At 47.8% G+C, this 71,611-nt stretch overlaps 2 long non-coding RNA genes across 3 annotated transcripts; one reads left to right on the top strand and one right to left on the bottom strand.

Annotated features, from left to right (window-relative positions):
- Positions 1–11,389: 11,389 nt before the first annotated feature.
- LOC132648609 (uncharacterized) lies at positions 11,390–24,556 on the bottom strand. 2 transcript variants are annotated; one of them, XR_009587048.1, is made up of 2 exons: positions 22,919–24,556; positions 11,390–11,767 (listed from the first exon to the last, which is right to left on the bottom strand). It is a non-coding gene; the product is annotated as an uncharacterized LOC132648609 (long non-coding RNA). The 2 variants fall into 2 exon arrangements; XR_009587049.1 differs by lacking the exon at positions 11,390–11,767 and adding an exon at positions 19,955–21,073.
- Positions 18,936–49,754, top strand: LOC132648608 (uncharacterized). The gene is made up of 5 exons (XR_009587047.1): positions 18,936–19,095; positions 27,675–27,779; positions 31,930–32,046; positions 35,594–35,850; positions 49,148–49,754. It is a non-coding gene; the product is annotated as an uncharacterized LOC132648608 (long non-coding RNA).
- Positions 49,755–71,611: the final 21,857 nt, after the last annotated feature.

Genomic DNA, 71,611 nt, shown 5'->3' with positions numbered 1-71,611 from the left:
GCGGATTCTCTGCTCTCAATTAAACCTACTAGCAACGTAGGTAGTCCAGGACAATAATCTATCTCCTTCAAGGTTCTAAATTACATCTGCAAAGCTGCTTCTGTCAGACAGTGTCACACAGCCGTAAGTTCTGTGTCTTTCGACAGGGATCTCAGCAATGGTAGCATTATTTTGCCAACCATTGGATTGGTTTTCCTCTGGGGAAGCCATGGCTTGGGTTAACTCAAAGAGAAGCATTTGGCCTGAAGAATCCTCATAAGAGAGTTGTAAATAATGCCCTTGGGGGTAGGAGTGATTGGAAAGAATGTGGGCCCCGGACTGCGTGGGCCCAGGGGCTCATGTGGGGCATGGCCGGCATGGGCCCTTGAGGTCGCGTGGGACATGCATTGGCCCATAGGTGTCAGCCTTTACTCTTCATCCCCGAGCAGAGATGGCCAGGCCTGAGTGTCTATTTGTGATGAACCCTGGAAGCATGTGACAGGCTGAAGAGACACTGCTGCTGCTCTGGGCACACATAGCCAGCCCTTTGCTGGAGGCATCTCCCCAGAGCATCATTGCCATGTCCCCCACCAACAAGCAGCTTCCTCTCTCACAGTGCCTCAAGGAGACAGACGCCTGTATTGATTTGTAGAGACGAGAGCAAAGATATTTATTGACTGTACCATGTGGCTAAGGACTTCCTTCCTGCAGTCACTTCAGTGTTTCCACAGCCTCACGTCCCCATGGAAGAGGAGGAAACAGCTGGCCATCCTCAGAGGAACATCATGTGGTAGGGGGAGTGAGGGGTAGTGTTGGCGTTAAATCCCAGGTTGTTTTAGTGTAGAATGTGCACTCCTTTTCCATCTCTCTTTTTCTTCTTCTCCTGCACGTGTGACGTGTATGTATGTTTACCTGTATGTGGGCACATGCATATAAGTGCCTGCATGAATGTGCGTATGTGCACATGTGCGTATGTGTGTGTGTAGGCCTGACAGTGATGTCAAGAATCTTTCTTGTTCTCCAGAAACAAGAGGATCAGAGTCTCTCAGTCAAATGCAGAATCCACTCATAGGGCTTATCTCGCTGTCCACAGTTGGTCTCCGAAATCACTTGTTTCTGCCTTCCGAGGTGGAGTTCCCAGGGACTGCCATGCGCACCCAGCATTCACATAGAGTTTGGAAATCCAAACTAGGGTCTTCTTGCTTGGCAGACCCTTTAACCTCTGAGTCACCTCCTCAGGCCAGAATCTGTGTTCTTCTCCAATACACCCAAATGCTGCCAGTCTCCAGAGTAGGGTTTGATAAACTCTTTTTGTAAAGGGCCCAACTGTAGGTATTTTTAGCTTCATGGGTAGCCTGGTTAGTTTTTATTGGCAGCTTCACACAACCTAGGCCTATCTGGGAAGAGGGACCCTCAACTGAAGAACAAACAGCCTCCATCACTGGGCCCATGGCCATGTTTAGAGGAATTGTCTTAACTGATGATTGAGGTGGGAGGGCCCCGCCCACCTTAGGAGGTGCTATCCCTAGGTAGGTGGGCCAAGACACTGTACAAGAAAGGCGGCAGAGCATGAACCTGGGCACAAGCCAGCATGCGTCTTTCTTCAATGGTTTCCAGGTTGTCAGTCCCTGCCTGAGTTCCTGTCCCAACTTCCCTCAGTGACGGACTGTGACCTAGAAGAATAAGATGAAATACATCCGTCTGTCCCTAAGGTGCTTTGGTCATGGTGTTCATCACAGCAACCGAAAAGGAAAACAGAAAGTGGCTCATATGGTCTTGGTCCCAGTTGTTCAGCTCTGCCATCATGATGCAGAGGAAATCTTTAAATTCCAGCAAGTGGGACTGCTGGGCTCCTGGCCGAAACACCATAAAAAGGTGCATCTGGTTGGACCTGGCCATACATCCCACTGGAAAGTCCTGTTGGGATTTGCCAGAGCCTCTCCTCCAGAGTGCAGCTGTTTGCCTTGAAAGGTATTTACGTTCCTAAGGAAAGGACCACGAGGTGACAGGAGGACACGTGTGAGTGTTGAATTGAGACACCAGGTGTTAATTTATTGGCCATGGACATACTCTTTTTCCTCCTAAGCTGCAACTTTCTTGTTTGTTAAACGGGAGCAGTGTTTATCATTCCAAAGCTATAAAAACAAAATGAAATGCAATGCGCCGAAGCATCCGTCACGCACGCTCTTCCTGTGTCAGAACAGATACTCGCCTGTGCTAATGGGGTTATTAAATGTGCTCCCCGTGGGATGGCAGGAAAACAGCACCTACAGAAAGAGGTGTTGTGTAGGTGAGGTGGGCAGGGAATATCCTCCAATAAAGAACTTACTTTTTCTGCTGTTTAATACATATATGTAAAATCAGTCAAGGCCAGCTCTTGATAAAGACAAAACTAGATGTATCAGTTAGCTTTTGCTGTATAACAAGCAACTTTACAACTAAATGGCTGAAACCAATACTCAAGTATTTAGCCCCTATGCTGTTAGGTGACTCTTGGTCTGATGTGGGCTTGGCTGGTGCTGACTGGCTACTTTTGAGTGCTTTGTCATTTGGTGAGTTTCCTAGTGCTGTCAGGTGTTGGAGCCTTCCATTCATGACTGGTGTTTGGGTGATGGTGAGGTGGATAGTGGAGACTGTCTCCTTGAATCTTGTCCCACTGTCCTTCAAGAACAGAGTAGGCAGAAACTGTGGAGGCCAAACAGGAAGCCCCTTATTGTAATTGAAGATTAATTACCTAAGAGGGATGAAACAGCTCAACACAGATGGCTTCCTGGGGTTTAATGAAACCCCAGGTTGAATTCTCAGCGATGCTTGATGCTCGCCAGAGCCCATGCAGCTCTGAGAAGTATTGCAGTTCCAAGCCCTCGGGGTGTTGGGGTGCCAACAGAGCTCAGCAGGCTTGCAGCCCGAGGGAAGCATGTCCTAGCTCCCACACACTGTGAACAGCAGATTTCAGATCTGGTGGGTGCACTTCACATCTGGGGGCCGGAAAGTGCTAGACAGTGATTTTTGCCCACAGTCAAAGTATGAGCATCAGAGGCAGAGACAAGAACCATTCCCTTTGGTCCACAGTGACTGGTATAGCAAGCACCCCACAGAGGCAGAAACCTCACACCAAAGGGCCTCCATCTCCAGAGAGTCTTGAGGGAAGTTGTCTTCTGTTGAATTCTAATGTCCCGAGTGCTCTGTCTATGGCGACAGCTAACTGGCCAAATGTAGAGGTGCAAATAAGGTAAGAAATGAGACCACCCGGGAGAGAAGGCCATCCGGCTGGGGAGGCGAAGAATCCTGAGCTCTCCAAAGCTTACCGAAAGCTCATAGTCAGGACCCCCTGGTCCATCTCTGTGGATACCTAGCATTGACATATTTCTGTGGGTCCCCTGGCTCTGCCACCTCTCTGCTCTGTTCAGTGCAGGGACATCTGTTTCTCTCCTGGCTGCTGCTGGAAGTAAGCAGGAATCTGCTTTTAGGGACTATGGCTGCCAGTTTTCAGAAAGCTCTGTCAAGATCCCATGTTTCCCTAACCATGGGGCGACGGTCCCAAGGCTGTCTCACTGCCAGTTGGCTGGTGGGGCTATGTTTGCATGGTGGCAAGATTCTTAAAGCAGCAAGTGGAAGTTTACAAGGTTTCTAAGGGAACAGAATACCCATGACCGAGTTCCCAAATCCATAACCTATTTTCCATCAGTTCCCACTGTTCCTGTCCAGGATGCTCTGTGGACATCCGGGGAGACGCGGAGCTCAGCACGGGAGTTCTGCCGCATGTTTGCTGGTCACCCTCAGCGGCGCGGAGACTGTGCATCGGGTGACACGTCAGCCCTGCACAGTTAGAGGCGGCCTGTGTACATGTCAGCTCGGGCTGTCCACAGATCTGCGGGGCACATCCACAAATTAGCGCAGCGCCCGCCCTCATCGACAGAGCTTCTTCTTCTTGCAGTAGATGGAGACCATCCCAGAAAGCCACAACTGGTCAAAACACAGAAAATAAGTGACCGGCTAGTACCCAGCCCCAACTGGTGTAACTACAACATAACCCCTGTACTTAAGGCTTATAAGACATTGCAGAAGAGAGAACAGACGGTGTTAGAGCCAGAGGGCTAGGATGTCTGCTGCCTTCTGCACGGGACAGGGAAGCTGCACCATGAAAGCCAGCTATATGGCTGCCCTACGCAAGACGTGAATAATGGTAACACCAATGCATGTGGGGGAATCTCACGAGAGCCCATGCTTAGACGAAGAGCTACAATTAATGATAGCCGGGGGAGAGAGAGTTGAGTTTCCTCAGGGAGTAGACCCCCCCTGGTTGGTTATGCAATCCCAAGCAGTCAGCTCTAAAAGCTGACATAGGAGTAATACTAAACGGATTCAGTGTGTGTGTGTGTGTGTGTGTGTGTGTGTGTGTGTGTGTGTGTGTGTTGTGTGTATGTGCAGCAAAAGTAATTGAAGAAAAAGGAGCCATGAATTTGAGAAGGAGTGGGAGGCTGTGGGAGGAGTTAGAGGGAGAAAAAGAATGGGGAAATGATAAAACTACAGTACACATACATGAAATTGAAAACGTCTCTTAACAAATGCAGTGGTGTCTCTGGAGGCACCGAGAGCGCCTGCTTACCCGACTGCCCCGCTTTTCCTCAGGCATGTCTACTTTATGTGCTAAATGGGTGACGGCATTTTCCTTTGTGGAAAGGGTATTAAGTAATAATGTTTATCCGATGTACCTGTCAACAGCACTGTCTCCATCCAAGCTGAGGCTGTGAGTCAGCTCATGCCCTGCTCTCCAGGGCCTGGTCGGGGCATTCTCAGGCACCCTGAGTGGATGTGGGGCTTCTGAAACCACTCTTTGTGCTGTTAGCTAAATGTGACAGTAAGTGCTTTCTACATCCTGGTAAGGAAATCCTCCGCAAGAGCAGCAGACTTTTCCCTGCTTTCCTCCACCTTGCTCTTGCCAGGAAGGTCTAAATAGGCCTTCTGTAGTGGATTTCTTTTTAGTATTTCACACCACGGCTCAGTTATAGACACTGAGCCAGAAAAGTTAGTTCCTGCCCGGAGACCACAGAACAGAGAGCTGTTTTAGGGTGGAGTGTCCGGGCCAGCCAGGGCCCGCCTCACACAGACACATGGTATCTAGGGAAATGTCCCCCTCCCCTCCCCTCTTCTCCTATCACTTGAATAGCTGTGCATGTATATATTTACTCAAATAGTCAGCTCCAGTTCTTTTTCTGTGCCAATGACCTTCTGGGGCAAGAGGCTGAACCAATGTGCTGAAATTTACACGTAATCCATTACATGCTACTGAAGTGATGTTTGGAAGCAATGGCCTTATCCAAACGAACTTCTTGTCCAAGATAAATCTTTTTGTCACCGTAAATAGATGCCACTGCCCTGGGGAGTGGGTGGGAGAATTCCGTGCTACTGCTGCTGTTAGCTGAAGGATCATCACTTGGTAAACACACAGTACCCCTGATGATGTGAGGTTTCTCTCTCTCTCTCTGTCTCTCTGTCTCTCTCTCTGTCTCTGTCTCTCTCTCTCTCTCTCACACACACACACACACAGTTACCACGTCTGATTCTGCTCACTCTGTGCCTTCCATTAGTGGCTTCTTTGCTTCTTTAGGGGTATCCTGATGTTACCTTTTTATGTGATGATGATGGCGGCGAGGGTGAGTGGGCTGGGAGTGGCAGGCGTTGCTGTGCCTCAGGACCTACATGTCTGAACGGTGGCTCTCTCTGGTTGCAGCCTTCTGGGAGGGGTTCCCTTGTGGAATCTACTTCTGCAGCCTGAATCTGCATTAAGCACTGAGTGGGGCTGGGCTGTTGACTTGACTCTCACCAGGAGGTGAGTTCGATATTCACTTCAGTGGTGTCGCAAAGCCCTGCTCAGCTCATTGAGCTGCTCTCCTGACTCTGCACAGGTTGTAGCCATAACCTCTAGACAGGAAAGGTCAAGGTTGCCATCTCTACGCCCACCGTGAGCTGCGTTTCTCTAGGGCACACTGTGAATGGTTCTGAGCTGTTGTCCTGGGCTCCCTATGAGCATCCCTGAGCATGTGTGGCCAGAAAGGGCAACTGGGTCATTGAAACTTGCCTCATGTCTTCCCAGGAAATAAACACCAAGCAAGTGGGATGCAGAATTTAAGATGGGAGGAGGAGAAACAGGAAGTCACGCCTTGGTCCTCCACTGTGCCATCCCTTTGTTTATCAGATGTGGACTGTGGATTTTCTCTGCAGGAGGGTAGGCAGGGCTAATGTGGGGGGCACCATACTGCTTCCCCAGGAGTCATTTTTAATTATGTGTCTATTGGGGGTTCTGAGCACATGCGCACCGGTGACCGGAAGTGTGGGATCCCCCTCATGCTGAAGTTGCAGGCAGTCGTGAGGCACCTGATATGCTGGGAACGGAACTCAGGTCCTCTGAAGGAGCAGTGCATGCTCCTAACTACTGAGCTGTCCCTGCGGCCGGCCGGCCCCTGTCAGTTAGGTGCATGATTTGCACATGTGTGCACCTGTGTGCACATGTAACTCATGGCTGCTGTGGTCATTAATTGCATGCATCCTTTCAACCCCCACAACTACCATTGGGGCATTGTCACATCACTCTGGGTTCTAGCTCAGGCAGTTAGAGCACATTTCTGGGAGCCCTATTCCCTGAAAGGCAAGGGAAAGAGTGCTGAGGACTTTCTAGGCCCCAGACTGTGTCGGGAAAGCTGTTGAGAAGTATCCGGACCCCGGGATGTATACCCTGACCTGTATTACTGGCCGTGTCTGTGAGGCAGAGCTCATGGGTAGGAGGAGTAGAGGACCTTCCAATTCTCTGTCAGTGCTTGGCTTCAGTGCTACCATTAATTTGTCCCTTGACTTTCAAAGACAACTAATGTTGGCCCACTGTGGTACAAACGGAAGACCCTTTAGGAAACCCTTGCTCAGTCCTGATGTCCTTGCTTTGTTTACGTCTTCCAGGACATGTGGGTATTTATGGCCTTGCTTGTTTTCCTGCCTGTCTCTGCTCTGGTTCATCCTGTGTACAATGTCACACTAGAACTCAAGTGACAATTCCTTCCCACTCGCTAACTCTTTTCTGGAGCTTTCTGTCTTCTCAGTCAATAAGAGGTATACCTCTGAAATCTCCTGCCACACAGAGACCATGCCAGTCACTTGACACACACATGCTGCACACATGTGCTGCACATTGTCCATGTAAGAAACACAGCGCCCACCCTAGAGTGGGTAATAGTTTATTCTAGAGCCAAATACGAGAGACTGTGGCTGGGGACCACAGACTCAGGTTGTCTCGGTGCCGTGTTCTGACATGGCATCAGTTTTGTGAAGTTTTGATAGTGGCAGAATAAAAAAAGTCACCAGGCAATACATGTTTCAGATACGTTGGTGGGATCATCAGGTAGGTGGTTTGCAGTAAAGCAGGGAATGCCTCCTGTAGGCCTCAGATGCCAAACACTTTCTTAGCTTTTGGGCTGGTAGAGGCTATGGGGTTCACACATTCCAAAGGATTTACCCAATAGTCACAGTATGTTATACCACATACAGAAGTGCAAAAAAAAAATGGCTATTTGGGGTAAGGGTAAAGATAGCTCAAAATAGTTATGGCCCTAGACTTGTAACATTCTAACCTCTACACATTACTGAAATTCGAATCGGTCAATCATCCTTTGTTTGTTGTCATAGCTTCTTCCCAGAAGCTTCCATTCACAGTGTGTGTGTCTGTATATAATCTTTACTGTAGACCCTTACTTCTCTGTGATCTTCTATTTAGAGTGTGTCACATGGAGATAGCTCAAGGTGTATGTGCATGGCCGCCTCCTCACTCAGAAGGGCTCGTAGCGCCCTGTTCACCCACAGGAATTCTGTTTGCAGCAGCTCAGCACACTGCCCTTGTCAGGAAGACTCTTAACTAGAAGATTTGCTGATGACAGAAGAAAACATAGCTGACTTGGAAGAGCGGACAGTTTGGTACTGTCTTCCGAATGCTAACATTGAGGCTTGCTGAGGGCAGAATGTTGTTTGACCTCAGCGGAGCCCTGTGTATGAAATTCCTGGCCTAGGGCAGATGCACAGGAGGTACTGGCTGGAAGGGTGAGTGACGAACGGTGAATTGTCCTGAGTGGTTTATGGGATAGGCATGTTTGGGAGTTTTGAGAAGAGGAGAAAGATGATTGTAGGTTTTGCTGTGTGCGGTGAAAAAAAACCACATCCTTCCTGAGCTGATGTTTTCCTGAACAGGTTGCTATCTTGTGGTGCCTCAGAGGGGTGCTTTGCCTGTTTTCCAGTGTTTCTTGTTGAGTAACTGATACTTCAGGCGAGCGCGCACGTGTGGCTCCTGGCATGATCGTCCCCTTCTTGACATTGTTTTGGTCTCCTGCTCCTGACTGGACTTTCTTGTAGCTTCTGGGTATCACAGCAGGAAATAAGAGAGAGATGATGTTTCTTCTCTGTTTCGGATTCCCAGAGGGCGATTCTGAGTAGCTAGAGCCTTGGTGGTGGAAGGCACCACATTGCACTTAATGAAGTGGAAAAGGGATGGAGTCCCTAAAAGCAAAGGCCAGTCCCCGAAGGGTGGTGCTGAGCATGCACAGGTGGGGGGTCCATGTCTGTGCAAACAGTCACTGCCGCAGCGGGACACCGGCACCTGCTCATCGTGGTGATTTGGAGGGCTGTCTTCTGAGAGGTGTGGAGTAAATCTAAGGTGCGGTGGATGGCTTGTTTTGGACAATGACTCTTGATAGTCCCGCTGAGGCTGCTGGCTATTCTGATTGGAGAGCAGAGCGGCAGGAGGTGCGGGTGGCACCTTGTTGGTGTACCAGAAGGAAGAAGAACATTGCAAGGAAGAACTCGACCGAAATGTGTGGGAGCAGAATAGCTTTATTCTTGATAAGTGAAGAGATCAGAATTAAGATGTCAAAGCTACTTAACACTCTGAAGCACTTGTTTGAGCAAAAGGTCATCAGGGCTGCACAGTAAGAACTCCTCTGTAGACGACAGAGAATCATATCTTTTGCCTCTCATTTGTGTTTTCACTTTGGAGACTTGAGCTTGCACTGTGATGGTTGATGCTGATTGTCAGCACGACACGATTCAAAATCAGGCAGAGATAAATCTGAGCATATGGGTGAGAAACTTCCTAGGTTAAGCAAGGTGGGAAGGTTCACCAGTAGTCTCCTATTAGTTTTTCAATGAGAGTGTGTAAATTTTAGATATTATTTTAAAATAAAATAAAATAAAGTGGACTTTCCCTGTCTCCAACATCAGTAAAGAACCAGTGAGTGCCGCAAAAGGTGGGCTTAGTTGGTGCCGCGGCCACACTCATAATCTGCACCCCCAAACGTGAGAAACTTGAGATGGCTGGGCGAGCAGCCTGAGCAGCACCAAGCCATGCCAGGGGAGAGCCTTGTTCCAGTCCTTTCTGCATGTACAAACTCCAAGCTTCTTCCATCTCTTTGTGCTAGTCTTGAACTTAACAATCTTTTGAACAAGTCTCACATAGCTTATACTGATATTTATTTTAATATCAACTTAAATGCTGAACGGTTTAGGAAATTCAGTGGGAAACACATTACATACTGTAATAAATACATATTATGTGATCATGTGTAATTATAAAATTTTAAAGGAAGACAAGGATCGCACGTTTGATCCGTTGTGGTACATGGGTGTAGCATGGAGTAATCAATATGCTGGCCAATGCTTTACTTTTAAGCTGTAAATTATGCAATGTTCTTTGATCATATTGAAAATGTAAGACCTGGGGTCTCACAATATATGCCGCCTTCCCCCACTCCCACTGCTCCCAGATCCCACCCCAAGACCTGCTTCTAATGGCATGTCTTTCTTCTTTACAATCCATGAGTCCTGGATTAGTGCTGTTCGACCCTGTGTAGGTGTATTGGAGCAAGGGTAACCTATCAGAGGCCACAGCCATGAGGAAAATGGATTTCCCCTTTTCTGGTAGCTGTCAGCTGCTCATAGCTCCTCAGTTAGGGCTTGGGGCCTCCCCAGCTCCTCCCCTAGGATGCTAGGATGTTGCCTGGCTTGATTTTACGCAAGTCTTGTGCCTTCAGCCACAGCTTCTGTGAGTTGATTAGTGCAGCTATCCTGTCCTGTTGAATCTGGGAGTCACTGATCCCAGACATCCTCTTCGACCTCTGGCTTTTGCCATCTTCCCACGTGCTCCTCCACGTTCTGTGAGATTTGGGAGCAATGGGTATAATACAGAACCATTCATGGACTAGTGCTCCACAGACACTTACTCTCTTCATTTGGACCAGATGTGTGACTCTGCAGTAACTGCTGTCCACTGTGAAAAGAGGCTTCTCTGTTGAGGACAGAGACCTGGCCTGATCCATGGGCATAGATGTAAGTATTTAGGAGACAGTTTGATATTCTGTCGATTTACAAAGTCCTAGTCCTAGGTTCTCCTCTAGGGACTATGGGCTCCCTGGCCACACTTTTTAATGTAAAGGGTCCTTCTGGATCCTTGTATGGAGACACTTTAAAAAAGCACATGGGGAAATGCCATTGCTGCCACTGGCCTCCTGTTCTGTGTAGTAACAGCAGCTCTAGAATTTTGGAGGAGCAATGCCTACTTAGCTAGATTCTCATCTCCTTTTCAACAGCGTCTAAGAGTATCATCACAGCGATGGGATACAGGAGTAAGAGGTAACTGGGCTGTTGCCTCTCCTTAAACAGAAGTTTCCAGTTGGTTGTTACTGCCTTTAAAAAAATCTCTGCTTCTGATATTCTGATATTGTAGGAGAAAACTTTACCTCTCCCTGACCCTGGGGAGCCCCCATACATGATCATGTCCCTTCACTGCAGTGCCTGGCTCATGATTGCCAGGCTCCACAGGGAGCTCACTGAAAAGTCTGAGTCCTCTTCAGCCCCCAGCATGGAGATGCAGTCAGTATTCCTGGCTGGGCACAGGATATTGTAAATGTTTACAAAAGAGACGAAGTAATTGAAAACAGCCTAGGGACAGCATCAGACTTCCTGTGTTGAGTAGCGCTCCCTGCAAGATGTTACAAAGATCATAGAAAGTGACAACATTGTTGAAAGCAATTGGAAATAAACATGTTTTCATGATCCACCTCCCCCCATAGAAAGCCCAAATATCTAACCGGAAATGACAGATCCTGTGATGGCCAGCTAGCGTGTTGACCTGTTACATAGTTACCAATGGTATTTGCACTGAGACGGTGTGCAGTAACTCCAGTGAATTCTGCGGGCATCTGTGGGGAATGTAGCTCTGGAAGACAGGCCGTTCACACGGTCCATTAAACTAGGGGTTCTTGATCTGTGGGTCATGATCCCTTTGCATGTTAAACCACCCTTTTCACAGGGGTTGCCCAAGACTATCAGAAAACAGATATTTTCATTACAATTCATAACAGTAGCAAAATTACAGTTGTGAAGTAGAAAGAAAATAGTTTTATGTTGAGGGGTCACCACAACATGAGGAACTGTATTAAAGGGTCGCAGCATTAGGAAGTGGAGAAATGTTGCTTAAACCAAGTTGTCTTAGTTGTAACTGCAAAGAAAATGTCACATTTATGATGGGGACCTCGTATGTGGATTAGCTGTGACAGGACGGTAGCATTTTGGAGCATTTCTGGGTACCACAGTGTGTCCAAGCTGCATGAGACCCCTCCGGGAGCCCAGGTCCAGCAGGCGTTTTCTGGGTTGTTCTGTTTCCCTCTAGGTGGTTGCTGGGCCCTGCAGACCTTCTCCATCAGTCGCTATTCATATCGTGGATGTATAGACACAGGGAAGCCACCTCACTCTCCTGGGCCGGGTGGAAAAAGAAACAAGACTCTTGCATGAGATTGTCACCAGGAGCTGCGGTCACTCCCCATGATGGAAATACATTTACATTTTTTCCTTCTCCCGTGTGCCTTTTATATAAACAACAAAACACACTAAATCATTTTTTCAAGCAAACTTACAAAATCTGAAAACACAGCCAACCTTTAACAGTGGGTAGCATGAATTATTAGGGGCTACAAAGAAGGTTTTAACTATTGAAACATGTTGGCAACCTGAAAAATGAGTTTTCCCTCCTTCCAAACCGTTAAAAATAGCTTTTATAAACTCCTAACTCCCTGTGATGGTGAGCTCAGCATTAATCACCTTTATGACATCTTATATTTAGGCCACGGATAAATCCACGGCCCTAATCAACCACTTTCCTGAGGAAATTGGCCAAATCCCACCTGGAGGGGGGGATGAGTCACAACAGCCTTGCCATTCAGACAAATCTCTTTTCAAGTACCCTTAAAGCTTTCTTTCATACTCAGTGAAGACAGCCGCACAGGAAACAATAATAGTTTAATCTCTTGAAAAATTTCCTTCCTGCGCTGCAGCCCTCAGACAGGTAGTGGGAGCAAGCCAAGGAAAATGAAGAGAGCCCGTGCCAAGCACTGGCAGCCGCTTGGATTCTCCTTCGCAGCCTCACACAGGAGCCTCCACACTCTCGCAGAGATGCGCTGCCCGCAGCCACAGTGGCACTCTGCTGCCTGCCCTGCCTTGGCTCTGACTGGGCCTGGGCAATGACAGGAAGCCCATCCATCGCTGACTCACTACATGGCCGGCGGGGTGTCTTGAAGCCTCCCTCCATTCTTCTGGAGCATTCTGGGACTTCCTTCTATTGGGAAGACAAGGGTTCTCAGGGAAGCGCAGTCAGCCGGGGTCTCCACTGCAAACCCTGTCTGGGCTTGACTGTAGGACCTGGCTGCCTCACTGCTGAGCAATGCTTCCCAAGGCTACCAGAAGTGCGATAAGGCTCCAGGGAACCTGCACAGTTTTGAGATCTGTGGGGTAGACAGGGTCCATATTCAGTAAGTCAACTGGCTTTGCATAGGCCAGCCAGCTCAGAACGCCAGGCTATAGTGACATTCAGCAAGCCACGGGAGATTTTGTTAGGCCTGTTCAGCATAATGGCTCTTAGGGACTGGCTCGCAGTTCTCATGGAGGGCTCAAGCTGTATGTGATTTGATTGAAAAGAGCTGTTTCCAACCAGCAAGAGCCCTAGAAAAAGTACACTGACTGTTGGTCCCTCCTCATGCCTGTGTGTGTGTGTGTGTGTGCGCGCGTGTGTATGTGTGCAAGTATCGTGCACATGGAGACTGGAAGTCAGCGCTTGGTGCTTGCCACCCTCTTCCTTCCCACCTTTTTCTTCTTCTCTTTTGAGACAGTCTGTAACAACCTCTCCGGAGCGGCTGGCCAGGAAGCTCCTGTGTCTGCTGGTCCCGAGCCGGGGTTGTGGGTGTGCATCGCACTTGAGTGGCAAGGCTGTGATCGCTGTCCATGCTCCCCAGGGAGCACCTCTGTCTAAACAGGGCCCACAGTCTCCCTGCTCTCGGTCGCTCTCTTTGTACGAGGTCTTGTTTCTGGTTTTCCTTCTGGCTTGGCCGCCTCAGGAGCCACTGGCAGTGGCCAGGCAAAAAGGATTGCGTTTCTATCTCAGGTCTATTTCCCCCACTCAGATTTGTGACTTGAATTTGAAACAAAACAAAACAAAAAAACCAAAAACCAACAACCCTGATTATAGAGAACAGAACTTTGTCTAATCTCTCAAATAAATAGAGGAGGAAAAGGGGTTCATTAGCCGAACTGCTTTGGCACGAAAGTACATGAACAAATCTAGTTATCATAAAAATAGCCTCTCCACGCCACCCACCGTGTCTAGGAATTCTTTGGATCCATTCTGGTGTTTTCAGGCCAAGTGAGAAGCACATGTGATAGACCCTGTTTTCACCTCATTTCCCCATTGTCACTGATGGCAAAATCTGCCCCGTTCTCTCCTGGGTAAAGTGCCACAGGCCACTGTCGCCACAGGCCACTGTCACCACAGTCTACGGACTCAGTGGTCTACAGACACGCAGTCGCCAAAGAGAGCCAGGCGTGAGGATTGCAATGGCCAAGAGACACATGAGGCCATCCCTGTGCGGCTTACCACAGCCGCTGATTTTGATGCCACACTGCCAGCATTATGCTGGTGTTCAAGGACATTAGTGCCACTCACGTGACATGCGGGTCTCCCAGGTGTGCAAACGCATGTTTTCCAACAACAGACAAACACACACACAAGGTAATATTCTTATGCCATATTAATGGGAAATTATCAACATACCTTTTTATTATAGACAAAAGTGTTTTTCTGATTAGTGGCCTAGAGTGAATTTCGTTCTTATAACTTCTTATAGTGTCTAAGCTCTACTGAATGCATTAGGTGATATAAACATCTCTGAGAATGACTACCAGCAATTTGGTGCTTTTAGGATGCTGGGTTCCTTGTGGTCATTTCTGTCGTGCCTGTGTTAGTGTTAGGGATTAGAAGCAACAGAATGCACACGTGTTAAGAGAGCTTCGTTGGGCAGGCTTCCATGACGTAGTCTGTGCAGTTCTAGGAGGCTGCCCTCAGCAGCGAGGGTGCCCACCCATGGGGCTGCTCTCCTCAGCAGTGAGGGTGCCCACCCGTGGGGCTGGATTTCTCATCAGCGAGGGTGCCCACATCAGGCTGCCCTAAGCACTCTCAGGCTGGAAGGTTCTAGAGTAGCTGTTGGGCTTCCGTGTAACTTGGAAGCTGAAGAATCTGGGTAGTGACCCCAGGGAAGGGTGGCCACTGCAGTCACAACAGGGTAGGCAACTGCAAGCCAGAAGTGACCTTGCCAGGGAGACGAGCCACAAGCCGGAAGTGACCTTGCCAGGGAGACGAGCCACAAGCTGAAAGTGACCTTGCCAAGGGGACAAGCCCGCAGAAGGCCTCGTGTTTCAGGACCCGCCACTGGAAGGGGCTGTTCATATTTACAGCACGTCTTCCCAAATCAGCTGACCTGACCTAGAAAATCCCTCACAGCTGTGTTTGCAGCTGGTTCCAGACATTGTCAAGCCGACAGATGAACTACCACGGTACCTTTGCTCCCTGAATTCTTTGTAATTGTTATAGTGCCTTTTAAAATTAATTAATTAATTAATTGTTATTATTATTATTTTTAGAAAGTAGGTCTTCTGGCTGGCTGCAACACTTAGTTTCTTTCTGTATTAAGTGTCTAGATTCCTAGCAACCCCTCCCTTCCAGGGTACCGGGCTTCAACAGAGCACGGCTCTGGATAGCATTTCCCATGATCTCTGTTCAGAGAGAGGGTAGGAACGCAGAGGTGTGTGGACACTCCCCACGCGGTCTACAACCATCTGCAGATGGGAGACCCTTTGTCTGCCTGTTGTGTGGCTCTGACTCGGTGAGGACTGAGTCTTCTACACTTCTCCCTGCCCTTTGGTCTAGCCACATACTTCATGACACCAGCAGTGAGCCTCCCCCGCTTTTACTCAGATGTCTGTCTTTGTTCCCAAACACCACTGAGGGCCCACCCCCTGTCGATCTTACATCCTTAGCTACCACATTTACACCTGACAAGGGAACCGTCATCTTATGCTTTCTGACTCCCAGGGCCACGAATCCCTTCTGGTTGGCCACTGTGTGGCATCGAATCTCGTCTTAGTGCTGACTTTTTACAAGGATGGAACGGAAGCATGCCAGTAGTGTCTAGGCCCTGAGCTGCCAAGCTGGCTTACTTTAATCAGAGTAGAATTCCCATTGTGATCATGACTACACCGATTTTGATCCTCTTATTTAACTATAGACACTAAACCCACTGTTATTTGTCTAGCACACCTGGGCCATGGGGCTGGAGATGACCCTTTCTGATCATTTTCTCTACCTCTGTCAGACCATGTGGACCTGATGCCTCTAGGTGAATGGCACAGACACCATGCCTGTGGTTTGCTGTGTGGTCCTGTTTAGACCGTTGCCTGCTTGATTCCTATGTGGAATCTGTTTAAAGGAGGAAGTGCTTAAAAAGAGAGAGAAGGAATTGTGGAAAAGAGAGCAGAGCAAGAGAGAAATATTTGACTATATTCTTAAAAAAATTTGATGCTATTTATTTGCAGTGAGCACTTTCTCTGGGGAGACAAGTTGTATTTTTAACTTGAAAAGGAAGGGATCTGTGTTTAAAGAGAGAGTTTGTCTACTGCAAGAAGAATGACAACCCCTAGTGGACTTGCTTCTGCGAGTGGGTTCTGGGGGCAGGAAAAGATGCCAAGAGATGAACAGGTCTGGGATAAGCTGCATTAACCTGCGGATTTCTAAAGATCCTGCACCAACAGCCACTTCCAACAGTGGTGTCCTCCAATAGTGAAAAATGGCTGAGAGGAATTTCCTCAGAGATGGACTGAGAAGCCAAGTAAAATCTGAAATAAAAGGCTGTTTTCTGGCTGGCAGGCTGCACGGTGCCTGCCTTTCCGCCCACTCTCTTCCTGGGTGCCTGTAGCCATGGTCAGGTCAGACCTGGTGTGCCCAGCCGAGCTTCAGGAAGGCTCTGTGACTGGTGGGTAAACAGGGTGTGGTGGGAACCACAAGCAGACCCAGAGGGCCGAGCCGCACCTTAGTGTGCAGACGCGGCTCGGCTTACCGGACGCCCGGCCCAGGTCAGGGCCCGGCGGTGTGTCAGAGCTTGGCTGTGTCTCAGGCCAAAGCTGGAGTGACTCAGGGAGTTTGTGCTCATTGCAGCTGCCATCCCATCATAGGCCGCTGGGTTAGCTGTGGGAGTGGGGGGCTGGCTTAGCTGTGGGAGTGGGGGCTGGCTTAGGAGAGCCAGTGACCGATTGCCCCCGAGAACAGGAGCCATGCTAATCTAATTTGTGCTGATGTGGATTGGCACGGGGCAGGGTGGGGGAGTGCGTGGCCACCCTGGACAGGTGCACATGGTTACCATTCTCGTTCCTCTCCCCCCACCTGATCCAAGCTTCTGTGCATGCGTTCATCAGGTCAGTCAGTTTGTTATCAGTCACAAGAGACATTGTGTTTTCCTCTATCTCATCCTCCATCAGCTAGGTGTACTCTAAAGAGAGCTCCAGGGGACCAGAGGATGGTGGAGCAACCAGGAGGGACCAAACATACCCTGGGATTCAGGTCTGTTGCAGGAGGAGTGATACTGATCAAAACAGCCACTGACCTCACAGTGACCATCATAGCCCCATTATCGTTACTATTATGCATGGGGTGGAGGGTACAGTGACTACAGCATTTAGAATCTGCCTGGGACTCAGGGAAGTGCTGGTTCTGTCTAATGTCTCTAGCAACACACTGCAGCTGCCAGGACAGCCATGCAGCGAGAACTTCTTAGTGATTTTGTTCTTTGCTAGTTTCACATCTGTATACAACACTTTCTGATTACTCTCCCCTTCCACTGTCTGTTAACTCCTTCTCAGCCATATGAGAGTCTCTCCCTGTCCCTACCTCCCCCTTCCCAGATCCATGCTGGTTTTTACTTATGACTGCTAGTCTAACCAGAGCTGTCTGTGTGAGGGCTGGGCTGGGACTATGCAGGAGAGCCTGGTGGGGTCACCAGTGGGTACACAGCTGAAGCAATGATTGATTCCTCGAATCTGTCTATCAGCAACCAGGCAAGGCTCCTGAGCCCTTCTTTCCATTCCTGTGGAAACCTACTTCAGACATCCGAGGCTGCCCTGTGTGTGACTGTAATGGTTGCCAATAGACTAGAAAGTCTCATTTCACCGTCCGGCTTCCTGTCTGCTTCTGGGCCTGACATTCTTTCTGCCTTCCTTTCCACGGGGTTTCTCAAGCATTAGAGGGAATGGCACCGCACTGATGTGCAACATAGGGCCATTCAGTCAGCATCTCTGCCAATCTGCTCTTGCTCTAGGGCTTTCTTAGCGAAGGAGAGGCCCACTGAGAAGTGGCTGCACGTTCCAAGACACGATACTCTGGGTCTCCTGCCTTGAAACAAGGGAAATGGGTTCTGTTTTTTTCTTTTTGCCCTAGGGTCTCGCTCTGTGGTCCACGCTGGCCTAACTCTGGATTCAAGTTATCCTCCTGCCTCACTTTCCAGGTAGCTGGGACTGCAGGTGTGTATCACTGCACCCAGAAAGCTTCTTGATTAGGGCCTGGGGGAAGTCCCAGCTAGACCCACAGAACCAGTCTGTGACCCTGCGCCATCGACGGTGAGCAAGGAAGTGGGGCATTTCCTATTGTTCCGGGAGCCGGATGCCATTATTCACAGTGGATTTAGAGGCCAGAGATCGTCTCAAGTTGTGAAGAAATTCTCAAAGATCTAATCTTTCCAACTCATTTGGGAGGAGTGTTGACAATGAAAAAAACAAATGACAGAAGGGCACAGCCATGGAGTTCAGCAGCGGCCATAGGGCAGCTTTGACAGCTTTGTAGGGTTCATCTTACTAAACTGAGGTGTGAGAGTCTGAATAAAATCTATTTGGTAGTGACATTCAGGCTTGGGAAATGGAACAGTTAGAACCATCTTAACAAACACTTACAGATAAGTGTTCAGATCCTGGGAGGGGACCGGGGGAAGCAGGGTGCGATTCCTAGGGGTGATGGCCTACACGTTTAGACTGCTAGGGCACGGATCCAGCAGCTGACGTGTGTAGGAGTGAGCAGGCACTGCATGTTTCTGTTAATTCTGTGACAGGAAAGTAGTGTGTGGGTGTGAGAGGGAAGCAAGAGGGAGGCACAATCTTTCAAACCTAACATGGCTTCATCAAATCCCATGATGAAGAGGAAGTGACACCCACACCCACACCCACACACATACACACACAATGAGGTGTCATCTGGAGAAGAGAGTTAATGGTGAATGGAGAGATGGGTGGTCGAAGGAGTGTCCACATGTATTCTTTTCCTCTCCCTCCCTCTCTCTGTCTCTGTCTCTGTCTCTCTCTCTCTCGTGTGTTTGTGTGTGTGTGGTGGGTAGTTCCTGGCTAGTTCCTTTATGACCTTTCAGGGTTTCTGGAATCCATTCTCAGTAATTTAATAAATGAGTAGAAATATGATAAGCAACACTCTCTCTCTCTCTCTCTCTCTCTCTCTCCCCCTATGTGGAACCAGCTGTTTGCTTTCCTCTTCTGAATGAATGGAATCCGAGTGGTCACACACCCTGGCAAGGAACACATTTCTGAGAATTTGAACAAAGAGAAACAGCAGGAAAATGAGCTGGTGTGTGAACCTTGATCAAGGCGAAGACTGATGGAATAAGAGTTCTGGAAGCACGTGTCCCAGGGAGATGGAATGGAACCCAGGTCTGTGAATCTGGCTAATGGGTGTGGGTGGGGAGGAGGCTTCGCTGGGGAGCAGAAGGTAAGGGGGAGTCTCCAGTCCCCCTAAAGTGCCCAGAATTCAAGTCCTTTAGCCCCAGAACTTAACCCTGTTGGGCTAGCGTGGCTGAGTGCTTATCTTCTAGTTCATGAACTCATTTTCTCAGAGACACACAGCCTCTGCTGGTTAACCCTTTGCTGTCTACAGACACAGCCTGTCCTGGTTAACCCTTTTCTGTTTTCAGGTATATACGGCTCTCAAGACTGGCCGTTTGGGTATTTGCCAATGTGGTGCCTCTGCTGAAGGGCTCACAGGATTGTGAGTTGAGCAAACACCCCTCTTGTCAGCTCCAACCTCTCGTGGCATCTACAATTTTCTCAGATTATTTCATAAATCACCTTGACATGAAATTGGTACATGGAATGCAGGTCTACATTTTCCTTAATGCACAATATAAATGAGGCTAAAGAGAAGACTTTAAGTGGTCCTAGAAGCCACTGAGGCATAGCCACCATTTGACCAGTAATGTTTAATCCTCTCTGAAACCTTGCAGGCCCTCCATGCACATCTAGGCAGACACCGAGCTAACGACAAACAAAACTGAGGAGTCAGTGCCTGACAGCATCCGTCCATTTCTAGATCTCAGTCAGTGACTCCTTGGGAGACAGGTGCTGCAGGCCTTTATCTGTCCATCAGTTTGTTTTTGGTGACTCATATTGGCTCATAAGGTAGCAAAACTGCCTTAGTTTCATAGAATGCCATCTAGTGTTGAGGTAACTATGCCAGCTGCTCTGACCTTTGCCATTAGGACTTCAGAACAAATCGTACACATATCAGTAAATGTGAGTTAAATTATGAATTATTTATGTGGTCGGTCACAGTGATAACTGATGGATGCACACATTATTACAAAATTGACATTTTAGGTAGGAATTGATTGCATAGACTATTTTTATATTTTACAGCTTAAAACACATACAAAACAGCTGCGTTTTCCCCCTCATCAACAGCCGTCATGCATCGTTGTATCATTATATTACATGTATCATGAGTCATGTCTACACTAAAAGGCCTTACAAGCTAATGTGTAAGCTTACAGTGAGGTCAATGTAAGTCACTTTCATACTCTGTGCATTTTATCCTTTGAGGGCATCTGGCCTACGGGTTCCTATAGACTCCACTGAATTTCTCCCAAAACTTTGTATTGAAGTCGTAACTCCCAGTGTAACTATGTCTGCAGATGGGGCTACTGGGAGCTTACTGGGCTCAATGCAGTGCAGAGTGTGGGGCCCTAGTGAGATGTGGTTGGTGTTTGCATGGGAAGACCAAGGAAAGTCTCTTCATGAGTATATCCTGAAGGAAGGACCCACAAGGGCACAGCAAGAAACTGACCCTTTACATGCCAGGAGGAACCCTGCTGGAATGTGATCTTGGATTAAGACCAGCAGAGCTGTAAGAAAACAAATGTCTGTGGTTTAAGACCATGCGACCAGAGCTGACAGAAAGCTGCCTCAGCCAGCTTTCAGGATCCATGGCACCCTGATGAGGAACAGCAAAGGCAAGGTGGCTGACCGGCTGGAATGAGCTTCCTGTCAGAGCACAGAGCAAAGGCTGGCAGTGGGTTTGCTGTTCATAAGCAGTCTGGCCGTGTTGGTTACTTTCCTGTGGCTGTGACGAAACACCCGATAAAGCTGCTTCAGGCAGGAAACATTTATCCTGGCTCGGGGTCTGAGGTGTAGTCTGTGACGGTGGGGAAGGCATGGAACACTGTGTACCCCCTGATCACAGTGCACTGCGGGCAGGAGGCAGAGGGAATGGAGGCTGCTCCTCAGCTCACTTTCTCCGTGTTGCACAGACCGGGACCCCAGCCCTCATTCAGGGTGGAACTTCCCTGTTCTCACAACCTTTCTGGAAACACACTTTAGGAATAGTCAGAGATGGGATCCATGGTGATTCTAAGTCCTGTTGACAGTGAAGATTACTCATCATAACAGCACCAGTGTTGATACAAATGCAGCCAAAGCGAGACCTTGGTCAGCCTCACATGCTACCTCAGGAATGCGATCTGCTGTTTGCTTTACCCTCAGAGCTCTGAGCTCTGTTGTATTTCCTACCAGAAAACAGCATCAGCTGCAGTGTGCGCATTCAGGCAGAGAGCAGGAAATACTGGACGGCTGGGAATAGACTCTGGGTTGTCCCAGATTCATTGTCCAGCCCTGTCCTCAGCACAGGTTATAGTGTAGGCAGTAGAAAGATAAGGAAGATTCTTAAACAATCACAGGGACACTGGGAAAAGGCATTATTCACTGGATTTAGAGGAGAGAACATGCCATCTGATGCTATTCCAGTGTGGCCTTGAAGAGGAAGTAATAAGGACAGTGAGAGAGCATAGATGACTCCATGCGACCCTTCAGCGGGATCTGCTATGACTCAAATGATGTGAAGGACCTAAGATGGTTGTCACATTTACCTGGTTCCCTTGCAGGGAAGATGGAAAGAATTTGGCTTCAAGTAGTCATCTCTCTCTCTCTCTCTCTCTGTGTGTGTGTGTGTGTGTGTGTGTGTGTGTGTGTCTGTGGTCCACTCAAGATCACGGCAACCTGAATTACTTTTTTCCTCAAGATTAGTCAGTGATGTGGTCTGGAGAGATAGATAAGTATCACTCAAGCCTGGGGACTTTAGTTCAGATCCCCCAAGCTTATGCAGGTGCCAGGGGTGGTGGTGTGGGCAGCCCCCCTGTACTTCCTGCACCCAGGAAGAAGAGACGGGGTCCTCGGAGCAAGCTGCTTAGCTAGACTAACAGGGCTCTTTGGTTAATGGAGAGCCCTGCCTCAAAGAATAGGTGAAGAGAGGTCAAGGGAGACCCCCAACACCAACAGTGGCCTCCACACATGTGCTCCCATGTGTCTATACACCTGCACATATATGTGAGCACACACACACACAAATGAACATGTGTACACACACAGACCAGGCTATACAGACTGTCAGCAATAATACTCTGGGTAAGAAAGAGTTTGGGTGGAAGGTGCAGACGGTCCCAGAATACCAGGGATGCGCCAGCTGAAAGCGGTGTGCTGGGAGTAGGCGTTAAAAGTTGTGCTTGCAAAGCTTTTTATTTTTAAGTGCACAATGAATTCCGTTTAACAAGATGGCATATATGTCATGAAGCACAGCGCCCCAGTCGGCTTTAGTTGTAGAACTGACCCAGGCAATGGTTGCCCGAGAGGGAAATCTCAGTGAGGGACTGCCCAGCTCAGATTGCCATGGAGGCATGTCTGTGTGTGTGTGTGTGTGTGTGTGTGTGTGTGTGTGTGGTTGTCTTATTAGTTGGCATAACAGTTGTGTAAGTGGTGTAAGGCCCCTATCTCTGGACCTTCAAGTGTGTTTTCAGTGCTGTCTTTAGCTGAGCCTGTCACCTTCTGACAGGCTCCTGAGGTAGCGCAGTTTGATGTAGGTCCTTGGAGAGCTGCGGTCTCTCCCTGCATGTGTGTTCACATGTGCATGACAGTGTGTGTCCAGGCATACATGAATGTGTGAGTATGTGTGCATGTGAGGTTTGTGAGTGTGGTGGCCAGAGGTCAGCCTTGGGTATGGCTTCTCCGGCCCGGTCACTCTTCAGTAAGGGTCTCTCCCTGGCCTGGAGTTCGCTAATCCAGCTAGGCTGGCTGGTGAGGCCCAGGATCTGTCTCTTCTTCTCCAGCACTCGGAGCACACACCTGCCTTTTTATGTGGGTGCCAGGGACTGAACTCGGGTCCCCAGCGAGTACCCACTGGGCCAGCCCCCCACCAAGCAACTGTGCTCACCTCTTTCCACTGCGGCTGGAGTTGTGGCATGTTAGTGGTCACAAGGAGGCAAGGATTGGTGAACCCTCCTCCGAGGACACCGAGTCACAAACAGTGTTCTTCTCCCATCGTCCCGTGCGAGGCGAAGGCTATTAATTACACTGAGTGACAAAGACTCTCCGTGTTGTATGACTGACACAGGATGAATCTTTGTTACTGATTGCAAATAATAGGACTGGGGTTCTGTAGGCTCTGTAGAGTCAGGTGGGAGACGGGCCCACAGCCATGCAGTGGGCATGAGGCATCTCTGCCTCTGCCCAAGGGGCCGCAGGAGACAGAGCAGGCATTACTGTGCCACGTTCCTTCCCTAAAAACAGCCTCTGTCCTACTTTGCCTGCTCAGTCTTGGCACGGGGACAACCTGTCTCTTTACATTAGTTTAGTTCTGTAGAGAAACAGTCATTTAGAAGGAAATAGTTGGAAAATCCGGGCAAGGATCCATTTTTAAAGTCGCAACTGAATGATTGCTTTCTTATTGTGTGATGCCGGGCTGCAAAAATCATCCGTTTCTGTGCACATGTTTCTCTTTTCCTTTCTGAGCTTCGTGTTTTCTTTTTGCTTAAAGCACACACGTGCCAGAAGGAAAACAGTTTCAAAGGTTTTCAAGGTCCTAAAAATAGGACCTATTGCCAAATACACAGCCCCCCGATATGTAAATGGCCAAAAGGGGGTGCAATGAAAAACATATGTTCCTCACATTTCCCTTAGAAAAACAAGAGGTAGAGGCTTGGCCCCGTGGCCCTGGCAGTCTTGAAGCTGTGGTTTCCATCTAAGCCTCATCCCAAGTCTGCAGCCCTCATTCTCTGCATACTTCATGTCTATCTTTTAATCAAGGCTGTAAAAAGCTACCAGGAATAGTTTTATTCTCCAAATGGGAATGAGCCATTTCATCACATCAGTCTGGGATTTGACATGAACCTTTCAAATAATTATCGAGGCTCAAAGGGGATCAAACACCCACATTGCCCAGGGCCTACGTGGCTGCCTTGCAGGCCTGGGGCAAAGGAGTGGGCTGAGGAGGGAGTCCAGGGTAGATGAAGTAAGAAGCTATTTATTGATTGCCTTCTGTGGCAATGAGGAGTCACCTCGCCTTCTTCCCGGAAAGAGAACACAGAGCATACGTACACTGATTACGTCCAAGACACTCAGTGGTAGTGAGGTTCCTCCCGTGGCTGCCCCAGGGTGGAACGTGCCGTTTGGCCTTACAGCTTAGAAAAGGCATCCTTTGTGAAAACCCCACGAGAGGGCTCGTCTCTCAAACACCTCCCTTGATTTTCTGAAGAAACGCTTTCTTGACAAACAGGGATCAGGCGCTTCTACTTGTATTGTTCATCATCTTGCCAGAGGTCCACAAACCTGGTGCGTGAGGGTGTCTGTCCAAGGAGCTCCGGTGGGCTGAGGTCCCGGTGCCCTGGAGACCTCTTCTCCTTCAAGCAGGCTGTGGAGCAGGGCTGGTCCCCAGTGAGCGGGCATCTAGTCTTTCAGCTGTGGCGTTATCTCGCTTTCCCAGCTCTGGTTAAATTTTGTCTTCCCTATCTTAGCGTTTCCGTGATAGGACGTGGAAAAAGAAACTTGGGGAATGTTTTGCCTTTGCTGTTAAAAGTCGTGACCTTTGCTCACATTTGCCAGAGAAAGTGCTTATAGCACCAATTAACATGAATTATTAACTCCCAGATTAATAATTGATGAGAAAGCTGAAGGCCCTGGGCACTGCCACATCACACTATTGAGAGAGGAACGAAGGAAACAATTTAGATACAATTAGAAGAGTCCAGGCAGGGCGAGGGAGAAGTAATGACATTTTGGCTTTTTAAAGGATTGCTTCCTTCTCCTGTACTGCCACATGGCTGGAGAGTCAAAAGTCACGAATAATTCATAGACTAACTCATGTGGATGTTGGCTTTAAATTTTTCATTTAACAAAGATTTCTGCACCTCTTTCTTTGTATTAACTTCTATTTGAAACGGTTGCTCATATGGATTCTTTTCCATCATAGCCATTCTATTTGTGTGTGTGTGCGCGTGTGTACCAACGGCCAGCGTCAGGTATTCCTCAGGAGCCATGAAGCTTGTTTTTATAAAGGGTCAGTCATAGGCCTGGAGCTCACGAAGTAAGTAGCAAACCTCAGAGATCCAGTGCTCTGCCTCCCCAGGACAGTGACACAGGCACATGGCACCACAGCCTGGTTTTGACATGGGTTCTGGGCACAGAATACAGTTCCTCAGGCCCACACGGCAAGTACTTTACTGACGGAGCCATCTGAAGCTAGTCTGCAAAGGTCTTTTACTGAATCCTAACAACTTTGCTGTGTAAGACCTGGGGTCTCACAGCTCAGGAGTTCAATCGCGCCCTTCCCAGAAACTCCCCCAGACCAAGACTCGTTGCAAAAGCAAGAGGTTTATTTACCATTGTACAATGGGGTCACCCCTGCTGGTCAGCAAAGAGTGGCCCTGGGAGACAAAGGCCTTTAGGTTTTTAAAAGACAAAGTGTGGGAATTTTGAAGTTCTAGTTTTGGCAATTTAGGATTGGATGAGGAAGCTGTAAAGTGAGGTAATTGGTTAGTCTTAGGTGCTCAAGGTTGGCCAGTCCTGCCAAATGTGGATGCAGCTGCAATTTAAGGTGGGGGTGGTTAGCTCATCCTTGAAGATTAGGGGCTGCGGACTTTTGGCTGCAGGTCAAAAGCTACTCAGAAGAAGTCTGGGTTCATTGCTAAGAAACACTATCTCAAAGACAGGAGTTTTTCTTTTTTGCTGAAGGTCATTGCTTGCTTGCCCTTTTTTTTTCTATCTGTCCTCGTAGATAGGGTCACATTTTTCCATTTTCTGGAAAGGTACTAAGAGGCTTTAGCTAACCTGAACCTAAAACTCAAAACTATAGGCTTTAGAAGACATATAGGTTACAAAGTTAGTCTAACCCTTTCAGCTGGATGTACCCAAGGGCAGGCACTGAGAGGCTAGCATCGGCACTTCCTCACGGTTCTGGAGGCCAGAAGTGGGTGTGCTTACTTGTGGTCTGTGAGGGAGCGATCAGCTATGGGCCTCGGTAGTGGTGCTCGTCTCATAATCTCTCTCAGGCTCTCTTAGTATTTTTTAAGAACTTTTAGAAAACATTTTATAGCTACGTGGGAATTTCAGACAACGTGTTTTGATCATATTCACTTCCATGACCAGCTCCTCCCGGATCTACCCTTTCTTTCCTCCAGTTTCCGGTCAGAGCCAGCTCCACAGCAGCACTGGACTAGCAAGGCTGTGGCGGAGTGTGACAGACCAGGGACACCCTAACCTGGGGGGACAGATGCTGAGCGGTTCCCCATCAAAGGCCTTACTCATGGGACCCGGAAACACCGACGGCCCATGGTGTCAGACAGCACTGCAGCATTCCAAAGTCAGCTCTGCAGGGAGCTGGATGCCTTCCCGAAACACAGAAACCCCTATCAAACATGCGTGTGCTTGAACACGCGTGCGCGTACACACACACACACACACACACACACACACACACACACACACACACGCTTGCACTTCCCTCAAGGTCAGGGTCGCAGCAGCAGGGGCACCTCTTGAGGGCTGGGAGGAGGAACGTGTTCCAGGCCTCTCCCTTGGATTATGGCGCGGCTGTCAGTCTCACACAGGGTTGGCTCAGTGCGCAGTCCTTGGGGACATCCAGCAAAGCCCAAGCTGGGGCCTCTGACCATCTCCCGACCGGTGTGCCCTGCCTGTGTGGTGAAGGCTGACTGAAAAGGCGAGCCTCACGGGTCCCTTTCTGTCTGTGGTGGAGGCCAAGGGTCAAGGTTACCACCTTTGTGAGTGGTTCCTTTGACACCAAGGCCGAGAGGGACCGGTGAAATGCAGCAGTCCAGCCCAGGGACGAAGGTCACCGAGGAGCCATTTATTACAGTGCGGACTTTCTGAGAAGAGGAATTAAACTCACCTAATCTCATTTTCCCTGATGGCCAGGAATGATCACAGGTCCCCAGCTTCTGGAAAGTGTGATGCCTCCGCGCGTTTCTGCAGAGACAAACAAAGTTAAGGGAGAGGTTATTAATGGTGTTGTGCCTGGAGTCCATGACTCAGTGACTCTGGCTGTGTCCCTCACTCTAAGTGGATCCCCCAGCCCTCCCCGAGGAGGGTTTTGCTCCATGAGTCTGCCTCAGCAGCCCTGGCAGGCACAGGTAGTAAAGCCAGGATTTCCTCCCTTTCGGGCCTGAAGTGTTGTAGAAACCTGTAGTCAATGGAAGCCAAAAAAGTTTACAAGATGCACTCTTGGGCCGCTACATAACTTACTGGTGGAATGCTTGCCTGGTGTGAGTGAGGCCCTGGGTTTGATTCTTAGCATCAAGAGAAGAAGATGAAGAAAATCATTCTTAGGTGTTTACAAGTGATGTGTTATTCCGTAGAAGAAAGGTTGTGCCTTCCTTTCTGGCAGCTTCTGTTGACAGCTGATGGGAGCTGGCCTATGGGCTGGACTGCCGCATTTCACCATTCCCTCCCGGCCTTGGTGTCAAAGGAACCACTCACAGAGGTGGTAACCTTGACACTGGGCCTCCACCACAGACAGAAAGGGACCTGAGAGGCTCAACTTCTCAGTCAGCCTTCACCACACAGGCAGGGCATACCCGTCGGCCTGCAGGTAACCCTGCTGTGTTTCACCCTGACCTGTTTTTAGGGAAAGTCATTCTCTGTAACAATCTCAGAGGAGTTTGTTTCCATTCATAAAGGTTCCTGGGCATCTCCTGTCGGCTCCTTCCCTGTGGGGGTGAAGATTGCTGCTTAAGAAAAAACTCAGGAGTGAGAGCTCAAGGCTGGACACACCTTCACAAGAGGTATTCTGGGTGATTACAGTAGATAATTGTGGGGTCCCTGGGTTGGGCCAGAGAGGATGAGGTCACAGGGGGCATGAAGCCATTCGCTGAGCTCACAGCTTGGGCTATTCAGTGTGACTGATGATACAAAGATCCCCAGAACCCGGTCCCTGAGGGTGTTATCAGCGTCTTACATTCACATGTTTAGAGTGTTCAACCACAGAGCCTCAGGAGTGATGTGCCATTTGGGAAGGGCTGGGAGGTGAGAGAAGCTTAAATTCCCTGCTACTGTGTACACGGACACAGGGCTCCATGCAAGAGTCAGTGTGGGCTACGGGGACATTAGATGGCTGTTAGTGATGAGGTTGAGTGGCGACCTCCCTGGCTGCTCCAGGGAAGGCTCACCATGGGAGGAGGGGATTCTGGGACTCTGCTGTGTCTGGGAAAGCTGTTCCATCCTTGCCCCCAGGTTTGCTCAGTGGCTACAGGGTCTTGGGGCATCACTGCTCCCCGTGTGTCTCATTCTACTCTCATCTAGAGCAGGAGACAATGGCTGCACTGTTGGGGTGATCATCATCAGACTTTGGGGTGGTTTACAGGTGACTTTAAGAAAATTATTGTTTTGGTGTTTTAGAAGGAAGGAGACAGGAAGGAACAAGGAAAAAGTCAGAAACACTTAAACATTATCTGTGCCCTGCTGAGAGTTCTGAATTAGCTCAGCGAAAGTCTACTGTGACACCAAAATTATTTTGGTGAATTTTGGGCACTCTGGAAAAAACATTGTAGTATTTTCTTTTAATGACATTTATTTTTGATTCTCTGTATGTGGATGTCCTGTCTGCATGTATGTCTGTGCACCACATGCCTGCCTGCTGCTGGTGGAGGCCAAAGAAGGCCTCACATGTCCTGGAGCTTGACTTACAGATGGTTTCGAGACACCGAATAGGGATGTTGGGAACCGAACTTGGGTCCTCAGGAAGAGCAGCCAGTGTTCTTAACTGCCGCATCATCTCTCCAGTCATACATTGGTAGTAGTTCTTAAAATCTGTTTCTAAAACCATGGAGGCCACAGGCACATTGACCACACAATGGCCAACCCTGACTTCTGTCGTACAAGCCAGATTCTCAGGTAAACTTAAGTCTTGCTGTTAGCTGCAGTCCTCCTTACGCTGTCAGGATTTGCTTTAAAACTGCAGAAATGTGCAATATGCTTTAACCGCGGGGTCCAAAACCACAAACCCATCACAGCGGCTGGCAGGGCAGATGCTCCGGGAGAGGATGTCTTTGAAAGACTAAGACAAACTTTAAATTAATCAACCAATGTTCTGGGGGGAAATGGTCACTAATTTCAAATTTTTCATCTCTGGAAAATCAATTATTATTATGTTTATTGATGTCGTATTTGTCACTATTTTCAGCCATTTCCCCTGATGACATGGGTTAAAATAGGAACACTGTTATAAAAGAGGTTAGGCATGTTCCATTTTGTCCCTAGACTTTCTATCTTGCAGCTACCTGGGCTTTGGGAGACAGATTAAGTGCTGTGAGGGCAAAGGCTGGGCTTGCATTTCTTTGTTCTCTCTGGTGATTGCTTTGGCCTCCATAAGATTTTGAATATTTAGCTAAGTCCCTGTTAATGCCTGTTATTCCCTGGGCAGGATTTTGGAGGCATGTATGTAAAGCAAATACACTCTTGAAGCAAGTTGGGGCTTGGAATTTTCTTTCCTCACCCCCAAAAGATCCTCAGAATGTTGCTTCACTCTAGGTAAAGCTCTCCAGGATCAGAGAGGGCCTTCCTGCTGCTGAGTGTAATCGCTGGAGTGGCCCTGACTCAGGGCGCCAGTCAAAGCTGTGGGTGCACATTGTTCGACCCCTAATTCCACACTTGCTGATTTGGGGTTCCCACGACAGTGATCCAGACGTACTTGGCAATGATAGCACCACACAGGTCATTTTCCCATTTGGTTGCCTGCATATGTAATATCTGAAAATAAACAAACTACAGTATTCTGTATAGCCTACACACATCATTGCTACATTACTGTAAAGTCATGGTCATTCTCCCCTGTGTTCATTAACTGGGGAAACTGTATTTAAAGGACAAATGTAAAATTACATGTATAAATATGTAGCATGCGTTAAGCAAGGCATTCTGGGAAAGTGCAAAGCTGAATTTATTATAGACTGCATTCTGTAAGTATGCCATGTAGCAAGTACATTGTATTGTGAAATATCTAATATATCACAAATAAATGATTTCTAAACAAAATAAATGTATTTATAACCCCCTGCTTGATTGAGGTATTTATAAAGTCTTACCTACTTACTGTCATGCATTTAAATAGCAGAGCATCTTCTCAAACAATGACAAATTTAAAAAAAATCCCCCTTTCATCCCTCAGTTTTACTCCACAGGTAGACACAGGTGTCTGATGAGTTGTTCTGATTTTTTCTTTTGTATGGGCAGCATGAAAACAGGGAACACGTGTTGGCTGCTCTAACACGACTGTGATAAAATTCCTGGGAAGGTTTATTTCGATCATGTTTCAGAATATTGTATCCTATGACCATGGACATGATGTCATGATGGCGGGAACAGTGGCAGAGAAGATTTTTATCCCATGATACACAGAAAAAGACAACTAGAAAGGGACTGGGGCCATGTTTAACGCTCTGAGACCCACCGCGGAGCTCTACTCCCTCTGGCCTCCCGAAGCTCCTCCTTCCTGAAGTTTCTAGAGCCTCACATAGTAGCACCACCAAGTGGGGGCAAACACTGAACACATGAGGTGAGAGGCCATATGTATATGTGTATATGTGTATATGTATATGTGTATACATGTAAACACATACTTTAATGCATATAGTGGACATCCTCTTGTCTCGTTACCTTGCTCTTTTTAATGATTTTAAATGATTCCTATTATCTCATATCATGAATGCTTTAGGATTTATTGGCCATTCATTTGTAGGAGGCATCTTACTTTTCTGTCGTTTGTTGGATGCTCGTTCTGATATTATCCTTTAATCTGATTCTGGAAGGGCAGAATTTGTGTCAGCAGGCGTGGTCCCTTGTAAGTTAAGTTCTGTGATTGGCCAGTGAAGCTCTCAGTGAAGAGGTGTCACGGCAGGGCTGACTCAGACTCTGCTTCTAGGAGGAAGCAGACTGCAGGGAGCCTCACTACCATCTAGAAGAGAGAGGCTGCAGGCTTGAACTAGGACTGTCGTAGTGTGTCAGCTTTTCAGAGTACGAAGACACAGGTTGATTTTGGAGATGGTGGCTGGGTGCCCTGGCTCTGAAGAAGCCCACCATAGTTTTCGTGTAAGGTCCAGTGAACCTTTCCACAATGTGGTTCTCAAGACCCTGCCCCCAACAACCTATGAAACCCCCAGGAAGCCCCACCTCTTAAAGGCGCCTCCCATTTCTACTAGTGTCCAGCAGTGGACCGAGGCTTTGGTATTATTATATGTGTACCTTTGACAGGTAATTACAATCCAAAACTGCAGCAGTGAGGGAGCCAGGAAAGAAGAGATTCCATAATTATATTCCATTGTCCATTAAGTGGGGCTGACCTGGTAGTAAAGAAAATGCTAATTCCTATTTACAATTAAAGCTGTGGTCAGCTCTTACATTTCAGGGGTGGCACAACCTGGCCGGGCACAGGACAGAGCCACAAAGTGCTCATCACTGGCTGGTGAATACTGACTTCATTTTAGGGATGGGTGGTGTGTCAGGAGTAGAGGAGGGGCTTGGGGAGCAGATTTCTGTCTCTCAGAGGCAGCCGTTATTTATCTTGAGATCTCAAGTCTCTGTGTGGCAGTCAGCTGACAGATGCTCTCAGTCGGGACAGAGTTGTCCCAGTGCCCTGCATAGTCTTTGCCATGGTTCACTCAGCCCCAGAGAATAAAAAACTGAGTGCTTTTAGGAAATAGAATGGAAACAATCAATATAGAAATGCAGGAGGCACAGGAGTAATGGATGAAAGTGTCTGTCAGTGGTGAGGTCACAGGCCAGGGCCAGCCTTCTACAAGTCTCCTTGGGAAATGTACAGGTCTTTGACTAGGGTTTGGGTTGAAGAAGATAGACCAAGGAGCATGAAGGAGAGGTAAAAAGAACACAGGGATTGGGATTCCTTCTTTTTTCAACTTTCTGTCCTATTCTATATTGCAGGTAGAACCTCAGCCCTCTCTCTTCCTTCTCACAATCAGTAAAGAACCCCAGCTTTCCACTGAGCTTTAGACCTGTAAGGATTCTACGTGAAGCTACAATGTTCCTCCGTGGATGAAGGTATTTCCCTGCGGCTGTGTGTGAATTGGGCCTTGGGTCTATCATTCTTAAACTGGTAACAACACTGACAAGCTGGAATCACCAAATGCCTAGCAACTGGTAGATTGTTCAGCTGAATACATCCACTAACCCAATAGAATGCTTCCCATTTTCTTTATAGAAAATAAAAAGACGTAAATATGGCTAATCATGGAAGCCAAGGCAGGAATATCATGTGTTCAAGTTCAGCCCAGACTACATAACACACTGTGGGCCAGCCTGCAGAGCTCAGTGAGCTCATGTCACAAAATAAAAATAACACAGTGATGGGGTCCAGTTGTAGAGTGCTTGCTTACGTAGCGAAAGCAAGGCCCTGGGACTGAGCTTCAGCATCAAAACAAAAGCAAGAAGGAAATTACTAATCGTGTGTTCTGATGTACCCAGGGACGCCAACCATGCTCTGTAGCTGGACACATTCACAGTGGGAAGCCACACTGCCCTTTTCTGTGAGCTGCAAAACAACCACAAATCTGGCACATGCAGCTCTGTTCTGAGGGTGTGCAGGGTTCAGGGACAAGCTGTGAGACTGCTCCAGGTGTGTGTGACAAATGACAGGGTAAGAGAAGTTGTCCGCTGGTCTGACAAGAGTTCTGACCTTGGTGTTATATGCACACAGGAGGCGGGTGAACTCACTCTAATTAACTGGAAATTTTATATATGTCCAAGATCCCAGAACCTTGGTTTGTGGCTCATCTTTTCTAAAGCAGAACACAGAGAAGCCTTGTTGGATCATCTTGTTAGTACATCTTGAAGCCATCTCAGCATTTGCCAGCTGATTAGAAGGACCTTTTTTGTTTTTTTTTTTTTTTTTGTTTGTTTGTTTTGAGAGAGGGTTTGTCTGTTGTAGCCTTGGCTGTCCTGGACTCTCTCTATAGACTAGGCTGGGCTCGAACCCACAGAGACATTCTTGTCTTTGCCTCCCCCAGTGGTGCCCTGCTTAGAAAGACAATTTAAAGGTTGATCAAACCCACAAGTTTCTTTATATGGTACTCAGTCTTAACTTCTCTACTTAAGCTCAAAACCATGTGTGTCTGAGTTATTTTGGTACCATGAGATTCACTGAGAGCAATAAATTGTATGTTTGATTTCTGAGCTGTTAGAATGGGAGCTATTTAATAACTGACTGTTGCTTTTCTGGCAGGATTTCACTTTGTAGCTCAGGCTGGCCTTGGAGGTGCAATCCTGCCTCTGCCCTCAGGGTGCTGGTATTACCTGGAGGATCACTCAGGACAGTAACTTTGCTTTTCGGGGGCTAGGGTAGCATGGAGGAGCTCCCAGACAGCCGTGGTGACCTCACAGCAGCTGTGGTTGCTGGCACAAGGCAGCTACAGTCATCAGAGTGAAAAATCCCAGCCTAACGGGGAGGCTCCTGATGTCCCACCCGTAGCTGAGGGGCTAATGAAAACCCCTAGTTACGGCTTGCTCTGAGGGAAATGTCTCAGCAGAAGATCCACACATGGGTACATGGGCAAAACTAATAGGACTTAGTGAAAGGCATCAAGTTGGGAGGGAGATGGGGATGATGTGGGGAAGACAGGATGCGTTGGAAGCAGAGGGTGGTGAATAAGTGTGACCAAGATACACTGCATCCATGCATGAAAAAATCCCCCCCCTCCCCTTGGGGTCTTTTTATTCTTTTCACTAAATGACTGTCTGGAAGGGTCAGGTCGGTTTCCTGAGTGTGTGTGCTGGCAAGGTCGTGTCAGCCCGTCTTTCCTTGCTTTCCCAAACAGCCTTGTTCCTGCGGGAGAGGACGGTGGGAGTTCTGCCTGTCAGGGGTCCGGAGTGAGGGAGCACAAGTGCCCCTGTCACGATAGATCCAGCTCCTCTAAGTGTATTATTCTGGGGACAGTGACACTATGTGAAGATTGACAGTCCTCTGATTCCATTTGTTCCGTAGCTGCGCATTGGTGAGCAGCCAGCTTGGCAGTAAGTTGGCAATGTTTAATAAGATTGTCCTCCATGATTGAAACAAATGACTCTTCCTTTGTCATCAGAAATGGAACCTCCACGCATTTGTTTTGGTAATACAAGATCTGACATCATTAATAATCCAGGCCTGCAACTTGTGCTTGTTGAATACAATAGATGAATGAAAAATTTAATTTTTTAGTAGATCATAAGAGATGTGCCAATACATCACAGCGAATCTAGGCTGACTGCCTTAGAGGTGGGAGATATCCCACTGTGTCTGCTTTTGGTCAGGCTGGCTCACGGGCGCATGCTGACTTCATCCTTGGGAGAACCACGGTACTGTGGCACTCAGTGACTGCTCTTAGCTGCTCTCTTCTCTCCAGTATCCCCAGCCATCAAGCGCATCAGCCCCTAAAGATGAATTGTAAATGTCCACCTTTGCGTTCTTCTGCCTGACCACACATGAGGAACGTTCTCTCTTGTTTGATTGTCCACAGCTTTCTCTTCCCAGGACTGTAGTAAGGCCGACTGAGGGGTGTACCTCCAACATCTCTCTCAAGCCCAGTGCTTAAGTGTTGGGCCTGTAGCAGTTTGATCTTCACTGGCTTCAGTCTGTGTGGTGCCTGTAAGAACTTCATCTGTCCTTTACCCTGAACAGAAAAATCACCTTCACAAGGCCAGAGACCAATGCTGAACTCTGCCCTTTGGTCCCTCAGTCACTGTAGGTGGAGTTTATAGATATATCTGAGGCTCCTGTAACTTTTAACCTAGTAGGATAATTGTGCGCGTGAACAGGATGCCATGTGGCAACACCGTCCTTGCGCACGGGCGCCACGGTAGTGCTCGGGGAGTCACCATTTGCTCTTGCTGAGAACCTTTGACCTTGTCTGCTCTGGTTGCTTCAGGTGTGCATTTTTCTTTTTCAGGCCTGTAATGACCTTCTTGCTCATGGTGCCACCCTGGACACCTTCAGCGAAGAACACGCCACGCCTCAAGGCCCCACAGCTCCTTTCCTCCACCCTTCAGACTGCATAGTCTGAAGAGCTCTGGTTATGCCCACGTTTTTTTTCCTCAATTGTAAAGTTTCATTCTCTTTACGTGCTCATCTCTGCTTGGGGTGTTTAATTGCTCTTTCTTTGATCACCTTGTTTTCAGTGTTTCTTTTCCCTGGCTACATCAGCTATGTTTGAGAGGAGATACTATACGTGTGCTCACCAGGCTGTCTCAACAGACCTGGCGAGTGAGCTTTCATAGTCTCCATTATACACAGGGAGAGGAAGCCTCATGAGCCCATTGTACCGTGGGCTTCAGCTGACCTGGACTTTCCGGAATGTCTTCTTTTTTGAGGGACATGTAGTGTCCACTGTGCCTGGAGAGCAGGTTTCCCAGTGTCAGGAACACGTGCACACGAACAGTCATGACGTCATGAAGCAGAAGGGGGAAAATGCCATCACCTGCTTATTACCCTTGGCTGAAATTCATTTTTCTGTTAGAAAATGTTTTTTCCCTGAAATTTATACTGTGGAATTCCACCATCTCTACACCTGCCATCCGCAGCAGGGTCTAATGATGCATTCTGTTTTCTCTCTTCCAGGAGAACTTCTGGAGGTTGCAAACAGAGGGAAGAAAAGATGTGAGGCTCAGACCCATCTCAGGAGGCTGTATCAGAATTGACATCACCTCCCTCCCCCCAGTGTCACTCCTGTCCTGTAGGACCAGCCATCACCCCCCCACACTGAGTGTTGCTCCTGTCCTGTGGGACCAGCAGTTATCCTGGAGACAGGGGATTCTGATGATGGGCCTATGCTTTGGGCGACTATGTGACTGAGCAACTCTTGGCAAGTATAGAAGGTCTGTCTCTGTGGGGGCCAAACACCTGGCTGTGGACCAAGGGAGATAAGCCTTGCCTCAAGGGAGGGTTTGGGAAGCAAGAATATTAGACAAACACTTTAAAAACAGGGTCCCTGGCATAGAGTGTTATTGGTCATGCCCAGTAGAACTAAGTGCTGAAGGACGAAGGCATGGGACTTTGTAATTCAGGAGGAGCACATGGGCATCACCTGCAAGGTGAGGAAGAACGGATGTCGGGGACCTTAGTGGTATAGTCTGCTCTTTGTCTAAGATGTTCCTGACTGACATAAATGAGAAGGTCATTACAAACCGGAAACAGGACAGGACAGGGGTGGGGAGTGACGAAATAGTTCCGAGCTCATCTGAGGACTTCCAAGATAAAGGAGCCGGGTGATAAAGGGGGTGGAGAGGACAAGCCTGGGATAATGTGTCACTGTGAGGACTGTGCTCTAGTTTAGTTCAGCCATCTCTATCAGTCTAGCCAAGGTGAGGACACTATGGTGAGCAGGAGAGACATTGCTGAATGGGTATGTGTCGTGTTGTTGCCCAGTGACAACAAACAAAAAGGCTTTAGAAAGAGGATAATCCTCATGTGCCCAGGTCTACAGGGACATAGTATCAGCCATCTCAGCCCCAAGCAGGGGTGGAAGGCAATGAGCTCTATGAGGGAGGAATCCCAGGTAAAGACTTCAGTGAGGAGAAACATGAGTCAGAGAAGCCATTCATAGTTTGCCAGGCAAGATGTCCCAACTGATATAATAATTATATGAGTATTTATATTATATTATGTGTATATCAATACTATCATATCATGTATTAGCTTAGTATATATAATTACAGTATTATATTGTGAGAGTAACCAAGTGGTTTCTGATTGGAGCTGAGGCCTGCTCAAGAAAAGTGATCTCACACCTGGTACTGCAACCTTGGCCAAGGCCTGGGGAAGGTTACAGGCCTCACTGGGGGATCTATTATTTTTGTTTTGTAAATAGATTCACCCTCAACAGGAAGTTACTTCTTTCACATTATCTGACCTTGTGGAGAAAGGGTGTTGGCAGAGGCCAGAGCAGGCAGAGTGCTGGCGCAGCAGTTCCTCGAAGATGATGTCAGAGGGTGGGGTGACCTTAGGGCACCTTGCAGAGCTGGCCCAAAAAACAGCCCGTGCTCAGAAAAGGCGCTCGGGTTTCTGAGTCAGTGGTGCTTGTTTTTTCCCCGGAGAACTTGAAAGCCTTCCTGTTCTTTGCTTGTTTATTTCCCCCTAGATTCTGTTGGATATAAACTAGGGTGGGATGGAAGGGGAGGAGGACCTCCCTTATCATTGGACTGGGGAGGGGCATGGGGGAAGAGGAGGTAGGGAGGGTAGGATTGGAAAGGGATGGGGGAGGGGGCTGTGGCTGGGATACAGGTGAATGAACTGCAATTAATAGAAATAAAATAAAAATTAAAAAAAATAAAAAATAATTTAAAAAGGGGATTCAGCCAGCGTGATGCTGCCCCTTCTTCAGATCTGAAAGGATGGAGAGACCAGAGAGGAGCCTGGGTGGAGCTGTAGCTGGAGAACAGGCTTAGACAAAAGGAGAATGGAAGAAACATGGATCCTGCCTTTGTCTCCAACTCTTCCACCATGGCACATGGGCTAAAAGAAACTGAATTAACAGTTGCATTTCACAGTGAGTTAGGAGAGCATTTAGGGGCAGGCCCACATTGCCAACTTTGTGATTGACAGTTTCACAAGTGACAGATACTTTTTTCTTGGTTTTAAAGTCTACAAGTGTCTGGAAGTCCCTCCTGTTTTCCCCTCCTCCATGTGAATGGCCTGGCGGGGGAGGGGAAGCCCTGGGAATCTCTAGGCTGCTCTGTGTACTCAGGCCAATTGTTATTTCTCACTATTGTTTAAGGCAGGCTTTTTGTAGAGAATGAAATACATTGATCTCTGCCCCAGAGCCATACATTTTAATATAGTTTAACATTTTGAGTTGCCCACGTCTTGTCTCCTGGGTCAGAGTTCCAATCCTGACTCCACTGCTTGCATTTCCAAATTTCTCAGGCTTTGTGCAGAGCCTGGAGGCTGTTCAGATGTCCCCATCAGTGATGTAAAGGTGCTGGCCTTCCTTAGCTGCTGTGTCATAGACTCAAACTATGTGCAGATGTGTTAGTCATACTGTCTCTGCATGGTGCATGGCCGTGGCGGTTGACCTTACTGGCTGCTCATGGGGCCACACACCCTAGCCCAGATACTGGGTCTACTCTGGAGGAAGGTCCACTAAGCTGTAAGTTTGGAGGACCCCGAGTAATTTAGAATGGGAACTTCATTTGGCTCGCGATAAAGCAACTGAGTGACAGCTCTTGAACTGAAATGTTTGTTGAAATTATCTAAGTGCTGTGTCCTGTGTCTGTGGCAGTGTTTAGTCAACTGCTGGCTGTGTTAGTGAATTTTGATGAAGCCCGGAACACCACCTCTGTACAAAGGAGCACATTCTGTAGGCAAGAGAAGTTGAGTGCTCACAGAGACTTTTCTCGAGGGAGGCGTCTACTAAGTCCAGGTCAGGGAGAGACCAGAGTATCCAGCTTTCTAGGCATTCACAGCAGGCTAGTGGGGCGAGCAAACAGTATTAGCAGAAAATGACAGAGGGATGCACAGAGGGCCAGGCTCACCAGAGAGCAGAGGTCATGGCAGGCTGACCAGAAGAGGGATCACACTGGTGGAGCCGTGGGTGAGTAAAAATTAGCGCCATGGGCAGGGATCACTGCAGGAGCATCCTGGAAAGACAGGGTGTTCAGTTTGGAAGGAATGAGCAGGTCCTGGGGGCACGTGTTACAGTCTGGGCGTCATGCATTTAAGGGACCGCAAGTCCTCCTACAAGGAAGGAGACATGGTAGGATTTTAGTGGAGCAAAGACAACACACAGGCAGAGATTAAAGAATCAATGAGAGCAGGGAAGGGGATGCATCAAGGGAAGGATAAAAGGCTGCACTAAAGTTAGGTTCATGGGATGAGAGGCCTGGGGAAGGGGAATAGTGTGACTTATTTCTAAGATACATTAGCAGGTCTTGATCCACAGTGGGAAAGTCCCCTAGTATCAACATGGCCAATAAGACAGATGAGGAACACGTCTAAGAGGGAAGAGGGTGAGTAGGACCTGGTCAGCCTGGTTGGCCACCCTGAAGGCCTTTAGTGGAGGTGCCCAGAGGTGGGAGGAGTCAGAGACAGCAGGTGGGTAGGAATGGCAAGGATGATACCACTACCAGCATTATCAGGAGGACAGGCTTCAGACAGTGGGCAAGACCACCAAGGGCAAGTATATAACAGGGTCCAATAAACACAACCTTCTCTGTGCTTTAAATTCTTTTACAAGGTCACAATTTACAATGTACTTTTATAAAAAGGAATTATTGGAAGAAGATGAAACCATTTCATGGAAGACACAAACTGGGAATTCATCAAATGTAAATGTTTCAGAGTTGGGAATCCATGACATGATGAGTGAAGACAGAACTTATGGTTGGATTTGGAAGGTTCTCTGGCCTTGGGGAGTTTAGCTAAGGCAGTTCCAATGGGGGGGGGTGAGCTGGGAGAGTGCAGGAAGAGACAGGGCAGGGGAGCCTAAGCTGCTGCTTCAAGGAAATCCACTGGGAAGGAAGTGATGAACAGCTGTGACATGTGCTAGGTGAGTGGGTGTGGTCTAGGGAGCTATGCTTTAGGGGACGGATGGCCTATGTGTGATTGGTCAAGGGGCGGAGCTAAGAGAAAAAAAAGAACCTCTGAGAGTCTGTGAGTGGGATGAAGGCATTCTCACAGAGCTATGGAGGACTCCCAGCTGAAGCAGGAACCATGGGGCCAGATCTGAGCAGAGACACGGAGTTCCAGGTTTGTAGGCAGAGAGGCTCCTTGGATGAAAGTTCCATGTGAAATGACCAAGGGACCTGGAGGAGCTGGCTTGTCCACAGAGCCACACTGCAAGCATAAAGTTATGATTGGTGGAGTGAAAGGTAGCAGGTAGAGTGGGTTCGGAGTGAAGGTGGAGGACCATGGAGTTCAGGCCAGGCAAAGGTCAAGTGTAGCCCTTCCCTAGGGAGACGGCTCTTTGGAGAGGCAGAGTGGGCACCATCTCCAGCCAGCCAGCTCTCCAGAGACAGGGTGGACTGCCGCGATCCTGTGGTCAGCAGTGCCAGGGAAGGGGGTTGCTTGGCCCATGGTTATGGCCACTGATGGTAAGGAGCAAGGGAAGGGTACCCAGAAAAATAGGGCACACGTGAGCAACAAGATCACAGTGCTGTGTAAGGCGTCTGTGACGCAAATGGCTGATTTTGCATTTCAGAACCATCTTTCTCACTAGAGAGGCCATTCCCAGGGACCGCAAGTGCACAACATGAGCGATGGCGTCAGCCATGCCAATAGGATCCTCCCTCCAACTTCACAGATTCTGTGTCCTTATTACACCAGCTGTTCACTGAACTGCATCATAAGGTCCAAAATGTAGAAAGGCACAATTAATTTGTGATTATGATTAATTGTGACAAATAACTAAATGATGTTTTTCAAAAGCACATTGACAAAGTGTTCGGTTAACAGAAATTTAAACAATTTTATTTGTTGATATGTGTAAGCGTATATATTCTGTATATATAATATTGTATTTAATATGGGTTCGGTAGCATTGTAGTGGCGAGCATTGCAGGCTCTGAGTGGTTGGCGTGTGTGTGTGGTTCTGTGTGTCCCTATGGACATATGTGTACAGGCAGTGAGGTGGCCTAGGGGTGAAGGCGCTTGCTGCCAAGCCTAGCACCTAAGTTCCATCCCCAGGGCCCACACGGTCGAAGGAGGACAGAACTGACTCTTCCAGGTTGTCTATGTGAGAACTACACCATGGTACGTGCCTCTCTCTACCCGACAAACAAGCAAACAAGCAAATATGTCATTTTAAGATACAAAAATACCTATAATTTGTATCTTTACCTGTAATTAGCCGACTCTCTCTGCTCAATAGCTTCAGTTTTCTTGGTAAGAGGGGAACAACCACATTGAAATGTATATGAATATATTATGGGACAGATCTTTAGATAAAGCTAGATTATTTTGAGAACTATCATTTTAAAGTAAAAGTTTGGGTAGAAGTTTATTTGCAAGCTGTTATGTACAATCATTAATTCAGAAGATTTTTTTTTAAACCTGAACTCTAAGAATATGTTATTATGCAAAGACCTTGAAAGACCAAGAAATGACATCTAATTGATGACATAATTTCCTAAATGAGCAGCCATCACTTCTCTAAGAAATGCTATCTTCATTTGTAACTCTCAGGAAACTCTGAAATTTATAATACAAATAAGATTTCTGTGGTATCGAGTCCACAACCCACACATAACAGCCCAGTATATCTTCATTAACGAGAAACATTCCTATTGATTTCATTTTGCGATGTTTCATATTACACATAACGAATATGTATGGTCACCTAACCGAATTATTGCAATCCAATTTGGAATGATTGCAGGGCATTATTGTGTTATCTCGAGGGTACTTTAGTCTCTGGGTGTCAAAACTGTTTTTATTTAATGGGATAACATGGCAAAGTTAATCAGAGTAGGTGAACCTCCGAGAAGCTGAAGGTCACATGCATTTACTCTCGCTTGGAAATGGAGGAGCTTTGGGTTCTGAACCCTGGCTGGGTGTGGGTGAAGGGTGGGGGAGGGAAGAGCCTGCAGATCTAATGACTGCCTTTCCTCCGGTCTCATCAGTATCGCTTGGTTCGTGGGGCTTTTCAATAACTGGATTTTTGATTAAAAAAATTTCCTGCAAGGAAAATAAAATTAAACAGGCAATACAAACATAATCAGAAATCAATAGTGCAGTTAACATTTCTATTGTATGTTATTGAGCGACTTGGCCCCTTCGGCTTTGCATACAGACACAGGAATGCTCAGAGTTCCTGAGCATGAATGGGGAGAATGTAAGGAATTAGGAAGACAGAGTCCTCTTCACAAAATTGCTTTTCCAAGAAAAACAGTCCTTCTCATAAAGTGAGCTCTGTCCCCGCAGGGTGGGAGCAAGGGTAATGACTTCTCTTTGGCTGAACTGACTTGCTTTTGATGGACACACAAAAGATACAGGACACAGAGTTCCAAACTTACTCTTCAAGCGCTTTCCTGTTACAGCAGCTTCGGCAAGGTTAGGTTTTTGCCTTATGGAGTGTGTTGGATACTCCTTTTGCTATTCTTATTTTCCTTATGCACAGATGAGTAGGGTGAAAGGGACTCAGCTGAGGGAAAAGTGTTGGCCATGCACCAGTTTCTCTAAGCTTCCTACATTCTTTCACAACTTTTGTTCAAGATGATGAGCTGAGATCACTGGAGAGCTTGTTCTATTATTCAAGGTTGTAAAAGTCGTGAAAAAGTCGCTCAAATGCTGAGAGGAAGAGATCCAGGGGCCAGAGGCAAGAATTCTGAGTTGGGTCAGGGCATAACCAGAGCCTAGGAATTAAGGATTCTATCATGAATTCAGGATACACAGAGCAGTGGGAGAGTGTCCAGTCAAAAGGGTTGAGGGAGAGTTTGAGGAGACTCTGAATCCCAGAAATAAGGGCCATTCTGTCTCTGGAATAGAGAACCACTGAGTCCCAGACGTAGGTTTCACACTCAACCTTAGGTAGGAAAGAATGCACAGGGCTGTGGCTCCGAGGCCAAATGCACCAGCCAGACACAAACAACACTACTATATAGAAAGAAATACAAAACACCGCAGAGCTGGTGGACTCTGTGAAATCAGTAGAAGCCAAGGCTGAAATTCCCACAGAAGGGTCACTTCTGAATCGAGGGCACAGAGATCAGATTTCTTCATGAGCCAAAGGTAGGTTCCCATCCCACTCACTGTGTAGTCATGCATACATATGCATTTATATATAGGAGGATGTTTAGTTATGTAATTTATATAAGGCTGTCTTAGTTAGGGTTTCATTGCTGTGAAGAGACACCGCGACAAAGGCAGCTTTTATAAAGGAAAACATTTAATTGGGGCTGGCTTACACTTTCAGAGGTTTAGTCTATCATCATGGTGAAAAGCCTGGCAAGTGGACAGGCAGACATGGTGCTGGAGAAGGAGCAGATCTACATCTTGATCTGCAGGCAGCAGGACACTGTGTGTCAATGGGCATGGCTTGAGCATATAAGACCGCAAAGCCCATCCCTACAGTGACACGCTTTCTCTACCAAGACCACACCTACTCCAAAGAGGCCACACCTCCTAATGGCCACTCCCCTTGGCCATACCTATTCAGATTACCACAGAGGACATTATATCCTTGAAAGAAAAATTCATACAAGGAGTATAGTCAAGAGTGGTGTCCAAGGAATCTGAAAATGTTTAGATTTTCAAAGTGACAAAGTAAAGACTATGCTTTGCTTTGCAGAGTGAAGAAAAGCAAGTGGGCTCAGAATAGACAAGTTATGACTGCAGCTAGGAAAAGAATGTTGAAGACACAGCTGAGAACCCACAGAGTGTAGCTCAGAGGCGTAAAAAGGTCATACATGGAGTTAAAATATGGTCAGTGGGGGTTCTAGACAGGCACCATGGGAAAACAGGAGTAAAACAATATTAAGAAACTATTACTGAAGAACTTCCGTAATTGAAAAATCAGTGTTCAGTTGAGCCCTATGCTCAGACAGGGACACAGAGCCCCCTACCCTGACGCAGTTCTATGAAGCCATAACATGAGAAAGACAAGTATTTAATAAAACAATTACAAATTTTAAATTTTAGCTGTGTGTGTGTGTGGGTAAGTGTGTGCATGTGAGAGTGTAGGTACAAAGTCCAGAAGAGGGCATTGGAGCCCCCGGAGCTGGTGTTACAGACACATGAACCGTCTGGTGTAGGTGCTAAGAATTGAACTCAGGTCCTTTGGAAGAGAAGCAAATGCTGTTAGCCACTGAGACATTTCTCCAGCCCACAGTTGTCTTAAAAAAGAACAGAACCAAAACCTTGTCTATCATTACTTTGTGTGCGAGCACACACAGGAGCCCCGGCCAGACACAGGAGCCCCGGCCAGACACAGGAGCCCTGGCCAGCACGTGGAGCTGATTCTCTCCTCCTACCTTGTGTTGGCCCCAGGGCAGAACTCAGGTCTTCAGTGTCACATGGCAAGTGCCTTTACCCATTTAGCTGTTGTGCCAGCCCAAAGCAAGTTTCTTTACAAAATGTAAACTGAAGTAGCAATTAGATGGACAGCAGCCTTCTCTGTGGCAGCAACAAATGGTAGATAATATGGCTTAATTATGTAGAATAATCACTTGTACTCAGTGATTGGTTAGGAGATCACATAGCTGCCAATGGAACCTCACCACCTCTTTCTTTTCACACCCCCCGCCTGCAAATTTTTTCAGTAAGATTGTTTGACTCCCTGCTGCACATTGCTGTCTACTTTTCTAAAGGGAGTTGATTTCTACCCAGATGGAGAGGGCAAGAGGTGACTACAGAAACAATTCCATCTAAGTTACTTGGGTGACTATAGACACGAGTGGGGACTTGGCAGCTGCATCACTGCAAAGTTTCATCCCTGAAAGAAGACTGTATGCATGGAGGCACAAGCACAGCCCACAGCCAGTTCTACCAAAGACTCCCGAATGAGTCTTGTAAGTTTTGTGAACTTCTGAGCTTTGCCAGTTTCTTGTGAATTTCCTAGTCTCATCTCTATTGCTCTGATAAAATTTCCTGATTTAAAAAAAAAACAGCTTAGGTGAGAGAAAGCATTTATTGGACTTTCACTTGCAAGTTAATAAGGTCACATGAGAGAGTGTGCAGCAGATAGATAGTCACACCCACAATTGGGAGCCAGAGAATACATGTATGCTGCTCACTTGCTTACTTTCTCCACTCTTTAAAAATGTTTCCTTCATTTTTAAGATTTTCATTTATTATATAATGAAATATGAGCATATTTACCTACCTTCCCCTCCCCATAACCTCGCCATGGGTCCTTCTCAATGTCATATCTTTTTTTCCTGACAACTAAGTGAATTCAGTTAGTGCTACTCATATGTGCTTGGTGTGGGTTCAGCCACCAGAGCATGTATGTGCTCACTGTGACCTGTATGGCTTTGGCTTGCCCTAGCTAGATCTTTGAGAGAATTAAGAAAGGACAGACACCCAGACACATGTAGAGAAAGGCTGGGATTTGGTCATTGTCCACTCTGAAGGAGATGTACCACAGAGTGGAAACTCTGACTTTATGGAACGGCTGAGCAAGGAGGTGAGCTTATTGCTTAAGGCTGAAAGAGGTGTGTTTATTGTATGCAGCTGAATGAGGAGGAAGGTGATATAATTCTTGGAGAAGATCTCTGTAGAGGAGCAATTTCCGGCTGCAGTCAGCCTGGAGGAGCTGTGCTTGAGAGTTCCTGCTTATAGTGGTTTTAGCTGAAGGTCAGTTGCCCATCAGCATTTGTGTTTTGACCAGGAGAAGGCTTTGCTATTGTCCTCACTCTCAGCTGGGGCAGGCCTTGGCATGACCTTGAGGCATTGGGGTTGTTGTCATGGCCCTACTCAGGTCAATAATACATCACAGAGGATTTCATCTGCTCCCCGTACATGGAACACCTACCAGTGGCTATACTCTCAAAAAAGACAATAACTTTTTTCTCCCCTGAAACCGTCCACAGCCATGGCTCCTCAGTAAGAGGTAGAGCCTGAAAACCACCTATCCTATCTATAACGTTGACTAGTTATGTATCTCCTTTATTCACTGCTGCTTAATTAAGTTGTTTCTATGACCAAGGTTGTGAAAAACCCAGGCATATGGGCAGAAACAATATCAAAGGCAGTTTGATAACATGACCATTTAGCAAAATAAAAAAATCAGGTTCTATCCTGTTCTGGGCTTTCTAACTAAAGAAAGGTACGGCTCACAGTAGGCTTGGTGTTCTCACATCGGTAAAATCAACTAAGACAACAACTGCCAAGCATGCCACACCAACCCCCATGATGACAGTCTGTCATTGAGACTCTCTTCCTAGGTGATTCCAAGTTTTGTCAAGTTGACAGTTACAGGTGACTGTCACATGATCCTTGTGAGTTTTTCTTATTCCCACAGTTAATGGATGTTTTAATCCCTAAGAAACAGCTCCATACCATAGAAGAAGGGAAAAAAACATTTAAGACAAAGACTAAAAGACATGTGAGTAGTTAAGTGAAATAATGCAACACTGAAAGAAGAAAAAGGAAGCCGAAAGGTTTCCATGGGCAGCAAGAAGCCACACTGCCAGGGAAACATTGTAAATTTACTAAAAGAACAATATTCAAATTGAGAGGGATTTTTAAAACAAAGAAGAAAATACTGGGCAACAATTTTGTGGATGATTGTAAAGCAGAATTTGTCTAAGGTCTAAGACATTTATTACATGTCGAGTGGAGATACTGGTTATTCTGGAATACAGAAAATGTTGCTAATGATCTATGGTGATGAAGTGTTAATTTTGCATCATAGTAGATTAGTGAGGGCATAGAAGTATGGTTACATAATTTCAAAAGAACACTAAGCAAAAAGGAAACCTTATAAGGTAGAAAAAATCAGGAGAATAACAGCAAAATTTGATTTAAATATATAATGATCAATAAAAGTAAATGTAAATGTAAAACTTAAAATAAAACAGCAGACACAGTCTGGGCAAACATTTTTTATCCTTTTGGCATTTTGAGCTAGCCTTGTGGTTTTCTTTTATCTTCTGTTTATGTGGGGAGAGGTCACGTTTCATAGCAAGAGCAACTGCATGAATCCAGTGTGGAGGTCAGGTATCATGTGGCACATCTTTATATGTCTGATTGGATTCTGGAATTGACTTCTCTTCTCCTATTATGCTGCTGTGCTTCCAGAGGAAGGAGCTCTACTCAGATCTCAAAAATAAGGCAAGATGAAGATGTAGTGTAGTGGGTTCTGATGCAGAGTGGCTGGAGAAATGGTAAAGCAGGGCTGAAGGGCTAGATGACTCATGTGGTTGGGTGGATTTTGTAAGAGTACTGATAACTGAATCAGTAGCCACATACAGAGAGGCTTATGGTGAAGAAAGACTTTGGGGTTTTAATCAAGTTTTGGCTCTATCAGATATGGCTGCTAGACCAGCCATTGATTTTAGGAATCAATAATGGAGGTAGACCAGAAGTCCAGATGGCACAGCTCCTCTCTACTGGCTTCTATTAGATCATGGCTAGAGAATGAAGTTAGTACCAGCATCTCCAAAGAGGCATTGACATCAAGGTAGATGTGGATAGTATCAGCCTAAAGTTAATACAACTGCATAGCATAGGTGAGCAGTTCTGAATGTGCAGGTTGTGACCCCTTTGGAGGTCAAATGACCTTTTCATGGGGATTATCTAAGACCATTGGAAAACACAGATATTTATATTACGATTCATAACAGGAGCAACATTACAGTTAGGAAGTAGCAAGAAAAATAACTTTATGGTTGGGAGGGGCTCACCACACATGAGGAACTGTATTAGAGGGCCGCAGCATTAGGAAGTAGCAGTGTGGACACTTGGAGGGAACAAGGAGGGCGCTGTGTTTGATACTTTATTATTATAGTGATCAGATACCAGACAGAAGCAACTTAAGGGAAAAAGGGTTATTTTGGCTCAAAGTTTAAGGGAATGTAGTTCACCGTGACAGGCAGCAAGCCGAGGGGGCTGGCAACCATTTATCTGCAATCAGGAATACTGGTGTTTAGCTCAGTCTCTTTTTTATTTGGTCCAGGATCGCATCCTGTAGCATGGTGCTGTCTGTATTCCTTGTGGGTCTTCCTAGCTCCATTTACCCAGTCTAGAACCTCCCTTACAGCTGTGTCCAGATGTTTGCCTTCTAGGTGATTCTGTATCCTGTCAAGTTGACCCCACCCTAAGTGCATATCAGTGTGCCTATATGTGTGTGTATATCAGTTCATGTGTGTGTCAGGTTGTGTGCACACTAGCATGTGTACATGCCATGATATGTGTATGACAGTTCATGTGTGTGTGTGCTTGGGTGTGTGCATGTCAGCATATGTGTTTGTGTTGTGTATGTGTGTGCATGCATGCATATTAGCATGTTTGGGTGCATACATGAATCATGTACACATGTCAGTTAATGTGTTAGTGTGTGTGCACACCAGCATGTGTGTGCTTGGCTATGGACATGCTGTCCTGTGTGCATGCCAGTTCATGTGTTCACATGTACTCCTATCTCCTGGAGGACATTGTTCTGGAAGAGCTACCCTCAGAGTCTGCTCCACTGGATAGCAGATGGTCAGTTGAGGGCTTCATGTGGACAGCCATACCTTCCTGTTGTTGCTTTGGACTGCACTGGGCCTGCATCCTCAACTCAGAGTTCCTGCTATTTTAAATGTTACTAGAGCAGTGACACCACAGCTTCCCTTCTGTATTTGTAGTTAGTTTTCTTCTTTGGATTGATGAGGTTTTTATAGCCTTTACCAGAAAGCATAATCTGGCTGCTCTCCCTCCTTCATGGTCTTACTCGGCATAGGCATGGAGACTGTTTCTAGACAGTGGAGACAACAGAGGTGTGTTCCGAGGGTGCTCAGATACATTTCTGATAGCTACTGATGATGCAGCGTGGACACAGAATGCAAACTGGACACACATGGGAAGGATACAGCCCTCCTGTGTGTGCGTTAGTCTCAGCACGGGCTGCCTGTCGGGCGGTAGCATGGCGGCTGTTGGAGTAAGGACAGTAGCCCTCTCAGCTTCTTGCTTGTTGTAGAGTGCTGCTGACAGGTTGAGTACTCTGCCCTGCAGCGACTTCCAGGGGGCAGAACAAAGATGGCATTCTGTCCACGGGCACAGCTCCCACCAAGCCACCAGAGTTAGAGAAGGACGAATTGGTCTCATGTGACTGTCACAGCAGAAAAGATTTCCAAAGGCCTGAGGTGATTTCAGTCCCAGCCCGGGAGCCCATGTACTCTGTGCTGATTTCCTCTAGGGACAGGTACTGTGTCCTTGCAGGCAAGGTCATCAACATTACAGAAAGGTACAGAGAAAGATGGCATCCTAAGTGACGCATCACTCCTCCAGGGCACCTGTGGTGGAGGCTGGAGGGAGGTATCCAGGCCTCCTCCCAGGAGGTTCCCATGGCAACCCACGGCATGACACGCGGTAGGTGTGCACATTGTGCTGGAGAAGCACACAGGGTCTGTTTTCTCCTCTTGTCTTCTCTGAACAGGTGCCTTTCTCCCCTGGGGCCCCTCAACACATCCCCCAAACTGTGAAACAATTACCCTAGCCTCCTTCCTTCTCCTTCCACCCCATCTTTTGGACCATTAGACATTATCAACTGAGGATGTCCGTCATCAGGGCTGCTCTGAAGATGGTGACTGAACTCCACTCTGTGCTCTGCGGAATATATCCTAGAAGATGATGACTGCTGGCAGTGGAAGCCCATCGCTTAGGAAGGTGGAGCACACGGGATAGCAGTGGCCAGCCAGGCTGGCATATGACCACACACAGACATGCGTACAGGGCTATCGGCTATCAGGAGCTGCTGGTGTGAAGACTCAGAAAGGCTCCAGGGACGATCCTAAAGGACGATCCGAGGGGCTGCTTCAGAGCAGTCACAGGGGCTGAGGGGGGGTGGTGTCTGACACTGCACTGTGGGGAACACAGCATTTCCGGTCCTGGTAAACATCAAAGGTTTTACTGCCACAGATAGGAACACCCATGCTGGAGGCTAAGGAGATGGCACAGTGGTTAAGAGCCAGTACCAAGCTTTCAGAGGACTGGTGTTTGGCTCACACCCACAAGGGGCAGTTCACAACTGCCTGCCACTGTGGCTGCAGAGGATCAGTCCCCTTCTCCTGGAGACTCTGCAGGCTCTGCACTCATTTGCACCCCTCCCCCACAAGAGACACACACGAACACGTAATTAAATATTAAGAACGAAAAGAACACAGGTGCTGGTTCCGTGTGTGCCTTGCCAGCGGGGGGGCCTCTGTGCTTGTTTTCACATCTGTGAAATGGGGTTGACGAGAGTACCTGTCCTGGACAGTGAACGGGTCTAACCATAACGCTAGCCTGACACACTTTCAAGGGTGAGTCACCACTAACGAGTGAGGACGTGACCTCAAGGGGAGGATCCAAGAGGCCCTCTTAGTCTGCCTTTCTCATTGCCATCATGGGAGAATCTAGTTGTGCTAAGTGAAAACAGTGTTTCGTTTTAAAAACACCTTCAGTGAGTGGCCGGCTGGGCTGGAATGAGAGCCCCGGTCTCTAGACTCCTAGCTGGTTCTTCCTCTGTGTCAGGATTAGGAAGTTTTGACCCTTTATCTAAACAAAATTGGGTCTGAAAGCATCTAATATGTAACCATATTGTTCCCAGAAACCAAGATCAATAATTGTGAACTGTAGCAAAATGCCACAAGAAAGTAGATTCCACAATTCCAACCACAGCCGTGGGAGCCTCTGTCTCTGCTCTACAGGGAGAGGGCTGGGGAAAATATGACTGGGGCTTCCCCTTTGTCCCTCAGAAACTTAAAAGACAGGACAGGAACATCTGCAGTCAACCCAAGACGGCACATCTGCACGTACTGTTCACCCACTGTCCAGAGACTTCTGACATCTTAAGCTCATTCAGTTCTGAGGTAGGTTGCATTGTTAAACCCGCTTTCTAGATGAGACCCTGAGACATGGAGGTTTTATTTAGAAGGTCTGGCGATGCAGAAAAGGGGAACCAGGATAGTACCTGGCATCTGTGTTCTGTCTTTCACACACAGTAACTTTAGCTGGAGGTGTTGGAACTCTGGGTCCTGACGTTCTCAACGTTGGCAAATGTAGCTTCTTGAGGCAGTGTGCCGAAGTGTAGATACCCCAAGCCTGCTGTCCCGGCTTTTCAAACATGTGCTACCTGCCCCAACTGAGGATCACCTGAGCAGTATGACTGAGTAATTACCTAGATTAGACTGGCCTGTGGGAGCGTCTGTTGGGATTGGTTGCTAATTGAGCAGCAGGGATCATTCTGCTGGGGCAGCAGTGGTCCCAGGCTCTACAAGGAAACAGGCTGAGTGCAGCCTGGGAGCAGGCCAGCAAGCAGTGTTTCCGGGCCGGTGTTTCCGGGCCGTTCCTGCTGTACCTCCTTGGCTTCCAGCGAGCTTCCTGCTTGGAGGTGATGCTGCATGGAGTAGCTAGGCATCCTGCCTTCAAGCCCCACCCGAGTTCCTGCCCTGCCTTCCTTCGCTGGTGGCTTGTGGCCTGGAAGGGTAAGCCTAGTCAGCCCCTTTCTTTTAAGTTCCTCTGGGTCGTAATGTTTGCCGAGTTATAGAAAGGAATCTAGGACAGCAAGCAAACGCATCTCAACCTCCTCCCCCCCCACCCCCCCGCCAGGCGGGCTGAGATGTAGAGCGCCCCGGAGTCCTACATCCTGCCTGGCTTGCCTGGGAGACACTGGGAGTGTTTTCCACCCACTTCACTGCTCTTTTCTTAAAGTACCTTTTAGGCCTTCCTGGCTGTGTCTGATGACAACGGTATAGGTACATGACTGTGAAACGTGTGTCCCCATCTCCCGTGTAGGCGCACAAGAACGAGAACTTCTTGGCTTGGCCCCAAGCCACCCTTCACTTTTGGGACAACATTGTCCCAGGTGGAAAAGGATGCCCTGGAGCAGGGGCTCCTGGACACAAAAACCAGGCCTGTGGGGGAAATTTCAGCACCTAGTGCCTCCCCAGGCATGCTTAGGTAGTGTCCCTCCATGAGTGCCATGAGTGTGTGTTGCGCTGTCTGCCTGTCTGGACTTGCATGAAAACGTCGAACAAGCTGTGAGGTTTCCTGCCCAAGTCAGAGCCAGGTGGTGTTAGTCCCTAAAGGCTTGCTCAGCTGAAATACTAGCAGACTGAAGAGGAGCCTTCCTTCTCTATGCCTCCTTAGACCCTTACAGTCAGGGAGACCCCGTGAAGACCCAGTCACCGTTGGGGTGTTAAAGCGGCAAATGGATGGACAGTACCACTTTACAAAGTTGACTGAACTAAGAGCTCTTCCTGCATTGGGAAGCTCCAGCCAGAGGAGGGTTGAGATTTGTACAGAGGAGGTTCAAAGATCGGGCTACAGGACAAAGGTGGAAGCAAAGTAAAGATAAGGGGTGTGCTTAGAGCCCTGCAGGGCGCTTACTTTCCTGTCTGCCTGAGAGTCGCTGTTTTACATTACAAGTCTGTTGACCACTTCTGAGTGGCTGATTTCACCTGTTTTCTTTAATGCTGCCATGAACACAAGAGGGTTGGTTGTTGCTTATGCATGCAACCAAGCTTTGGGTCCCTCATGAAGCCTCGATGGCTCTGAGGGTGTGAATGTGAAGTGTCCCCACAGGCTCATGTGTTCCTAATTGGCAGCTGGGTGGGGCCTGAGGGTCTAGTCAGTAGAGATCCCCTCAAGGACTCATCATATGACTGGCATTATGGGGAGACACTGGAGAACAGAAGGTGGAGTCTAGTGGGAGGAAGGAGCTCACTGGGAAGGTGCCCCTGCCTCCTCCACTTCCTGTGTCCCTGCCTCCCGTCTGTCACGAGGCGAGGAGGCTCTGCCACATGTTTCAGAGCCAACAGAGCTGGGCAGTACAGACCTAGGCCTCAGTGAGCTGAGGTAAAGGAGTCCTCCCTGTAAGGTGTTTGCTTGAGAAACAGTCTGGTGACCTCTGGCTTTGTTTGCTGCCCTTTGTTTTAGGCTCAGTCTCATTTTAATTTCCTGAAACACTGGGGGATTAGGTCCCATGTCATTGTTTGTAGCCATGACCAAGTCCAGTGGCTTCAAACAATGCTTATTTATTGTCAGGCTTTCCTCAAGTCACATCCAGATACGCTGGGTTCTCTGTTCAGGAGCCGGCAAGCAGCTGTCAAGGTGTTTTCTGGGCCAACTATCCCACCTGAGATGGGGTCTTCCTTCAAGGTCAGCAGTAGTGGGCACAGTCCAGGCATTTTGTAGTTGTAGGAAGAAGGCTCCCAGCTCCAGGAGGCTCTGCTGTTCTCTCCTGATGTGCAGCTCTCTCCCACAGAAAGCTCATGGCATGCAAGGGCAGCAGCTCTCTCCCACTTAACTAATGGCCATGGGCCTGGGGATTAGTCAACACGAACCAATCCAGCAGGGTTAACCCAGCTGATCTCCAGATCCATAGCACAGCGCTGGAAGCTTCCGAGTCCTGGGTTCCTGAATAGTGACTGGAGGAAGCTTAGGTTCAGCACAGGTAAGTAACCCCAAAATAACCCACACAGGCGGCTGAGGTAAGGCTGTCTGAATGCTACCTCAAGGTCCCCATCTCTCCAGAGAAAACCCGTCTCACAGCCCTGATGCTTACGAGCCAAAGTGCCCTTGATGTTCTTGGACAGTGAGCGAGGGTAACACGAAGTGGGTAAAAGCAACTACCCCGAAGTCTGGTGACCCTAGTTCCACCCCAGGACCACATGGTGGGAGGAGAGAACCAATTCTCTGACCTCCACACATATGCCATAGTACAAGCGCACACACACACACACACACACACACACACACTCACCACTCAATAAACAAATACTAAAATATATAAAAATATACTGCTTCTACAACTATACTATGTACTCCTTAAACAGAGCTGAGCAGAGCCCAAAGAAGAGATCAGAGAGGTTAGGAGGTGACCCCTCGTACCCTGACACTGTGCTGACATCACCCCACCTGTAGTATGACATATCATTGTATGATATTCAAAGATGTGCCGAAATCAGCTAGTGGTTGCCTAACTTAGAACACAAAAACTACGCAAAGAAACAGGCATTACCCAAAGCCTGTACTTAAAAGATACTTGGGGATTCTTAAGTACACATAGATTAGTCAACAAGACATGGCTCATCCTTCATAGAGGAAGACAGAAGGAAAGGGCTGGCCTGAAGAGCTGCTTCACCCTGGGACTGTGTGAGGAAGGCTGCCGCTGCTCTTCAGACATTACATGACCCAGAAAATGCAGAGTGCCTGGCTTGCAACCGATCCTGAATTTCAAATCAGTAGGGTTTACTATTTCCCCAGCTACCCTAGGCTGACATCAGTGCCATTGCTGCCCTTTAGGAGCACAGATGAGTAGGAAACAGGAAGAGAAGGCGACCATCCAAGGCTGAAATGAATACGCTGTGCAAAGAGAAACGGATGATAATTCAGCCTGTCTTCCCAAGCCCTTTCCTCCAACTTTTAGTTTTAGGTCTTTGGGGCATCAGGGAATGGTTTCAGGTGACCACAGGAAGGAAGAGATGAAAGGTGAACATTTGAGGATAAAGTAGAAGCTTGTATGTGTCAGTTCTCACTGAATAACAAACATCCCATGTTTGCATAGTTTAAAAAATTAGCCACTATCATCTCACCCCTGAGTCTATAGGTCTGAGCTCTGCTCATCTCAGATGAGCTGGTTTCTGGAGTTAGATACTGGGTCAGTGTGGGGCTGGCTACACCAGGATAGCATCACATAGAATGGTGAGTATCTGCTTCCCATGATCTGTCATGCTCCATCAGAGTAGCCTGGGCCCGTTGCCATGAAGGCTTGAGTATGGCTCAAAGACTAGATTCTTAGTGCCTAGGTCCCTAATTGACATGCTGTCTCTTCCACTGCGTGCCTGTTTGTATGTGAGTATGTATGTGAGAGAATGAGAGAGAAAGAGACAAAGATGGAGAGAGAGACACAGAGACAGAGAGAGATGGACTGAGAGACAGACAGTAGATACACTATACCTGTGTGTAGATGCATGCAGAGGCCAGAAGACATCCTCGTGTGTTGTTCAGGTTCTGTTCCTCCCCGTTTTGAGACAGGGTATGTCACCCCTGCAGTGCACAGTTTATCTAGGCTGGCTGGCTAGCACACCTGTTTCTCCTTCCCTGGCGCTGGATTACAAGTGCATGCTCCCACACTCAGGAGCAGACTCAGGTCCCTGTGCTTGCAGCACAAGCCCTTCACCAATGGAGTGATGTCCCCTGCCTTACTGTACTCTTTCTGGTAAGCATGCTACAGCTTCAGAGGTGGTAAAGATCTCCTTCTTGATGAAGCCACAGTATGCTAGAATGTTGGGTCTGGAATGTTCCCCAGAAACACATGTGTTTAAAGCTGGACCTCCAGTGTTGCTATTGGGTGGTGGTGACTGTGGCAGTGCCCTGGAGGGGGATTCTGAGACCCTGATTCTTCTGTCCTTGACATCACAGTCCCTGCCATCCGCACAGCCAAGTCAATGAAAGAGTTGGTCACAGCTGGGACTGCCACAGTAAATCTTTCCTGCTTGTAAGTCTACAACCTCAGCGGTTGCTGTGGTGATGGAGAGCTGGTGACAGTCCCATTGCGAAGGGCGTGAGCATTTGGAGGAGGGGAGAGTCAAGCTATTTTGTGGCCTGTCACACACCATCCTCACCATCATTCAACTTCCCCGATAGGGGTGTCACATCTGGTTGGAGGAAATGGTTTGGATAAGAAGTGCATAATGGTGAGCCTTAGAAAAGAGGTTTATTTTATTTTCAGTTGTAAGGCTATGTGTATGCGTGCATAACAGTACACACGCTTGTGGAGTCCAGAAGAGGGTGTCGGATCCCTGGAGCTGCTCAGTGTGGCTTCTGGGAACAGAGCTCTGCAGGGGTCCTGAGTGCTTTTGATCATTGAGCTGTTTTTCCCTTCCCACCCTTTTCATATGAAGGAAACAACAAAACGTAAAGTCTCCCCTTGAGGTCTTCAGGACAGGGTCTGAAGGAGAAACTGACAGAGCAGAGCCGTCTTCGTGAGGTGGCACACTGTGGAGGTGAGCTTGGAAGTGCTTCAGCCTCAGGGGAAGGGATTGTGCATTATGACCAGGCTGTGGGTCAGGTCAAGCCACAGCTCTGAGCCCAGGAAGCTTCCAGCACTGGGTGTAAACAGTGTCTTAAGAGCTGCTTATGCCTAGAAGTCCAAAGTTGCTTAACTAACAGCCATGGATCTGGGGATTAGCTAACATGAACCAATCCAGCAGGGTTAACCCAGCTGATCTCCAGACCCATAGCCCAGTGCTGGAAGCTTCCCAAGTCCTGGCTTCTCTGAATAGTGACTGGAGGAAGCTTAGGTTCAGCACAGGTGAGTAACCCACACAGCCAGCTGAGGTAAGGCTGTCTGATTGCCACCTTGAGGTTCCCATCTCTGTAGAGAAAAACCCATCTCACAGCTGAAGTGTCCTTGATGTCCTTGGACAGTAAGCAGAGAGGAACACAAAGCCATCCCAGAGGCCTCTCCTGGGCAGGGTCCACTGTGACTTACCTGCCTTCCTTCTCAGCTACTCCGTGTCTCTAACTCTGGATCTAGGTAACTTGACTGAGGTTTGTTTCACAGATAGACCCTAAAGGACTTAATGGCAGTATCCTGTGTTGAAACCTCTTTTTCAACCCTGACTGACCTCTATAGAATAAACTAAGTCAGCAATGAGGGTAGCATCCTTTTCACTGGGCTATGATCAAGTTACCATATGTGGTGGCAAATATGGTGGTTGTCACTCGTGAGCCAAGACTCTGAACACGTGACAGTGGGCAGGACTGTGACACAGAAAGCTAAGGCCTCTCTTAACCATGAGGGCAATGGAGAAGGAGGAGAGCAGAGATCCAGCTGCCAGATGTGGGCAGAGAACAGATCTTCAGAGTAAAGCCATAGACAAGACAAAATAGGGAGGTGCAGGGGTGGTAGGCACACAGTGTCACCAGGGCTGAGTTGCCGGAGGAACTGACTGGATACCCGGTGAGGTTGGATCCTAACTGCTTTGAGAATCCTTCCTTGACTAGCCTGCAATACAACAAAACCAATTACCCTTCCTCATTCTGTAGCTTGTTGTTGTCCGTCTTCTACAATCCATTTAATGCTTTTTACTTAAGTGATTTTCATGTCCCTTTGTGAGGCCCAGTGTGGGCTGCTCAATTTCATTGTCTCATTCCAGCTCTTCTCTGTGTATACAAGGTATCTTGAAATTACACTTGGCCAAAGCACGTATTAAGGTATTAGCTCCTTTTATTGTTGTGAGCAAAGGCCCGGCAAGAAGCAACTTAATGGAGTGGTCCTCGGGAGTCAGTTAGAAAGCAAAGAGTCTCTTCTGGTGGGAAATCATGGCAGCGGCAGCAGGCCCAGAGGCAGTGGCCACGTTGCACTCACAGACTGGAAGCAGACTGAATGTTAAGTGTGGACTCGCCCTCAGTGGCCTGCTTCCTCCAGGAAGGCTCCACCCTCTAAAATTCCTCAGCCATCCTAAACAAAGCTGCCAGCTGAGGACTGTTTTCAAGAATGTGACTTAAGGTGGGGGGCATTTCACATTCAAACCCCAGCAGGATGTATTCTGGGTTTATGGGTAATGGTTTCCTTGTCAACATGTGTCAATGCAGAAAAGTACACACAGATTCACACAAAGCCATGTCTGTCCCTGTAAACGAATGCTCTTTTGAACACCTCAGCCTGGGAGCCCTGTGGTACTTCGTGAGGCAGAACTCAGTCATTCACAGGGTTACCCTTCTGCTCTGGAATGTCCTCGGTGCATCTGGAGCGCCCAGTCTTCCCAGAGCAGTGATTGCATTTTCTCATCCCTCGGGTGTTGGCTCTCCCTGTGGTACACGTGATAGGCACCTGCCATTTCTGTGTGCATCTCTAGTTATTTCACAGCAGCAGATGAGCATGCTCCTTTATGGAAAAGAGGTGCATTTTGGCTCACATCTCTAGAGTACAAGGTCTAGGAGCCTCTTCTGAACCGTGGCCTTCTTGGTTCTCCTCAAGTGACACAGTATCACTGGATGAGAAAAAGGAGCACATGTGCATGTATGAGTCACTTTGGTTGCCCTCTCTGCCCTCCTCTCCCCAACTCTTTTTCTACTTAGGATGGCTTCATCATGATGACCTTCCCTAATCCTGATCACCTCCCAAAGGGCCCACTTTTTTCAGTGCTTAGGGATGGTACCCAGGGCCTTCTACATGCTAGACAATGTTGGGATTGATCTGAAGCTGCTGTGAATTCAAATGTTAACTGCTTGCTGCTGTCCCAACCCCAAGATCCTTATTGCCTTCTAAATGTATTGGCCCTGATTGGCTAATAAAGTTGTCACAGCCTGGACTGGGTGGTAGAGAGGTAGGTGGATCTAAGGTTCTGGAGCTTGAGGTCACAGAAGGACCATGAGGATAGAGAGAGGAGGAGGGAAGGCAAGAGCAGGTAGTTCCCCATGAGTTAGCGTGAACTAGAGGCACGTAGTGGCCAGAGCAGCTTGCTCTGAGGATTGGCATGATGGAGAGAGGCAGCCCAAGTGGAAAACATGTGCAAGTATTTATGGGGTTTTGGCGGGAAGCAGACAAGATAGCTTGGAGGGTGAATACCTGCCCACCCTCCAAGTGTTTTAGTGTTTTAAGGCTTATCAAAAACTAACAGGTGTCTGTGTCTTTTATTTGTGTGGTTAAGGAATAACAGCCACCTTATATGAATCAGCATTAAATAGTAACAGTCATTCTACAAGGCAAGTGCTCTACCATGGAGCTGCTTCCCCAGCTGGGTGGTTGGTCTTGTCAACCTAATGAGACCTACAGTGACCTATGAGGAGGGACTCTTAATTGAGGAACTGAGTCCATCAGATTGTCTTGTGGATATGTGTATGGGTGTTTTCTTCTTTGAGGACTGTGGAAGGGCTCAGACCCTTGCTGGACAGGTAGTCCTGGGTGGTGTGAGAGAGCAGGATGCTCAAGCCATGGAGAGGAAGCCTGTCAGCTGTGTTCTTCTGTGGTGTCTGCTACAGTTCCTGCTTCTAGGATCCTGCTCTAAGCCCTGGCTTGGACTTTCCTTTGTGGAGTGTGACAGGGAAGAGTAAACCTTCCTTCCCCAAGTTGTTTCTTGGTCAGTGTTTTATCATAACAATAGAATAGGACACTAAATACTAGTAGTGGGATTATGTTTCTACCCTCTGATACCAGGAGGGGATTGAATTTCAATACAAAAAGCCTTGAGTAGGGGAAGCTACTCAAATGATATGTAAATCATTGCAGTCAACATCCATTCTCATCATGCTTCACTCTATTCTTTGAACACATCTTTCTCTAGTGTCATACTGATGCCACGGATTGTTTTATTTGTTTTTTTACAGTGCCGTGCCTGACCTGACCCTGTCCACCCTGGGACAGGATGGCCACTGCTTTTGAAGTGGCTGTGAACTTTGGCTAAGGCAGTCCCATGTCCCTCTGATTTTGTTTGCTGGCCACCACATCACAGGGGGAAACTGTGCCTGGGCTAGGTATTCATTCTACGAACTGTTCCTTGGCCAAAGATCGTGGCCTTTCTTCTTTGTTATGGCTTTCAGAATCAATGCAAGAACTCTGTATTCACATCTATTAAATTTTAAATTCTTGACAGTTTGGGGTCACTGGACTAGCAAGATGGTAGTGTTCAGGATCCTGATTCTTTGTGCAGCGTGTTAACTACAACTCCCCTGTTGCTGTCACTCAACTTTCTGACAAGTGTGCCTTGCAAGTCTATGCAAGCCACTAAGCACGCAGGGCCGGACCTCTGTTGGCCACACGGCCTGGCTGCCTGGGACTCATGTCCTATCATGTTGCCATGTTTCTTCTGTTTGTCAGCACTTTGGACGTCCTGGTTCACCAGTTACAAATCCACTTAGCGGAGCTCTATCCCAGCCCCATTCCTCCATCTTGTCCACAGGAATATCCTGAGAAGCTCTGTCAAGTGCCTTGCTGAAGGCCAGACACACTGATCACCCTGCCTAACAACCCTCTAGTGAGAGGAAACAAGATTAGATGAGGATGACTGTCCGGGGCTGCCGGCCTCTTGGCAGTCATCGCTTTCTTGCCCCTGAGCTCACAGATCACCCTGCCATGATTAGCTCTGCTCTCTTACTCCATATCTCAGGAAAGCTCTCCCCTTCCACCACTCTTCCTCCTGTCGCTAACCCAAGCCACCTTCAAAGTGGACGCTTTTGTTTAGCCCAGCTCCTCGGCTTGTTCTTCTTTTGTTGTGAATCCTTGAATCCTCCACCACAGTCATGTCTGCAGAGAATAACGGGGTGTTCCTTCCTGCCTTCCTATCGTGGTTTCATTCTGTGGGCCACACCATTTCACACAACTCCCAAGTTCACCGTGAGACCCAAAGGAGAGAAAACAAAACTTGTGTGTGAAAATTCCTCACACAACACCTAGGATGTCGTGGATAATTGTTAACTCAACTGAAACAACAACATAAATGAGAAAAATTTCCCATCATGACAAGTGATATACCCATAAAGTATTTATCTACAAAGCCTCATGAATTACCTTGAAATTTCTTCTCTTACATCTATTTATTTAGTTATTTGTGTGTGCACACCTGTAGCACAGTACGTATGTCTGTGATGATCAGAGTACAGAGTGCAGGAGTTGGTTCTCTACTGTCTGGGTTCCAGAGCTCAAACTCAGCTCTCTGGGCTTAGCAGCAAGCACCCGTTATCCACTGAGCCATCTCTGCAGTCCTATGTTACCTTCTGAGTTGCACTTTGTGATGTCATATACTTAGAAGAAAATTATTTGAAGAATTTGAATATTTGGCCTGGTTCAGGCCCTGAAAGCAGCTTATTCTAAATCAGATTTAACAGAATTTCAAAGTTTCCTTGCACCCCATTGCTAGATAGTACTGAAGGGAATGGATAATCAGCAGCATAGGTTACATGAGTGCTTTTTGCTGCTTTGATTCCATGTAAATGAAATGCCAGTGTTCTGGGTTAAATGGCATGATATTTAAAACCTGAAAGTTTCAGTTACAAAGAAAACACCTGGCCAGTAAAGGCAAGGACTCAGAAGCCCTTTGTAGCAGGACCTAGGTCTCCTGTTGACAAGTGTTAATTGGGCTGGTGCTACTGCTAATTGGCAGATTGCCCGGACATCCAGTCTCAGCCAAGCCAATGGCATTATCACCCAGGCTACCCTGAGTGTAAGGTTCCCTGTCCTAGAAGTAAAACGAATTACAGACTGTAACAACACCGTCCAGAATTCTTCCTTACAGAATGGGAAAACTGAGGCACATGGCAATCAGAAGCAAAGAGGCTCCCATTAGATCCTGCCATCTGAACCTTTGGCCTGCTCCATAGTCACATCTTCAATGTTTATTTTGAGGGGTGACTCCTGTGGCCCCTGCGTCTCACTTCATCAGACAGTGCTGCATGTGGCCGTGGCTCAGGCTGTTCCTGTCATTTAACATCGTTGCTGGGATCATGAAGCCTCAGTTCTGCGCTGTCTGGTACCCCAGCAATGTGGATGCTGAGATGACAGCCTGCATCTCCGGGATGTACAAATTAGAGCTGATGGATGGGATGCCACTAATAAAATGTCACATCTCATGGATGGAGATGGGCCAGGGGCCCAGTGATAAAGTGAGACCGTCAGGCTCTGACATACACGCCTTCCCGCCATATTATTGACAGTGGGGGATAGTATTGATCAAGCTGCCAAGATTATCCTATTACACAATTAGAATATTAGATTTGCATTTTAATCCTTTTAGAAAAAAATTGGCCTGTGGCAATTATGGCGGTGAAATATTAAGATGGAGCCAGCACTGTGGAAAGTAAGAACTCAGGAGCTTTCAGGAGTAGGCAGCCACCATCAGAGAGACATCCACTCAGGAAAAGAACACTAGCAAAGCAAGGAGAACGCATCCAGGCAAGGTAGCAGGGCTTCTGGAAACAGACTTTCCAGGAAGGATGTGGGTGAACTGGTCCCAGGGCATGGTGTGGGGACATCAGCCCATGGGTGTTCCTGTGACATGACACATTCAAGTGTGTGGACATTTGAACCTCCTGTGGGTAGACGCCCCATCTTTTCTGTTTGGCCAGCGCTGCTTTTGGGCTACAGAGCTGTCTCCTGCCCAGCTAGCCTGCTTTTTCCTGGCGAGATTTGCTCTCTGCAGGGGTCCGGGCTGGGGTTGCATCCCTGGAGAGTTGAGGACCACTCTTCTCAGTGAATGTTGCATGATCCTTACATCACAGAGCAGAGGTCTGCAGGGAGTTCCCTCACTGGAAGCTTCCTTACCTTCAGAACCATGAGTCAAATGAACCCCCTTTCCTGTCACTCATCTCTGGTATTCTGCAGAGAATCAACTACGATAAGATTCTGCTAGCCCTGGGTGCTAAAGTCATTTGTTTGGAGAACGTGTGGTCCTTTGCTGTGCATAGACTCACAAGGTGGGGCTGGAGAGATGGCTCAGTGGTTAAGAGCACTGGCTCTTCTTCCAGAGGACCTGAGTTCAATTCCCAGCACCATAATGACAGCTCACACCCATCTGTAACTCCAGTTCCAGGAGATCAACACTGTCTTCTGGCCTCAGAAGGTGCCCTTCCCCCTCCCCACAATGTATAGACATATATGTGCATGCATTGACAAACTGCCATGAATATAAAATTGTCTATGTAAAAGATGCACAAGGAAGCCCAAAGGCAGATATGGTTGAAAGAGGAGATATATGTGTGTTTGCATGTACGTGAGTATATGTGTGTGTGTGTGCATGTGTGGGGAGAGCAGGATGGAGTCACACTGGACAACTTTTCCCCATTCTTGTTCAAGAATGTAAGTTTCTTTTCCAGATCTGACAAAAATCACAGTATTATGAGAAAACATGAATCACATATTTGGGATGGCTGTGGCAACTCAGCGGTGCTAGGGAGCTCTGCTGTCATGGACTCGCTGTTCAGCAATGCTCCTCATGGACCACACAGTGGCAACCTTGCCATTGGGTGTACCGACAGCTTCATTGGCTCCCTGGGCTCTGCTGAGCTTTGCCACCTGATGTGTTATTTTGCCAGGGCTGTGGTAATAAGCCACCACCACCTGGGTGACTTAACACTGCACACGTGTGTTCTGCCCCAGCAATGGACACCAGATGTCAAAACCAGCTCCACAGATGTCAAAACCAGCTCCACAGAGCTCCACAGATGTCAAAACCAGCTCCACAGAGCTGGTTTGTTCTGGAGCCTCAGAGGCCACTCTGTGTGTCCTTATTGGCCTTTGAGGCTGCTTGGAACCCTCACCATTCTTTGGCTTGAAGATGCCTCACTTCAGGCTCTGCCTCCATCCTACTGTGTCTCTGTGTGCTGTAGTCTGGTCTCTGGTGTAGTGATGTTTGGTTTGGAAGTGAGAAACTCTTTTGAAGTGGGAGCTCCTTAGGCATTTGGGGCTCCCTTTTTGGAGGGGAGTAATTGTTTTTCTTTTTCTCAGAAGCTTTAAGACTTAATGACTTTGCTCAGTCTATAATGGTAAGCATGGGTTAGAGGCCCTAAAAACTGAACAATACCAACTCTTTTTCTCTTTAAAGTTAATAATATCCAGGATTTCGTTATAGTGATGGGAAGCTGACTACCACTATGTGTTCAAACTTCTCTTTCTTAAAGACATCATCCTCTGGACTTGAGTTTTCTCTAAATCCAGAACAATATCATCTTGAGGTCGTTAATTGATATATGGAAAAATCCTTTTACCAAAGAAGATCACACTTACAACGTTAACCACTCTGGAGGTAGCAGGACCTGAGAGGACAGAGCTGATAAACGAGGCAGATCACACTTACAACGTTAACCACTCTGGAGGTAGCAGGGCCTGAGAGGACAGAGCTGATAAACGAGGCGAACTAGTGTCTCATGCCACAGCCGGATTTCCTCAGAGCCTCAGACAGTTTCTACTCTGAGGGGTAAGAGGGTCACATGGGTAAAGGTCTTGGGCGTTCGAGCTGTGTACAATCACAAGAACAAGATGCACATGGCAAAAACACGTGTTTCCCATAGAGGTATATAAACAAGTACGCTAGCCAGGTGTAATGAATCCTCTGAAGTAAACTCTATCCACTATGTGGAGGAGGAGTTCCCAGGTGGAGGAGCAGGACACACATTCCAATAAGAATTCTATGTTGGAAGAAACTGAGGCCACGAGACTCTGGTCCAGGAGAAGTGAAAGCTGCTCTGTGAAGGGTTAGTTTCCAGGCCGGGTCAGCTGGGAGGGAGCCTGCAGGTGCTGCAGTGCCCATGGTGCAGAATGGTGGCATTTGTGCCACAGCGTCTCCAAGCCGGGAAACACAGGTGGCTCAGGACAGCACCAAGGCAGTGTCACCCTAGGAGCCCTAAGACAAAGAGGACCCATCAGAGGACACCACCGAAGGATCCGTTGCCTTCAGTGCAGCCACCTCAGCAGCTCATGGTTGCCAGCTCCTCCTCTGAGGCCTGGGCCCACCTCAGATGCCTGTGCACCAAGGCAGGGAGTCCTCAGAGGTCCCTCAGCCTCCTAAGTGAACAACCCTGGCATGGAATAGTGTGAAGCAGCCTGGAGTGAGGTGCCAAGAGAGAGCATCAAACAACCAACAGGTGGGTGACTCTACTTCCCCAGGAGCCAAGCTCCGGCTGAGTCCCAGGAACAAGGGCCTGGTGCTCTGAAGGTTAAGCCACGCATTGTTGGCAATCTCTGTAATTCCCGACACTTTGTTTTATGCAGCCTGACTAATTCTGAATCCAAGCAGTTGCAATGCTAGTTAAATTGTCCATTTGACTTGGTTCAGCAAATCTCTAAAATCTTAGCATGTATAGAGCTATATGCCAAGCCTGGGATTAAGATGATGAAGGCAGACAGTGCCTGTCATCTTTCCCTCTAAATATCCTAAAGCTTTAAGTCTTAGGTGTGTGCAAATATTGTACTCACATGCACATACATGCATACACACATGCACATACATGCACATTCATGGATGTGCATACAAACATGCACATATACTTGCACAGGTATATATACACACGTGATATATTTGAAATATGAAATATGATGTATTTCTAACTCTTGCATTTGTTCCTTGCTTTCATTTTATAAAATGAAGTGCCCGCCAGCTTGGCCTTTCGAGGGAAGCATGGCTGTGAGCACAGGAGTGCTGCTTCCAGCGGACAATGTCACTGGATGCACTCGTGCAGGCAGAAGCTTGGATTGTGTGTCAGCAAGCTGAAATGCGGGCACATCCATCTTTCTTTAAGTTCTGCTGTTGCACACCCCATTCATCAACACATCAATACTGCTGCCTTTCGTTAAAAATTCCCTGTGAAGGGCGGAGAGATGGACGAGTGTGCAAGTGCACTAGGGTGCACTAGGGTGAATGAGGGTGCAAGCAAGCGGATGAGGGTGTGAGTGGATGAGCGTGCAAGCAAGCGGACGAGGGTGTGAGTGAATGAGGGTGCAAGTGTCTTCATTTCTTTAACTTCTCCAATCAGTGCTGTTCACTGGACCACAGTGAAATGGATTTTAAATAGTAAGGAGATTCAGAGAAGATGAATTTTAACGGTATGTTTATCCAGCTGTGTTACAAATACGATAGTCTCTGCATGCAATCAACAAAAGGCTCCCAACTAACGGGTTACATGATTTTCATATTGAGATCTTGAGAGTTGCCATATTCTTTACATTTTGGGAATAGTTTCGTTGAATTTAGAAAATTTTCATATTGAGACTTTGCAAAGTGTCATATTCCTTACAGTTTGGCCCTAGCTTCGCTGAGTCCAAGCATAGAGTGGTAGCCAGTCATGTTTGGTGGCTACCGTACTGGACTGAAGACTTAGATGGTGGAGTGCAGCACTGGTTTCTCTCCGCCAAGCTGGCAGGGGCCCAGGGAATGCTGGGACTTGTGATGCAGGGGAGGACCGGGGCTCTCTGGTCAGCTGAGAACAACAGCATGTGTTGCCACGGATAGAAGTCTGGAGAATGTTTTCTGGTTTTACAGCAGCTATCACTTACTTAGGCTTTAAAAGTGACTTTTAGCAATCTCTGCTTGCACCATATTCAGTCACTGTGATGTGAGAAGATGTGAGGGAGAGAAATGACCTGTGGTTGCAATGTCCATAGTCAAGTGCTGACCACACACATCTTCCCTGAGCCTTGTTCTGGACCGGTCGCTTCCATTTTGGTCTTGAGATGTCGGAAACTCTAGTTTGGGTTTAAAGCCACAGCGTCATGTTTTCAGTCAGTAAACACTTTCCATTTAGGACTGCAGTTGAATTTCTTTCCTACTGTGGACAACCAAGAGGCGTTCCTCGAATATTGGATAGACCTGAATGAGTGAACGGATGGACGGATGGACGGACGGACGGACGGACGGGCCGGCCCAGGCAGGGATTTCTAATTGTTTTGTTGTGAGTGGGGAGGTACACGTGTTACAGGTTATGCACGCCAGTGCACACGTGCTGGCAGAGGGAGGCCTCGAGCATATTCTCCTGTTGTCTCTGCCTTACCGCTCTGAGACATGGCTGTCCACTGAACCGGAAGCGCTCTCAGACTAGCCTGCCTGGTGAGCATGCTCACTCACTGAACCGGAAGCTCTCCCCCTGGACTACAGGCTGTTGCGCATGCACTCAGGCCAGCACTCGTCTCGCTAGGGTTACAGAGGTACTTAGCCACATCTGGATTGATTTTAACAAGTGCCAAAGACTTGAACTTAGATCCTCATGCTTGTACGGCATTCGTACCCACCAAGTCCTCTCTCCAGCCTCCATTATGCACTGGTGGGGAAGAATTATTCCAGCCTCAGAGAATGGAAATGACGGAGGTACAAGGAACCCTTAGCTGTTTTTGTGGGTTTACTCTGCATCTTTAAATGCTCCACATCCCTTCACTCATCTCTTCTGCGCGATCAAGCTGTGCTTGGCAGTCTCCGTTTCCTCAGCTATTGGGTGACGATATGGACGTGCTGGCTAGCCTGTGACGGCAGTGGAGCTGTGCACGGCGTCCAGGAAGCTGGGCTCTGGAGCCCACGTCTGCCTGGGGTTCTATGTGATGTACAGAGCTGTGATGCCCAGGGGCTGGAGGCGTGGGTGGAGAAGCCACTGCAATGAGCTGTGACAACTTTGCTCTTGCAGAACATTTAGTTGCTAATTGGCATTTAATCTTAAAATGACGCAGTGACTTTCGTCCCTCCCTTCACTAGCCAGCACGGTGGTTAGACGGTGCTCACTTTTGAACTAATGTGGAGGCTTTGCGAAGAGGTGGAGCCACAAGCCGCGATGCTCCTTGGGGCTGCACATTCCTGGCACAGCAGCTTTACCCCAAACATCCTGTCAAACACATGCACATTCCAAGCTTCACATTACAGGACAATGCTCACACTCTTAGAAATTTGATCTTAAAAATGACCAAATGTGATTTTCATATTTGAGAAGTGAAATTACACTTAAGTCAACAGTTAAAATTTTCATAGTTGTAAGTAGAAAATAAGGTAACAATTACTTCTGTGTATTGCATACATAGTTGTGTATGTGAGAGAGAGAGAGAGTGTGTGTGTGTAGTCAGAGGACACCTTGCCTCCCACTTTGCTTGAGACAGGACTTCCTGTTCACTGCTGCATTCATCAGGCTATTAACCCTCATGAATCTGTGGATTCTCTTACCTCCACTGCCGCCACATGAGCTGAGTGATGGGATTATAGACCAGGCTGCTGCTTCACTCCCTGAGCCACTCAGCAGTCCCGTTTAAAGCCTGATGGGTAGAAAAGGTTGTTTTGGATTTGTTTGAACAACAAAATGGCATCTATCAGTTTACCTCTAAGGGAAGCTTTGTTTCCAGGCGACTTTTGGATGAGTGTATCTGAAATTCAGCTGCTTTCCAGGGAAGGCGGCGGCAATGAGCAGGCTAAGAGAACAGTTCAGCTGCTGACGGTGGTCCTTCCTTCTGCTTTCCTGGCAAGTGTCCTGGTGACGCTGGAGACTGTGGTGGTCCCTTTTAGCTTGGGAAGGGCCTAATCAACTCTACCCAGGGTGGAGACAAATATATAGGTCCCAAAGGGGATACTGAGTGACATCTGTCAGTTTTCTGGTACAACAGCCTGCAGCCTGAATGACCTCGCATAGACTCCCCAGGGCTTCTGTGAAGATCAGAGAGGTGGCAGCCAGAGTGTAAATGGTCTTTGAAGTCTTAGTTTAGGGTTTCTATGTTGGGACTTCTTGGTAATTATCTCAGTGTCAGAAGGGCCTCCCCAGTAAGACAGAGAAGCTCAAAACCCAGGGAGGGGCCATAGGCCACTTGAGTCCTGACCTGTTGTGGTGATTTGAATGAGGATGGCCCCCGTAGATGCCTGTGTTTAAATGTTTGATCCCAGTTGGTGAAACTGTTTGGGAAGGATTAGGAGGTGTAGCCTTATTGGAGAAGGCATGTCGCTGGGGATTAGCGTTGAGGTTTCAAAAGCCCATGCCATTCCTTGTTAGCTTTCTTTCTCTACCTCGGGTTTGAGGATCAGACATGAGCTCTCAGCTACTCCTCCAGCGCCATGTCTGTCTGCCTGCCTGCTGCCGTGCTTCCCAGCATGATGGTCATGGACTCACCCTCTGAAACTGTAAGCCACCCATAAACTTTCTCTCCTGTAAATTGTCTCTGTCTTGGTCATGGGGTGTCTTTGCAGCAATATAAAAGTAACTAAGACACCTTGCAAACACATGGACCTGAGTTCTAGCCCCAGATCCACAGAGAAAAGAATCTGAGTGGTGAGGACTTGCAGCCCTGGCCTAGTGAGGTGGAGACAGGCTGAGGGCTGGGCCTCATGGTCAGTCAGCCTAGTCCACTTGGCAAGTTCCAGGCCAGTGAGAGACTCTATCACAGAACACAAGATGGATGGAATCCCAGGAATGACAGCTGAGATTGTCCTCTGGCCTCACATGGCCCTATCGTGCGAACACATCCACATTCATCTACACATACATGGTCACACATAAATGTACATACACATGAACATGCACACACACACACATGAACACACCAATATATGAACATGCATGTAAACATGCACACACAAGAGCTCTCACAGGGACATGCTCACATATTAGCTTGAATACACAACTGTGAATGCATGTTTGAACATATACACATGAACACACATGAACATGTTAACACACAGGAATGCATGTGCTGACTTAAGTTTCTCAACCACCCCAGATATGCTCTTGAGTATTAGTAAGTAGAACCGGGTGCAGCCTGCTTCCCCGGGATTAAAGCACTGTGATAAGGACCTGCTGACACTAAAGTCAGACCACATCAAGAATGAATGTGCCATCCAGGCCAAGTTTCAACATACGGTTCCTCCACCCTCAAACCAGCCTTCTCTGCCTTGCTCTGTAATACTCGAGCTAAGCACTGCATGTGTTTCTTCCTTGCCAGCCTGCTGAGTGTTGGTGTCATGACTGGATGGTACCAGACTGCCAGTGTGAGGTGACCCAGAGAGAGAACATGTGCCCTCAGGCCCTACTCACATGCCCCAACGCTAGGTGGCTTACTTTCTGTGAGGGCATTCCTTCCCCAAGAGCAGGTGGAGTTCCACTGGCACCATCTCTCAAAATAAACTTGACCCTCAGCCAGGCGAGGTCTTCAGTGGCTTCTTTCCATCCTTGGTTCTTCTTTTCTCTCTCCATTAGCCCCAAAGTAGCAGCTGCTCCTTTGAGACTTCTTGAGGTCTTTCAAAAGTCCATTTTGGGAATATTTTTGATTGATTCTGATTCCTCATGTTTTGTGTCACTGGAGTGATCTCTGTCTCTTAGCTCCAACCATTTTGCCCTCCTGGCTACTTTTGCCGTCACAATACAAAATAGAATGTATGTCTTTAAAAGTAAAACCACTGAGCCAGACTGAGTTCGTCTTTTGTATTTCCTACATCATGATGCTGGTTTTCTGTCTAGAAAGGGGATGGTACTCCTTCCCACACCCAGTGAGGACTGGGTGAGGTTGTCTGAGCCTCCACATGTTGCTCTGGGTAGGATGCCTGAGTTAGCTGAGGGTGTGAGAAAGTTCGAGACCAGAAACTGATGCTGCTTCCCCAGCTGTGTGGCTCTGCCTCCATCCGGGGTGAAATCACTACATCAGCTGCAAGTCAGCACCAGCTCTTCTGCCTGAGCTCTGCGCTGCCACAGTGTTAGGAAATCTAAAGAGGAAAGTCCAAAGGAGTCCGTGTAAGAGCCAAGGAAACAATGCGCCATCTAATTTTAGGCCACAGAAAATAGAACAGAGTACGGCTCCAAACAGTAATATTTCCTGTTAGTGTCATGCTTGCTGCATCTCTTTCTTCACCGTGAATGGATCTGTGCCAGTGAAAAAAGGAGGCAGATTTGGTTCAATTTCTTGCAGGCAAACCATGGCTGCCCAGAAGGGCTGTGAGAAAGGCTAGACGTGTGGAAGGGGGCCCAACATCTGGACTCTGTGAGACCCCAAGAGAGCTTCTGCAGGAAACCTCCTCCTTATGCTGCATTGTCATTGTGTCTGAAGTTTCCCCACCAGAGCTTCATACAAAGCACTTAGAGTCTCCTCCATCCAGAGGTATTTAAAATTGAGGCAAGGAGATGGGCAAGATATCTAAGTGGTTAGGGACATTTGCTTTTCCTGCTGAGGACCTGGGTTCAGTTTCCCAAACCCACATAATTAGCTCACAACCGGCTGTCGCAGGGGCTCAAATGTCCTCTTCTGGCGCCTGCTGTACTTAGCTGAACACTAAGTGTGCGTGCGTTGGTTTCTCCATGTTCTTGGTGTGATGTTCTAGCTGCAATCATGGACTGAGATGCTTGTAACCTGGAATGCTAAGATGCTCTTGTCAGGATGCTCAGTCTCAACAGAAATGACACCAAACAGCCAGCAAGCAGTCACCCTGTCTCCCACCAGTCCCTGACAGCCACCAGCCTGCTCCATCTCTGTGACTCTGGGCATCCCACAGTAGTGGAAGCAGGTGACAACGAGGGCTTCTCTGTTTGCATTCCTTAGAAGTATGTTGCTGAGGTCATATACACGCATTCTTCTCCCTGCTAGGTTGAGTCCTGGTGCAATTTGCATTTAGTTTGGTACACTGTTGTCTGCAGATACTGATGCCTTTGGAAGGATTTTTAAATGATCTCCACAAATGAGGAAGATGGACAGCATCTTAACCTGAGTGTGGCTGACTGACAAAATCACTTTGAATCAAAAGCAACTGTGGAAATTTCACACACCACACACCAGAAGGAGACGGCGGAGGGAGGGTGAAGGGTAGGAAAACCAGGTTCTGTTGCAATGGGGCCTAACTCTGGTCTTGTCACCCTAGTGGGACGTATCCAGGACACGCGCTGCCTGAGCTGCACATGCGCTACTGTGGGAGCACCTCATGCACACACATTCACACCTCGGTGTGCAGGGAAGAATATGAAGACGAGGAGAGCTGCTTTCCCACAGTGAACCAGTCCTGCACATGTCCAGACCAGGCTCCTGGGAAGGATGGGAGCTAAGGTTCAGAAAGCGTCATCAGCCCCACGTGGGTTCCACAGGACTGATTGAAGCCTCCTAGGGGGCTGCTGTGAATGACTCCACAGCTGAAGCTTGGTCTCTGCTGAGCTGAGCTCCCCTCTTCACGCTAAAATCCCCTTGGAAGGAAATAGTGCCAGAGTCAAAGGAGATAGATTTCCCTCTCTGTCTTGATTGGGAGTTAATTTGCTGGCAATTACAGTGTCTTTACCATACGCTTAGAATCTCATTCATTTGCTCTCCAGGAAGGAGTCCGCTCTCTATGACTCCTTTATTTAAATTATTGATGCTTCTAGCCAGGGGACTTTCATTTCCTGCTTTCTCAACACCGATAATGGACTAGCTTGAGGCAGGTGTGGGCTCCAGAAAGCCTATTTGTTGGCATGAGGACTGATGGCCTCAGGGACCATGCTGTTAATTTCACCCACAGCTGATTATCAGTCTCAGAACTGTTGCTGTGGGAGCTAACAGGTGATTCCCTCTGCACAGCTGTGCTCTCCTGGGATGCAGGACAAGGTACTGAG

The sequence above is a fragment of the Meriones unguiculatus genome, chromosome 17 (genome assembly GCF_030254825.1).
Source record: "Meriones unguiculatus strain TT.TT164.6M chromosome 17, Bangor_MerUng_6.1, whole genome shotgun sequence".
Classification (NCBI taxonomy): domain Eukaryota; kingdom Metazoa; phylum Chordata; class Mammalia; order Rodentia; family Muridae; genus Meriones; species Meriones unguiculatus.
The sequence above is the reverse complement of the archived record's forward strand: the minus strand, read 5'-3'. Positions and strand labels throughout refer to the sequence as shown.